This window comes from Columba livia, chromosome 6 (genome assembly GCF_036013475.1).
Source record: "Columba livia isolate bColLiv1 breed racing homer chromosome 6, bColLiv1.pat.W.v2, whole genome shotgun sequence".
Classification (NCBI taxonomy): Eukaryota; Metazoa; Chordata; class Aves; order Columbiformes; family Columbidae; genus Columba; species Columba livia.
The window spans coordinates 1,307,989-1,380,077 of NC_088607.1; the positions used below are offsets into that span (position 1 = coordinate 1,307,989).

Here is a 72,089-nt window from a genome sequence, read left to right on the forward strand (position 1 = left end):
CTCTTGTAAGACTCTGAAAAGCGCTATTTATCTATAGATGAAAAAGAACTTCTAGGGCCATTGGCTGACTTCGTGTTTGCTCTTTTCCCTACTCATTAAGTTGATCTTCAGTGGTACCAAAACTTCTGATGCATGTATTACAATCAGGAAGATATGATACAATATATATTAAGATAAGTTTCAGCTGTGAGCTGGCAGCCAAAGGCAAACTCTGCATTCAGACACCTCAAAACGCATCCGCTGCTGCCTCTGGGGAGTCTCCAAGGACTTCAACAGGCTGTGGGTGAGGACACGGGTGGTCAGACGGGTGCAGCTTTAGAGAACAAAGTATCAAGGGAAAAAAGAAACACTGAAATATGAAATTCATTATTCTTGCTTATTATTGGGAATACTGCACATATGCTCGATAGAGCTCATTCCACCTTCTTCTTGACATAACATTACAGTAAAAAAATAATCTGGTACATAAGAGTCTTCAAGGAAACACATACATCATTCTCCAAAATAACACTCACTTTTGAATGAATACATTTCATCCAGAATGTTTTGTATATCCATTGTGTAAAATAACATGTCCAAACGTCATATTTTGCAGTGAAGCTTTTTTAACATCGTTGATTTAAAAAGAAAAAGTTACTTTAAAAATATTTTCTAATATTTCCTCAAGCATTAACTTCAGTATTAATTAGCTCCATCTTTTAAACTGCAATTACCCATGTCAAATGTGACATTATTTTGTGATAGCTTGGATTTTCCCCAAACTTCCAGAGAAATGTGCCATCATTATTCTATTTCAGAGTTTCAGAACTGGGTTGCAGCACTGAGGTCTGAACGTATATCCAGTTAAAGCTATTTTGGGAAGGGGGAACTGTAAAGTCATCAGAACTGTCAAGAATGTGTTAGAGCTCTTTGCCAGACATTTATTACTTTGCATGGGAACTCGGGTTTTCCCTCATGTCGCACTCTGCTCTCTGCTGCCATTTTGTGCTGATTAAAAAAAAAACTTATAAAATCTCGGATTTCTTGCTCCCTCTCTGTTGAGGTTGTGCTAAAGTTTCTTTATTAAATCACTTCATTTAAATTGGAACTGCAGGCCATCCCAATCAAGAGTGTCTTAACTTGTGTGAGAATAAGCTTTGTATACCTAGCTGTAAGTGCCTGATAAAATGTTTTGGAAACAGCTATGAAATTGGCACATATAATCCTCAAATGTACTCGTTATGGCTTAGACTTTTTTATTAGCCTAATTTTCAGACTTTTCTGTGTCATTCTTCTCAAGCCTGGTTTATATCATGACTTTATTAATCTGTTGCAGTAAGAATTGTTTGTATGTCATGAAAGACTGTGGCTGAAATGTGATCACCCTTTCCGGGTGATGAAGCGTGGCTTTAGATTGAATAAATCCACTAAATCATATGTATCTGCTAATAAGACAGAGGATTATGATTTTCAGCCATCGTGAAAAATCTCAGCCATGGGTTTCCATCCAGGAGGCAGATTAGCTGGTTTTCTATAAACATCCAGGCAAGTGTTGCTGTAGGTAATCCAGCCAAAGCATCACCAGGCGACCAGTTCTTAAGGTGGATAGTCTTTCTCATCCAAAATGTGAGAATTCATGCTCAGCTGAAGTCTGAGTTTTGATACAGGATGTTTTGCAGATTCTCCATGTCCTCCAAATAGCACAAAATAACCACATCGCGGGGCTCATCTCACACTGCACACGAGCTGACGTGCATCATCTTTAGGGGCACCTCGGGCTCAGTGTCGTTTGCTGGCTCCCGAGGAGGATAGAGGGAGCTTAGCTCTGTCACGGTGCGATATGAACCCACCTCTGTACATCAAATACAAGTGCACTGGAGAATTAAAAGTAATTCCATGCTCTTAAATTGTATGGAAATGGAAAATAACATTTTCAAAAGCACTTAAGAACTAAATCCCCAAAGGCATCTGGGCAGTAGTTTTCTGATTTGCTTAAGTTTTATCTAAATCTCAGCTTTGGTGCCTCTATCCATTTCAGATTGTTGCTGGTGATTTAGGAGTGTACATCTCATTTTCGAAGACCTCTTGGGACATTTTGATTTATTTCAGGGCAATTCACACCTACTAACTGCGGAAGCCAAGTTCCCTGTTTGAGTTTAGCATCGGCTGAGACAGTTTTAGTTTTAGGACGCTGTCTCTTGCACATAAATATGCATGAGACAGATGAGCGTGGAGCTGTGCCAGCCAAACGCTGCCTTGCACATCCGTTCTATCATCTGCTCTGTGCTCCTACTTGAGGTATTTCAGACAGCTTCCAGAGATGGTTCTGTGCAAAACGTGTTGTTGCTTGTGTGGTTTTTTGGTACGCAGTGTTATTTGTTGAGATTGAAACTCTGTCCCAAAAACATGCTGAATTTCATGGAAGTTCCCAAGGAGGAAGGAGGTTCCTCATGTGCACCCAGAGGGTTGGGATGAGCTCGTTCGCCAAAGGTCTAGGTCTGTGTTTTGGACAATTAAACAGTCTCCCACATTGCAAGGTTCCAGAGACAAGTTAATGTGTCTGCTACAATTATTTTCATAGCTGCGTTGCTCGTCTGATGCTACATTGAACTTAGTCGAACAGCAACACCTATGCGAGATGGCAATGGCATAAGACAGTTTCTTAAAGGTGGATGCAAATGGGAGTTTGTGTGTTGGAGCAGGCAGATGGGTTACAGCAGGTGTCGGGTACGTGGCATGGTGTCCCATCCGCAGCCTCGCTGTCCTGCTCCCCCTGCCTTTGATTACAGCGTGTCTCCTAGGAGGAGCTCAAGTCTCCAGGGCTTTGGACTTGGAAAACTCAAGTGTGTTGTTTAAAACTGAGAGGGATTCAAAGGTGGTCTAGGATGAGCTGAAGGGTAAAATTTGGGGGAGGGAGATCTTTTTTTTTATAGACTTTTAGGTTAAAAATAAAACATTTCTCTTCAAACTTGCCCATGTGATTTTCCCTAGCAGCTAATCCTGCTGTACAGTATGTTCAGTGTCGTTACTCAGGCATTTCTTATTTTGATCTATTTCAACACCTTTGTAGTGTTCCTCACATGCATGTAATGGGTACAATGCCTAAGAATTTAAGCACAGCTTTAGTCAATGGGTGTGGGAAGGAAATAGAGTTGTTTCAGCCCAATGAAATCATGTTTTTTGAGTTCTTTTAAAAAAACAATATCTCCCTTAATAACCATGTATGTGATCCAGGAACAGTGAAAGGGAAGGGTTGTTGCTTCCAGCTTCACAGAGTCCAATTCATATATCCTGTCTAATAGGCAGAAGAAACAGCCTTGGCCCTTTTAAACACTTGGATTTATTGACTGACAACCTCCTAAACAGCCCAAAGTTTAATTTGGAAGCTGTCAGGGAGTATGGTTCAATTCTTCAGCATTCATCATACACACAAGCTGGCAACTTGTCAGAAGTTACAGATCTCTTTTTAACTTGATGTTTTTGGTTGCGAAGTTCCAGACTCCACTGCACGAATGCCACCCAAGTGCACTCATGGGTTTGGACAGTTGTCTTCTTTTTGATCTGTGCACAGACACGACTCCCGTCTTGCTTGGGGTTTGAATTCAGGGAAAAAGTTCAATCAAATGGCAAATCCGAGGCAAGAACATCTCGAGGTTGGGGTTGGCCTTGATCCATGCCATTCGGTGAACAGATGTGACACTGGGGACAAAGGTGGCCATGGTGTCCCACAGCCTGGGCCTTTCTGGTGGCACATTGTGTACACTGGCCAAACCCCAGCAGGGTGGCTTTGAAAAACTTGCTTCAAAACAAACAAAGTCTATTTATACTTTGGCTTTAGCTACTTCCCATGTCTTTCGTTAATCTTTTGAACCTGTTAAACAAGCCTGGGAAGATTTTTTGGCTTTGTTTTGTCAGGCAAGGAAGGTTTGATAGACACCAAAACACTTCGGCTGCAGCAAACATCAGAAGTGCTAATGGGAAAATTGTTGTGACAGATCACTTTTAGTAAAACATGTAGGTGTTAATAAATATTCTGTCAGTGCTAATTATTAATCATATTCAGGAGCTGTGGCACTCGAAGAGCCTGCAGAGGGGGATGGACAGGATGGGCATGTTCTCCTTGCAGTCCTCAGGCCTCTTGCTGCTGTGCCAAAACTACATATATGTATTGTCAGCCAAATAATGGCATTTTTATGATTTGCTAAAGCATTGCACCCTCACAGCAGCTCATCTTGTTGAAAAGAGTCATCCAGGAGGAGACGTGGTTTTGGGGATGGGAGGAGGTGCCTGTCCCTTGGTTACCTTTGACCAAGCTCCAAACTTTTGAGCAGTGAACCTTGGGAGAAAGGACATGAGAGCTCTGATCAGAAAGCTGAGGACAATGCAGAAAATGTTTGCATACAGTAGCTTTAATCTGCTACAACCAGTCTCATAAATCCTATCCTGAAAATAATATAACCCAATAGAATGGCAGTGCGTTGCATACAATGTCTGCCCAAGAGCTTTTTTCCATGTGAAAACTCATAAAGCACGTCAAGGGCTCTGTACCAGCTTTCACGAGAAGGTTCACTGTCATGTAACGAAGGATAACAATGGTAAATCCATACAGGCGGGTGCTTAGTAAGTTTGCTGTGTAATATAAATTACCTAGTCGCTTAGGTAATTACCTAAATTACCCATGCAATATAAATTACTTGTCAAGATTTATGTCTTTTAGCCTAATGAATGCTATTTATTTACGATAAATATGGTGTGTTTATTGGTTCGTGTCCATCAGTCACTGTCAGTCTGTGCTGTGCTGAAGCCGAGCCGGGAGCTGTCAGCTGGAGATGGGGCTGCAGCTGGGATTTGTGGTGCCCGGAACAGCTTTCTGCGCAAATCCTCTCCTCTCCCTTCCACGCTGTCATTTCTTGTAGGTCTGTTCCCTGTCGCTCAAGGGTCATTTTCCTTTTGCTGTGAGTTTCTGATGGGTGGATGTGTGTGTGTGGGGGAGAAGAGCCAGTGGTTTTTGTTCTCCCCCCCAGCCTTTCATCATCCAGTTAACTCTGTTAGTGGTATCAGCATCTTCCTACCAGCCAAACCTCCTGTCTGCTATAGGCTAAATACTTCCTGTGTGCTACTTTTTAACTATAGATGGTGTTTTAATAATGGTTTATATAAATGGTTTATATAAAAGACTAGGAAACAGGAAGGAGAAATCCATGTGGCACCACATGGAGTGAAGGTGGGTGAATAGTGTTTGTCCCAGCAGTGATTTTGCTTGAACTTAGAGGGTGGGTTTGCACCCGAGGAGTGTGGCGTGTAGACTCATAAGACATTTGACAGGGAAACATGCTGTCAACGAGTCTGGGGCACAGGGGAGAAATCTCTGTTAAAGGAAAAGGTAAAAATAAATTATTTACTCCTGCTTCAATTTGTCTGTGCTGACTGCGCTCAGCACGCAGCAAACATTAAACATTTGTCTATAATTAGAGGTTTTATGCAAATATGTTTGCTTTGAAGGCAAAGCATTAAGTTAGGAAAAAATTCTTGCTCCTCAAGTAGCTTCATCTTTATTGTTTAATTTTAAAAAAAAGTAACCTGCCAGCATGAAGGGGTGACTGTGGCGTTAGAGCAATCGGTGGTGAGTCGGTAAGGTCTGTGTGTGCTTTGGACGGTCTCTGCCGGGTTTGCTGGGCTCTTCACCTGACCTCTGGATGCAGCAGGACAGTTCCAGGCTGCTCGTGGTCATTTCAATGACCTCCACTTGCAGCTAATTTAGTGGTCAGGGAGAAAAATGAGATGCCACCACTGGTGACATTTGGTTGCACAAAGCTAGGGAGGAATTTCGGCAGCAAAAGTAATGCCCCAATAATACGGTGCACTTAGAAAATGGATGAAAGACCTATGGCAGATTTGATAGTTTCAGGTCAGCCCTGTGGAGAGACATGGGGGGATTTGTGGGTGGAGAGGGGGTCTGTGGGTGCTGGGATTCCCAGAGCAGCGTTCCTTTTCTCCAGGAAAGCCAAGGCACTTGCTTTGACTCGTAGTCCACAAAGATTCATATTAAATTCTTAACTGGTTGAGTGAGTGTTTTCTCAAGTCCTCCCGAGAGGAGTAGCTAAAATTTGAAGCAGGTGATTCATTTTGGATGATGGAGAGGTTGCAACAGATTTTAAAATCACTTAACTGATACATTGCACAACCTCCATGGTTTTTCCATGCCACTAAGCTTAATTTCCTAGTACTCGCTTTTAAGGCAAATATCATTGAAACTTTAAAAATGAAGCAGAAGAGGAAAAACCCAAAATGTCATCATAGAGATTTTGTACTTAAAACCATTATACAGTAACAAAGTAGTAAAACACCGGCTTAATCTCAAGTATGGACTGCTGTCCCTGGGTATACTGGGATCATGTCATTTCTCAGGACTGGGATTGCCCAGGCCGTGGCAGGTGGCTCGTGGCTGCTCCCTGCTTAGTTATCCCCAATAAACTCAACATTTATTATATGTACACACAATACCCTACCTGCTTGTCACATCTTCTAGTAACTCTATAATAGCACAGTGAGTTTAATATTCAAGGACGCAGTAAAATGCGACGGTGATCTGCCTTCTCAGCCTCAGCATGTCTATTTTTATTACACTGCCAAAACATATCTTTCATTTCTCTTGGACAATATTTTTTGGCATGTGTAACAAATCTTCACAGCTTTCTCATTGTCCCTGCCTTTGTCTTTGAGTTTCAGTTGCCAGGTGACCCTGTAAAGCAGCCCCGGTGGAGAGGACTCCTGCCCAACCTGAGGACAAGGGATGGGCAGACTGGACACCCTGCCTGGACTTCGGCAGCTTCTGCGCCTGCTGGTCTGAACCTGCTTCTCCAGCAACTGCATTTTGTATGACAGCAAACGGGTTTGTAAATCAGGTTGTGGTCTGAAACCGCGGGTGGGTTACCTTGCTTGGGTACGCGCTATTTAGGAAAAAATTCAAAATGGCCTTTTAAAATGTTTCACGCTCAGCTTTGTTTTCATCACCTGAGGAGCCCCTGTTGGGAATTAACCAACCTTTGTCCATTTAGCTGCAGAAGCGTGTCCTGGCCCTCAGGGCCAGATCCAGTGCTCTAGGGATGCATCCAGCCCCTATTTAGGCACCAGTTTCTCACCAGGAGCCACAGGAGTTCAGGCTCCTAGAGAATATCACGAAGCCACAGGATACAAAGCACAAACTGAGTATCTGGTTGTTCTGCCTGTGCAAATGAGTTATTGCCATCTAGCTTTCTGCTGACAGCCACCCGAGCCAGCAATCCTACAGACTCCCTGGGAACATATTAGGGTTTCTAGTACCAAGTTCAATTCTTCTTGCAGCAGTTTCGGGCCATTATTTCTCTGTGAGCCATGGGGGACGTGGAGAGTGGGTCATGTCCTGCTCGGCAGTGCTCTTGGATATATTTGCTGAGTTATCCACTATTGCTGCCTTTTAATTGCCAGTCTAATCACCTCTAGTACTGTAAGATAGTAATTAAGTTGTTTTTCAGGCTTTGTCTTGCATGCTTTTCTCCCCATAGTACGTCATGCCTTGGTTTTGGAAGATATTATTCACGACATGCAGTTAACCTGTATTTTGAAGATTTGGACAAATAAACCTTTTTCTTTAATATTTTTAGCAGTGATGTTTAGAGCTGCAATGATCTGAGGACGTAAATCCATGCTGGAGGTGTATCTGTTGTTTGAATAATGCACAGTGATGGGGAGAAAGCAGACAAACTTGCAGGTGCACAGACCTTTGGCATTCTCAGTGTTCAGTTTTCCTAAGGTGGCTGTGATGTCGCTTGTTTTGGCATAAAGACCATGTGGGAAAATAAGTTTTGGAAGATGTAACTGATCTACATGCAGACAGGGTGTGAAAGACTGCAGCACTTGCATATTGTCCATTCTATTCTTCCCTTGGTAAACTGCATTCTTTCCATTTTAGTTTATTATAACTGCAACTTCACCCTAGCTCAGGTTTTTGTCTGTCGATCCGCGCCTTTGATGGCTGGGGATAATTCATTTCAAGTGCAGCTACTCCTTCCACTGTGGTGTGTGAGTCACTGTGTTCTGTTGTCATTCTGAACACATTCCACCCAAACGATGGCGTTTTTGTGTGCAGATCTGCCAGCACAGTGCAATGGGAAGTTAGAGCTGCTGCTTGCTTTCCTAACAAATTCCTCCTTGGTCAGAAAAGATCAAGCTGGAATATAAACCCTGTAATTATCGATAATGCAGTTTGAAATAAACCAAGATCTGCTCAGGATTGGTGTGGTATATTTAAAGCATTTTGAGGGGCAGATAAAGCGATGTATAAAGGAACGTAACATCACCGTTATAAGTATGATGATTCTTTTCAGCCTGGAATTTTTATATTATGTGTGCACGTGAGTACCTCTTTGCTTGAAAGGGGATGCATGAAAGGGGATAAAACCTGGCATCTTCGTCAGAGTAAATGTGAAATGGGGCAAGATTTCTCCTCTATACACATATGTATGGATGTGTATATACAGATATATATTTTAAGAGAGTATCCCAGTGAAAATGTCTGTTGAAAAGACAAACCAGAAGGTTTTATAACTTCAGTGTATTACCAGGAGATGATATGAGGATTTGCAAGCACAGGTACTTGGAGCTTTTCCTCTCAAACTTTCCACCAGTGAAACAAGGGAAAACACAAACATTGGCATAGTTTGGGGTTTTTTCTGTTTTTCCTCCAGTGAGGCCTCTGTAGAGACCCAGCGCTGAGCACTTGCCCACAGGAGGCTATGGGTACCTTGGGGTGTGGTGGTCCAGCGCACTTGTAGAGCATCCTCAGCATCCCCAGCATCCTCAGCATCCCTGGCATCCTCCACATCTGCTTGTAACCCACAGTAGCATCCCCACTGCCACTGGGTCGGGTGGTGCTGATGCTGGGGAGTTGAGAGCAGGATCAGTGCTTCATGGGCCGAGGAGGTCCTGGTGTTCCCAGCACCTTCCCAGTGCTGCTGCAGCTTTGCTTTGGGTGTTATTTCCAATGGATTGTATTCTATCCGCTTGAAAGACTATATTTCAGTTTTATCCAGGCTGCTAATAAGTGGTTTAAGCATGCTGGCTCTATAAAATAGTGTCATTTTTCTTCCTGCACAGAGTAGCGATGCCAGACCTTAATGGAGAGTTTCTCTGTCTCTCATTTTAAAAAACAGCTTATGCTGAAACGGGGAGAAGTAAAAGCCTGACATCAAATGGTGTTCATTGATCACGTCTCTCGTTTCATTAGGTGTTCGTGGCTTTTATGTCCTACAGTCCCTGTTACTTTTGCACTGCAGAGATTGTTCACAAGGTAAGCAAAGAAACGCTTCGTGTCCCAGTGCTGCTCAAGTGCAAATTGCAGCCCCGTGTGAGCTGGAGGGTTTGCTAGTTTCTGCCATATCTCACTGCACATCTCTCATGGCTTGTGCTGTTGTATAGATGGGATTTCTAAGGCACAGGAATAGTCTTTGATCTGGCTAAGAATATTTATTTTGCTGTTCAGTAGAAACAGAATGTGGAGAATGAAAGCATAGAAATTATATATGTGTTTTATGTAGGCATTTGTATTTTCTCGGTGTATATAACCTCTGAATATCAATTTTCTTGATTTCCAGTTTTTACCCTTTAAAAGTCAGTCTTGTCTTTAGCACAGACCCTGCCAAGAGGCAGCAGGGTGGTTGCTCTCACGGTACCCATGAGCTCCCTTCCGTCAGATGAAGACAAGGGAGGTTTCCTGGGCTGGGCAATGGGAACCCTCCTGGGACCCTCAAGCCACAACTCAGGGACTTGATTTTCTTTTCCCTCAAGGAATTTGCTCCTCAGCAGTGGGTTGATTGGTTCAGTAGATACAATTTCCTGCCCTGGGCTGAATGTAGGTATTTTTATTGCATTTACCTCCATAAAGATAGCATTTGGAAGGTGCTGTATATGTATTCCAGGTGTACATTATGTCTGGTGTGATGCTGCTGGAGGAACCCTGGGACGGTCTTCCTAGAGATGCTGAGTGCTCCAGGGAGAGCCACAGAGGCGCTGCAGGTGGATTTAAGGATGAAGTGTTTTCCTAAGTCATCTGTAGCCTCTTCTTACAAACCCAGGGCCTTTCCAGAGGTGGGATTGCAACGGGCAGGGGTGCAATATGTCTGCAGAATGAAGATTGCTTTCACTGGAGGAGAAGCTGAATGGTGCATTGAAATGTATATTTCTTCTCCCTGATGGATGTCCTCTGAGATAAGAAATATCTGCTTTATTGTGGCTTTTTCTTGTGGGGAGTACAATAACATCTCAGAAGCCCAGTATGAAATGTCCAGCAGAAGCTTTGAGGTTGCTGCATGAGTTGTCTCTAGAGGTAACTCAGCTTGAGTGACTTCTTTTTAATGTTGGGGGCTTGCTGAGTTTCTTGCTTGACTCTCTTATGTCTCTTGGAGTTACCTTAAAACCCAGCAATTTGGTGTCAAATATGTACCTCTGTACTTATAAAAAGATCAGAAAGCAAACTGTGAAATACAAAAGAAAAAATTTTATTAAAGGAAAGAATTAATGTTACCCATCTGGACCAATTCTTTTGGTTTGTTTTAAAGTGCCATTATATTATTGTTTTTAAGGATAATGACAATTACTGATGGGAAATGTGTTATATTTCGATGTGTCTCAGTACAAAATTAATCTCTAGAAAGGGCTAGAAAGAAAAAAGCTTCTTGGAGAAAGAGCATCATCAAAGAGCAAATAATCTAATCCAAATTCATATTGTGGCCAAACACTTCCATTAAAAGGAATCGCAAGTGTCAGATAACATCCCCAAAGCAGTGATAACTACTGTGATAGGTCTAGATATATCACAAGGTGGACAACAAAAAATCTAGATAAATCATTGTTGGTATCCTTTTTTTGCTGTTTTAAAAATTAGGGCTTCAACTGACCAATAGCAAGAGCCGCACGCTGGGCAAAGTCACGTTTCCAAAGCAATACAAGTCAGGGGGGATTTGGGGCTGTGGTAGCTGCAAATTCTTCCTCCCTGGAGCTCCTCGGCAGCACAGCAATAGATCACCTCTTCCTGCAGGTCTGTCTTGTGCAAGCTCTAAACAAGTCAAATAAATTTTTACTCCCATATCCAAGTCTCTCAATAACCTGGAAACTCATCTAACCACCAGGCTAAGAAAATACAGTTACAACTGTTAAACAGAAAACCAGAACGAAACAAACCCAACAACAACAAAAAGCGCAAGCTTTCTGGAGCAGCATTTTATCAAACCCTGACAGTCCGACAAAACAGAAGTATTTTGGGGAAACTCTTCCATTTGGGCCAAGTTGCCCCTGAAGCCCCATCCCTCGCAGCCCAGCACACCTTGTTTTCCTGGAACAGACGGTGAAATGAGGGCTGAGGGGAGCTGGGGAGGAGCCTGCGGACAGTCAGCTATGGCCCCTGCTCAGCAGATCGCAAACGTCAAGAACAGATGAGGATTTTCAGGCCCTGTCCAATGGGCCTTTGAAAAGATCTCCAAAAACGCTGGGTTTGCCCAGTCTTTCTGGGGAACCTCTTCCAGTATTTAATTGCTGTGGTTGTCAGGAGTGTTTTTTCTTTACGCCCACTTGGGATTTACATAGCTGCAGCTTTGCCCTGGTGCCTGCCGTCCTCCTTTTAAGTTTTTCCTCATTTTTATTTTGTGGCGAAACTTGTCTCATGACATAAATTCAAAGTACAGAATAAAAACATGTGCAAAAATACAAAACTAAAAAATGCAAAGCTCCTCCGCAAAATGGAAAGTCTGATTTAATTTGTGTTTAAAAGCTGGTGTACGGGCTCCATGTGCTCAGATAGATCCAGTTGGCCTTTTGGCGTCTCGGTGGATTTCTGCACAAGCAACGGGGTCTGTTCTGCTGAATGTGACCGTAGGAATTGTTCAGGGATCATAAAATGTTATTGGAACATGTATATAAAGTAATAATTCATAATAAACTTATCAAGACTCCTTCAAATAAAATCCCATTTGCATCCTTTATTTTCTATTGGGAAATTAAGGATTTCTAGTACTAAAAGCTTTTATTCTTGGGAGACACAGCATTTGCAGCTCTCTGATCTCAGAATCTGTGTAGCAGGAGTGGAGTAAAACGAAGTACTGGCCGTATTCTCAGAGACTAAAGACCGTCATCAAGTAAAACCCCTGTGATGGTGCCTCGTGCTGTTCCTCAGGACCAGGCCCGTTGAGCCGGGCTGTGGGCAGCTTACAACAGGGTGTTGTGGGGGATTGGAGGACCAGTCAGATTTATTTTGCAAGGCAGCAAAAAAGCTGCCATATGGAAAGCTTCAGTCATGAGTAATGACCAGAAAACAGGTACATTAGGAGTTCTGGAAAAAATTCAAAATCCATGATCCTGTGTTGTCAAGAGCCATCAGAAGATGCCCACATGCGGTGCTGGAAGCACCACAAATTCCAGAACCATAATATAAAGGTATTTTTGTATCCTAGGTGACAATGATAATTCTCTGAAGCTGTTTCTGGATAGACCGGAAAGGCAATTCTTCTTTGCCCCCGCAGCACCAGCTGTGCAGAGACAAGGGTTTAATACCTGTGCTAGATAGACGGTGGGCGGCTGTGACGCCTTGTGCTATATGGTATAATACATATGGAACCGCAGTCTCTACATGGTGATGCACTTGTGCTTCACCAAAGCAAAGCTGGTCCCCTGATTTACGCTTTTTTGATGTTTGCGAGTAAATCTGCTGATGATTTTTTTTAATTATGGAAATGTTTAGAACTGGCCAATGATTGCAAATATTCTCTGCCAATTTGAATGTTCTTTCCAGGTGGCATGTGGGGTCTGGTGTGTCGGTTTTGGTGAAAGAATCATGATGAGAGGCTGAGCTGGGCGGTGATTGAGGACGGGGACGTCAGCGGGAGCTCTTGTCCTCAGCACCCTGTCCCTGCTCTGCCGCGCTCCAGGGAATCTCAGCCCTGGGGAGGGACACTTCATTTAAGCCCAGCTGAGGTCTCTTTGTATTTTGCAAGCTATAATGGGCAACAAATAATAGTAAAATTAGTATTGAAACTGTTATACTTATTTTGCTTTCTCTCTCTCCTGAGTGAGAGAGAGCACATTTCTTGATTTTGTCCAATACAAATAATTGTAAATTGGCATATTTTTGCACCGTGTGATGGATATATTTCATCTCGCAGCTATGTGATCTTCTGTCTTGTCACCATCTGCACAAAGATTTCTTTGCAGTCATCTGGTTTAATCCCCCTGCAGACCAGGGCTCAGGCAACTGCAGTTCCCTCCTCAGGAGAGGTTTGGGACTGAGAGAGTGAGGAATTCCATTCCCATGCCCATGTCATCCCTCTCCATGAAATGTTCAGCCCAGCCCTTTGCAGGCAGACAAGCATCTGGGCAGAAAATGCCTTCCTGGGCTAACAGCCAGCAGTTTTCCTACACAAGAAGTTGAAAATAATGTCCCAGAAAAGAAACACAACCTTTTAAAAACCATAGGGAGAACAGATTGGGATCTGATGAGGCCAGAGAAGAGACAGTGCCCAGGTAGGGCCACTTCTCAGTCTGGTTTTCTTTGTGTATCTATTGCAATGTACCTCTAGGTTTAATTGTTGGCAGTAATTAACTATGTAGGCAGCTGTCTTTAATTATGCCTTTTAATGAGTCAGTCTATTCTGCAAATGTCTGCTAGACACAATGCTGTGCATCTGGGTTTTCTCTGGTTTCCATCTACTCTCCCGCAGTTTGTGCAGCCCTTGCTGCCCCTCGCGGGTGCAGCAGCCCCGTTACCTCCCCGCAACACTGCCCTACAGCCCGAAAAACCCCCAAAACCACCTGGGAGGCTAAAATGCTGCAGGACGCGTTTCTGGTTCCATCCAGGTATGGTGAGGAGCAGAGAGGAAATGGTAACACGAGTTTTGGCGTGGGAAGGTTCAGGCTTGACAGCTGATAACATGAATTGCTAAGTCCTCGATGCTGGGCATTTGTGTGACTTTTCCTAAGAAGTTTTGTCACAATGTTTTAGCACTTTCGTGCTTGCTTTTTTGAACCTTTTTTTTTTCCAATTTTGTTCCATGGGGTTCTAGTTTATGTTTGTTGTAAAGCACCAAAAAAGAAAGATATTTTTTCTTGGCATTTCTTTAAAGCGTGTGCGTGGCTGCGTACCCACACATACGCTCTCTTAGGTAAAGAATTCAAAATAGCAGTTGTGCAGGGAGATACATTCTCATCCCTTTACAGAACTGTTGTGAGAATTAATCGACGGATATATTTCAGTATCTATGGCACTAGCTTCAAAACCGTAATATTCTGAAAAAAATATGTAACAGCACATTTCTGACTTTTTCATGCTTAGTTGTACTTATTAAAGCACAGGGTAAAATACATCAACTCCTTTGGCTTCGTGACGATGCTAAACAGTAGTCACTTTATCAAATTAAAAGAAATGGTATTTTCATAACATGGAGCAATAGGGTATTATTTTATTTACTATGATAAATGATTGCCCATCTCCTCTATGTTGATGGCAAGTAATATTGTGTTGTAGAACACACAAAAAATACAGAGACAAAATCAAATTACTGGGGATAGTTGTAACATTTGTTCAAATAAAACCAGTGTATAATCTATCATATAGCTCATAGCACATTGACATGTCCTATTACCCTTATTTTCTGTCACCTTTAGGTAGAGCAAATAGTATCATTTTATGTAACTTGTATCCATTTAAGTAACTAACATTTGATCTTCGTTAGATCTGAAACTGAGCCGAAGTCACATTTCTGATGGCCGTATTTTGTATTTGAGTCAGAAGTGAATTCATTGTCTTCAGTTCAAAACTTAAAAATGAATGCCAAGTCTTGGGAGGCGCTTGGAGGCAGCTGCACATCCATCTGCCGAGAGGAAACCTCTCCCGATTCATCAAAGCTCCGCTCGCCTTCCTGGAGCTGCAGGTTTATCAACCAGGCTCTGCTATTTATCCCAGTGTTATTTAGTCGGCACTGATGTTTCAGACAGTTTGGCAGGATGGAAGGTCATCAATCAGCCCTTGCATCTGCTAATTGGAAGGAACATTTGCTGCCTGTGTTGATGGCACGTGCTGCCACAGTGGGTCTGGTGGGTGTGGGATGGTGCGCTCCCAGCCCAACTGGGGGACACAGGTGTACACGTTTCCCGAGTCCTGTCTGCAGCCATCAATCAAAGTTATCATGTCTCATCTCAAGACATTCACATCAGTATCCTGTGACTGTATTACTGTACTAGAAATAGGGTATTCTGAGCATCATACCTGCTGTAAAACAATATCCTTCTCTCAGAAACTTGATGTAGATATTGCAGACTTGTGTGCTTCTCAATGTGGGAAATAATAGCTAGGTAAGTAATTAAGAGAGGAGAACTGAGATGGAACTTAAATTGACGGGAATCACCTTCCTAAGTTGGTTCAGGGAAGAATTTCTTTATTTTGTCGCTGTTTGTCTCCCCGTTCTAGCAGAGGGGTGGCGCTTCTGCCTCATCTCGAGTCCAAACTACATGGGATGGAAGTGAGCTCCGAGTGGTGCCCACTCCTTCTCCACAAGGATTTCAACACCAAGTCTGCCGCCCTTCCCTGCTCTTGGTGACGCAACAGTAAGAACTTCAACACAACAATATTTTAAAAAACGAGGTAACACTTCAATACTTTAATTACTTTTTATCAAACAGCTCTATTGTGTTTGAAAGACGAGTTGTTACCTACAGCAAAAGAACTGTGGTTGAACAAGGTACTTGGGCTTAAATGTTACACAGAGTTTGTGAATAGTTTGAGAGTTTACCAATCTGTTTAACACTTGGAGAATAAGCACCATAACCAGACTTGTTCAAGAGTCCTCTTCACTCAAAGGTAGGAACAAGGAGAGGATGCACAAAACCGCTGCGAACCTGTGCTGAGATGTACCTGGTTTGGGTGGAGGGGCCATGAGCATCCTCCTGCTGCCGAGGATGACAGCAAGCCACCCTGTGTCCTCTCCCCTGTCTTTGTCACATCACCTTCAACGCTGGCACCCTGAAAAATCAAGAGCAGACCATTAAAAATACCCAAAATCAGGAGTGCTGGCTTCCCAGGTAACAGAAGCTTGCACTACCTTTAAAGGAAATGGCATGTTGCAAGAAAACTATTCCCAAATCAAACGATCCTCACCGTACTCGGTAAAGGAGAGGCCAGAAGGCAAACAAGATACGCCTTCTGCTTAAACACTGTTTTGCAACCTGATCACCATGGCTAGAAATTCAGCTTTGAGAATATCTGTAAATACTCTAAAAAAACCCATGATTGTGAACATTGCAGTAGCATTTCGTATTATATTCTTCAAGACCATTTCTCCCGAAAAACATGCTGGCCTTCCCTGTGATAGTTGCAGCATGGTGAAATTACATAGACTCTTTGATTCAGCTACTTTTTGGTGTAGAGTATGAAAACTCTCCAACCACATTATTGTTATACATATAACTTCTTTTTAATATGTGAATATTGCTTTTAGACTAATGTAAGGATTTTTATGTTTGCGTTTGGTACCAAAAGCGGGCTGTGAAATTTCATTTCAAAATACTCTTAAAAAATCAGACACTGATAATGGGTGGATAAGCTTAATGAAGCCACTGACACCCTGCTCATTGGGTAGAGCCAAAGCTTCCACGCTGAGAACAGAAACGGATCCCAGCACAGGTTTGTCACCTCACGTGCTCCTGCCTGCCCCAAATATCCATCTGCTCAGCTCCGGTTTAGCACAGAGACAGTGACTGAGATTCATGATGCTGGGGGAAAGGCGAAATTCTTGGAAAAACTGATAGCTGGCAAGGGCTGACCCGTCCTGTTGGAACGGACTGCAGGAACCTGCGGATCAGCTCCACTGGCTGTGCCCAGAGACGAGTGTGAGCTGCCCTGGTTTGACAAAAGCCTTCTTGGAGACAGGGGTGTGGGATCTGACACACCGTGCATTGTTTTGTCTGATAGAAAATGCACCTGAGCATTTTTGCAGGGGGTACTTTTGCTTGCATAGCCACCATTTTCAGTTCAGGTGTTGACAACTGAGAATGTGGTAATGATACTGACATTTAAGATCCGCACTCAGTTCAATTTTTAATTGTGTTTCATAGATAAAAGAAATATCTACATCAATATAGTCTAATAGTATTGATTTCAGCATGGAGTTATCAATTATTATTCAGAATTCTCTGTTATCTTGCTGCAGTTCCACAGCCTTAGCGGATAATTCAATGTTTTGTGTGATAACCTTTAACTAACATCAATGTCAGAAGTGAATTCCTGTATGAAATCCCTGTTCTTTCATAGAGTGCTTCTCGGGTAAATAAGGCATTTGTTGCTTTGACAAGGATCATGATGCATTGAGAACACTTTCACCTATAGTATTGTTTGCTGATACATAAATAAATCAATAACTCCAGGAGGCAGAGAACTGTTTCCTGGGGCTCAGAAGAAATGACGGCAGTTATCCTATCACAAAGAAAAGGAAAAAGCAAAGTAAGTATCACATTGCATGTAAAGTTACAGCAGAGGGAATAGTGAAGTGTTGAATGTACAGAGTTTAATCTATGGAGCTATAAATGTGCTATAAATTTGCTCAGTGGCAAGGAGGTGTTTTGTCAGGATAGTTGCAATGGCTCTGTGCTGCCGATGGCAGCGCGTGGTGGCTGCCAGCGACTGCGGGGCTTTCCTTGGGGCCATTTCTCTGCCATCCCTTACGTCTCCCAGACTTACTTTGCCTTTTTACAGCCTTCCCATCCATCATCCTCCCACAGCCGATCTCCCCTGCACCGCTGCAGATAATGTTTCAGCCTTTGGACGGGTTCTTGAGCCTTTCTTCTCCTGACATCTCCCGTCTTCTTCAATCATCTCTATTCTTAAACGTCTGGTTTTGGAAGTAGTTGCTGTTTGTCAATAAGGTGGAAAGGCAGGCTGGGTCCTCAGCTATGCTGCGAAACTGGGATTAATTACTGCCCACTGACCTTGGGAGCTCCTGCCATCATAGGAGGAATCAATAACAAGTGATATCAATAGTAACTTGATTCCATTTAGTCTCAGTAAACAGCATGAGTTTCTCTAATAAGCTCAGTCCCTCTGGTTCCAACAGCGTCTACGCACCCTTTTCAATAAGTAAAGCCAAAATGTGTTTATTTCTTCCATGTGAGCCCTGACGACTCTTGCTGTTAGTGCTGTTTGGAGCAGGCACAGGTTTCTCTGCTGTCCCAAAAGAAAACCTTTCAGCATATTAATCATTGTGGCATAGGCTCAAACAATAAATCAATGAAAATATCGGGCAGAAGGCACTGAATGGCAAGAACATCACAATGAGGAAACTCCCAGCTCTGTATTTCCTACGGGCTGTTCTCCTGTGTTATTCTGCCAGGGGCACCCCGTTGCACCTCTCATTGCAGGGAGGTCGTTAATGGATGTGACGTGGAACTGAACCCTGGGCAATTTCCCACCGATCTGTGGGCGCCGCACCCTGCGCCGCCCTCATCTCTTCTTTCTTTTTCTTTTTTAAATTTCAGAAATGTTGGGCTGTTCTGAAAATCCTGGCCTTGCTGAACGCTTTAGGTACTTTCAGCTGACCTCAGAAAAGAACGCTGTAATTATCCACATACTTCGCTTAAATCAATAATGAATTGCAATTCTGCAGAGCAGCTTGGTGAGGCTGTTCACATAAATAATGCTGTCAAGACTTCTCTTGTTAGTTGGTGAGTACAGCTGTATGAAGAGAAGTTCAGAATAAAGAGTGTCTTACACTGAAATTCTGAACTATGAAATACGTGCAATTGATGTGCACAAACTAGAAAATGTCTGAGCCTGAAATTACACACATGCATAATACATAAAATAACATTATACCATGTCAATTATTGTTATTATTTTTATATTATTATGAATATACTTGTGTAACTTGCTTACATGCTTAGTAATAAATTCTACAGGGAAAGACCTCTTCACTACAGAAAACAGACATTTCAACCTGACCTGGATGAAGAATGTTGACGTTTCAAGAATGCTTCACCTAAGCGTAAAATGTGGCTCTGCCCAGTAGCATTGATGAGAATTTTCATGTACACTTTCAAGACACATCTTTTAAAATCAGGTTTTTATGACCACTTTTTGGAAAGTGTTTTAAGTGTTTGTGGTTTCATTTAACATAACAATAATTGCAGTTTCGTGTAACACAACAGGCCTGGAAGACTCTCTCCCTTCCTGGCCTGGTTGAGTTTCATTTGCGGCTCTTTCTGGAGAATCATATATTTCTTTTAGTTTCATTGCTTTACACAGTGACAAGTTGTTTAAAATTCCACAAGAGAAACAAGCAAAAATACCGTCATGTAGTTGTTTGCTCCATGGCTAAACAGGTTATTAGTATAATAGTGGAACGTTCCAAGACTTTGTTACCACCGTGGCATAAAGAAGGTGAAGAGAAAGCAGCAAAGCATCATCTTCAGGCACAGCCATTAGTAAATCCCTCTTTATATCTCCAAGCCATCTAATTTAAATATTCAGTAGTAAATTATATGCGATTAGTGTCATGAGACCGTAAATTCACGGGACTGTACTCTATTTGTTCCACCTACCTTCACGGTGTCAGTGAAACTGTAAACTTTACTTTCTGAATGCTTATGGCACACTTTGAAATTACCACAATTTGCTTCCTAAAGCACCGTGTGTAAGCAGCGAATGAGCTTTCCTCATGCCCGTGTTTCAGCACATCGTGCCCTGGCAGCCATGGCCCCAGCTTCGTTTTCCTGTGTCCTGCCCCAAGGTGGGGACACCTTCCTCCCCCTCCTTAAGGAGGGAATCTTCTAGTTCACTAAAGCTACTGAAGTCTTCAAGGCATCAGTTCTTCTCTTAGTATTCTCTAATCCAAGTATTAAAACTTGAGTTTTATATCCAGGCAACACACTGCTCATTGTTGATGAAGGTAAACCAGGAATCATTTCTATGATTCAGTTTATGAGAAGAGCACAGGAAGAGAATATAAGCAAAACATTTATTTCCCAGCTGTGTAACTATGTAACTGCTGCTCCTAATACGTCTTCCTTTAAAAATGTCAGTACCATGTGAGAAGAGGGAGAGGGACCCAAGGCTTTTATATTAATGCTGCTTCAGCCCCACGTTCATCTCGGTTTTTTCCTCTTGTAGCCCTTTGCCTGTCCAGGTGCCGAAGGACTGGGGAGGGTGTTGGTAAGGAGGAGCTGTACGGTGGCACAAAGGGGCCATTAGGGCTGATATATTCCCCAGCAGCACTTGGGGGTGGGGGTGAGCATTTCAAAAGTAAATACTGCCTGTATTAAGCAGTGAATGAGAAATTAGTTACTTGCAAAGACTAATGATCCACAACAATTGCCCTTTACCTATAGCTTCAGGTCTGACATATAACATGAATAATTTGTCACAAACTTCCCAACTACTTTGTAGATTATTATTTTTGATTTTTTAGGTTTTAGAGAGAGAAGTCAGAACCAAAATGTTGTCAAGAGTTTTCACCTCTAAGGAAATACATGGAAAAAACTCACATGAATTATTTGTAGTGTAGAAGTTCAGGGATCCCTGGACAAGAACAATTTTTCTGTTCTTCTCTTTAAAATTGTTTAGAGCGGGCTGTATTTTGGAAATTCACATGTAGCACAGGCACAAAGAGTGCTATCGGTTGGCATATCTATAGATCGGAATACCCCAGCATGATGGCTTACCTGAAAAGATAGCGTGCTCCACTTGCGTGCAGTGTAAACAGAAAAGGAATTGATCCCGCGGAGTCCCCTGGGTTTGCAGAAGGTCACTCTTGCTGGTTCGAATGACCTGCTGGCAAGGATGGAACTATTGAAACATTTATGGTGCTGGATCATGGGGAACTTGCTGCAAACCACCAGCATGGAGAACGCTGGGAGAGCGGCTGTGCCGCTTCGCTTTCTGTTAAAAACCAAGTAAACTGCTTCACAGAAACTGTTGCTGGAATTGCAAATGAAGATTTAACTATAACCAAGAGCTGTCGTGAGGAATCGCCTTTATTCCTTGCCTTTCTAACAATCTGTATTGCAATGGACAAACGGGCAACCTTGATGTGCGGCAGCTGCTGCTCCGTGTGGCACAAATCTCCAACCAGTGCCTGGGTGTCAAACACCTGTGAAGTAGCAGCCAAGCCAGGGAGAAATTATTATTATTATTATTATTATTATTATTATTATTATTATTATTAATTATTATTATTATTATTATTATTCCCAGGGCACTCCACTGTCAATAAATTCCTTTGGAGATATGGGGACATGTCAGTCAAGAGGATAGTGACTGCATGTCAGCTAGCACAGGGAACTCCTACAGGTACAGCAATTTTGCACCCATCATCTGCTGGAACAGCACCTGCAATTAGCTCAGTGATGAGGCTGCTGTTGAGGTGCTGATTATGAAGTCTTAATTATACAAGGCTTGATTCGAAACATTATATAGGTAAGAATAAGGTCATGCAAGCTCTGCTAAATGTCTCCTAAACTACCACTTTAAAGGAATGTGTAATCAGGACTATGCATAGAAATAGTTTAAATTGATACCTTACTACACTAAATATTCTTGGGTTTTAATGATACAGGCTGAAGAGTGTTTCAGCTTGTTACAGCTAAATGGATCAGGAAAAACTTTCCCTAAAGTAAATAAGAGTGAGGGAAAAACTATGGCTGAAATTGTTGCCTTGAATTTGTTTAAAGCTTTGAAAATAAAGTTTTGCTTTCCAGTACAATGATGTCATCTCCATTAGTAACGTTATACTGGGAACAGATATGTTAACTGGTTTAAAGGTCATCCTGTTAAAAAAAAATCCAAACCAACAAACAATGAACAATACAACTGCTGTGGAAACAAACGGTCTACAAAAGAGCACTTCTGAGCAATACAACTTTGCAAAAATAACATTGGTGGCGCATGTACCCCAATGACAGCCTATGGTGCAGCTGATGCTCTCTGAGCTCACCAGGTGCAGGTGCACCTCCTCCCACCCCAAAAGCACAAGAATGTTCTAGAATGATGGACAGCTATGGTCATGTACCCACCCCTTGGTTGACAGGCAGGGCCCTTGGCCAATGAAATGCCTTGGTTGAGAGAAGGTTCAAGACCACTCCCATAAATGACCACAGCTTGGGGATAAATGGAGCTGGTCTCCTTGGAGCTGTGTGTTCTGCGGTTGAAGACTTTCCTCCTCAGAGCCAGTGAACCTCCTAAGGAAACTTCCTCCAGGACTGAGATGCTTTGCATGATGGGTGAGTGGCTGTATCTTCTGGATACCCAAAACCTCCTCACTTTCTATGAGTGGGAAGATGTACATTTTGAATCATCATTCTAGAGTTTTGGAATCCCCCAAGTCTGACTCAGCCGTGTAGTAATCGAAATCCCAACTGGTGTATAAATCTGTGTTTTATAGTGTTGTTGGAATGCTGCGTGTTTTTGGATAAACCTCATTTCTAGTTGGTTCTCTGCTAAACAATTCTGGTTCCTGCACCAAACCAGCTCCATCTGACATTAAACTTCATTAGAATTTCTGCGTAAGTCTCAAACAGTTTTCATCTGCTCGGCACAAGCTGCCAGTGCTGATGATTATTCATTTGTGCTGGCTGGTAGTGATAGTAGGAAAATGTTGACAATGCCTTAGGGTAATGCTTTCAAAAATGCTTTTTAATAAACTGTGAAAACTGTTGTTTCAGCAATTGGAAAATAATTAAGAAGCCATTATAGAAGCAAACAGAAATCCTGAGCATATAGTCAAGCTATTAAAATATGTTCTGTAAGAAATTATTACAGTCACACTGGAAAGAAAAGCTACACTTAAATAAATTTATGGTTATAAAGAACCGAAAAGGAAGAAAAAATGATGTAATTTGTAGTGGAAGGAGTAACTACTCATCTGGCCCACCCCCAGCAGACAGTTCATCTATGGCAGCTTTTCTTTCCTTAATTCTCTTACACAGAAACACAGTTGCATATTTTGGAACTTTTCCCTCACTTTTTAACCAAGTATTTGCTTGTATATGATCATGCTGCAAATGCAGGTATATGCTGATCCACACCAAAGAAAGAGTAGACTGGTTTTAATTGACCTTGCAGCTAAAACTCAAGAGGTAGCACATCAGTTGTGGTGCAGGGTGTATATAAACATGTTTTGCACCCAGATTTGATGTCACGTTTGTAGGCTGCAGAAAGGGGTGTTTGCGAAGCTCTGGGGAGCGCACCCTCCTCAGAAGGGAGCAAATCTTTCATGTACTTTATCCCCCAATATAAACGCTGAATAGCTTCAGACCGAGCATCCTTCCTGCTCCTTTCACCAGCGTGCAGGTAAATATACATTTAAAGCTCTTGATGTCATATTCTGCACTTATTTTGCATTTTTTATGCTGTGTTAACAAAGTCAGATGGGCATAAAACTGCTCTGAAAGTCATATGCAATCAAGCCTGCAAAGTGGTTCTGGGAAGTTAAATCTTGAATATATGGTCGTGGGAAAACTTCTTCTTCCAGGTGAGGCAAAATTAGACCAGTTGCTCCTAGAACTGAGCGGTGTATTGCAAAATCAATAAAATGCCGCTGCAATAAAAGTCATGCCCGTTTCATGTGCCAATATGGAAGGATGGTTCTGGTTGTAAATTCTCTATGCAAAGTGCCCATTAGCTGAGTTGAAAAGTAAAAATCGATCACTCAGACCACTCATAACCCGCAGTTATTGTGACTGCTTCTCAGAACAGCCCTAATTGTTGTACTGTCTGTCTGATGGGCTGCGTCACAACAAATAAAAGATATGATTAATGGAGACTAAAGAGCAGAAATGGGTGCAAATACCCATTTATCTTTGAGAAAGACATATATATTTTTTTTTTAATGGTGAATATTCTGAGTTTCACAAGGTGATGAGACTCCCTGAGGGGCTGACGGGCACACAGCTTCATGAGATTTCTCTGGAAAGCAAAATTGTTGCCAGTCAATTGCTGATCAGCATTAGTGCTGGATCACAGGTCGGTGATCAATGTTAGTGCTGTATCGTATTCATCCTTTGGAGGCGACGGAGAGGGACACGGTGTGAGCTCAGCTCAAGTGTCCTGGATTCCCCCAGAAGCTGGTCCTTGGATGCTGGTGGGGCTGGACTTAGAGCCGGCTCCTCTTTTTGGAGAAGCACTTTATTTCTGGACTGCACGAGGCAGTTTAGATGTGATGGGGCAGTAACACAACTTTAGATCTCAAGCTAATAAAAAGATATATAAGCAAGTCTTCCCTAGAGTGAAAAATGAAAAGCAAGCAAGTGAAACTGCTGTTTAGTCATTGAAGTCTGTTGAGTGGGTATTTCAGTTGGGTTTTTCTCTTTTTTTAGGAGTAATTTGTTTAAACCTGCATGGGGCTGGATTAGGGAACACATTAATTTGAGACAGTCGTTATGTTTCTCAGTATTATAACTGTTTGAAAAACTCCTCTATCTGTCATTTAGAAAACAAAATAGGCATCTTATTATTATTATTTTCTAATGAAAAAAGAAAGAGGTTTGACTTCAGTGGAGTGGCCGTAGCATCAGGGCATGGTCTTCCCCTCCAAAGTAGCTACACCAGTAATACCCTCACAGAGCTGCTCATGCAACAGAAGAACCTTTTTCTGCTATTCAAACTCATCCAGGACTGGGGGAATTGCAGCCAATTTCACCCAAATTGCTGTGCTGGAGGTGAAACTGCTTTGACCCCAGGAGGGACCTGTCTCTTGTATTGTGTCCAGCCTGCGCACACCGCAAAGGGCTTGGGATGGATTCTCTCTTGGCGAGGTGCTGCTCGGCTGTGGAGGTGCTGGAGGGCGGAGGGGCCGTTTAACCAGTTACTATTATTTTGCATGCTAGATCTGTATTTCAAGCTGCGTTGTGTTTGGGGTTTTTTTTGTGTGTGTTTGGGTTTGGTGTGTGCTGTTGTTCTTTTGTTTGGTTGGTTTTGTGATTGTCGTTGTTTGGTTTGCTTTTGTTTTTGTTTTTTTCCACTTTCAGCAAAAATTCTTTACTTATTTCTAAAATGAAGGGCAGGAAAAAACCCAGAAACTCCGCAGCTCTTTAACTGTGTGTTGCTCTAATCCACACAAACACTGGCAATGTCAAAGGCACCTCAGCTCTGTATCTCTAATATGTTTTAGCTATTTCAGAGGGAAAAAAAATAGCCCAAGTTTTCCTCCTTGTTTGAGCCCATGAAAGGCGGCAGCGCTCAGCCCACAGGTGGTGCCTGGGCTGTCTGAGGGCGCTGGCTGAGCCTGGGGTCTGAAACACCACAGAAATGATGGTTAACTTAGAATCCCAGTGTTAAAGAAGCAGGTCAGGGAAAGCAGAACATCTCCTGAGCTCAGCCTGGATGGCACCTGAGTCACTCTGGAACTGTTTGTAATATAGTCAGAGAGAGAGAGAAACTGGCTTAGACCCAGGGCTAAATTTGCACAAGCTCAGAGATGAGGAATCAATAACCTGAAGAGGGAATTGTGGCAAAATAAATTTCATCAGCTTGAGTATTATTGTAGCACAGACCGGTTCCTACAGTTCCCCAGTTAAGGCAACAGCAAACAGCTCTGGTAGCCAGAGGGCACCCAAAGTGTTTCCCATTACACCCCAATTTCTGCCGCTGCCCCAGGACGGGCTGTTTGTGTCGCTGCCCTCAGAAAATGCCGGGTTCCAGGGCAGAAGTGAGAAGCTGAAGGTCCATTAACATCTAACATCTTTTTTTAATGCAGTATAGCTAAAAGCTTTATTTTTTCCACTCTTTGCCATGTCTTCTATTAAATTATATGTGAGCAATGGGTTTATTTGTCAAATGCACTTTGTGCTGACTCAGCATTCTGGTTATCTGTTTGGCATTAAATTTCAAATCAGTGCAGAGCCTTTTTTGTTTCCCCTGGTGAATAAATTGCAAATGCTAATTTCTGTTCAGCAGAAGAGAAGATTAAGGCAGCATGAGACAGATATGCCAAAATATTTATTGAATAAGTTGCAAAAGTGAAACAAAAAGCCTGTGTGTTTCCAGGCAAACACAGAGCAGGACTGTGCTGAATTTCAGATCAACTCCTCTATTTGCTGAAAATCCAATTTAGTGCAAACATATTATACCCGACATCTGTATTCTGCAATCCGCTGCTGGATAGGCTCTGAGGATTTTATTTTCTGTAGTTTCTGTGTACACTTGCACATATGTTCCTTACTAAATCACAGTAGTGATCCTAATTCCACCTGAAGGACCTGAACCAAATGGTGGCCCTGAGCGGATGCTCCGCCTACTCCACAGCACTCATTCCCTTCCCTCTTTTACTCCAGGGCGCAACGAGGAGGAAAAACAACTAACTTAAAGCCATTATAAGAAATACTTGACCTGGAACACCTGCGTTAATTTATATTTTGGTGGTGAGGTCACACAAATGTGTATTTTCATTTCAATGCCCAGAAATCCTGTGGGATGACCTGGGTTTTATCCCGGTGAATGCGGGAAGCCCCAAGGTCATGGCTGTGGCAGGAATGGGTTCATCGTGGGTCAACACTTGGTTGCAAATTCAGTGTAAACTCTCGGGAAGGTAAAGAGTCAAAACTTTTACAATGTTTCTAACAAGCCAATGTTATTAAAACAAGGTAAGTTTGTAACTGACTCTCAATGCCTGCATGCCAAGTCTTAGAAAAATTGACATGGTACCATAGTCTTTATATACCTTTTTTTTATTTCTCACACGTTTTGAATTTAGATCTGTTTGAAGAATCACCCCTATTTTAATAGATATCTATATATGTATAATATATATTTATATAAACCCACTAAATTTTATTCTACTTTTGAGCAATAACTTGTATAGAATCAGATTAATTTTTGTGGGCATTGAAGACTTGGTCTTACTGTTTAAAATTATCACTTATGCTGTATCTGTATTAAATAACAAATCTATGGATTAGAATGTCCATGTCCCCCCTTGTGTCACAGCAAATAAAGAGTGGGGGCTTTTTTCAATGGAATTACCACGGGCGGGCTCATTAGAGAACACCCAACAAGTTACTGTCTGTCAGTGTCTTGGGCTTCATATGCTTGTGTCAATATTAGAGGTTCAGATATTCCAGAAAATCAGCTTCCTCGAAAGGCAATTTGATAAAAACTGAAATAAATGAGATAGTATTTACGAAAATCAAATGTTTAACTTGACTGTTTCAACAGGTTATTGAATCTAGGAGCAGCAAGCATTAGAGAAACCCTTATTTCCCTTTGATATCAAGCAACACAAACAGTGCAGTTCTCACTTTTAATGTGAATTGCTCAGGTAAGCTAAATTGGATAATAAAATAAACTTTAGGAAATAATGATCTGTTTGCAGACAGCTTCTAAAATTATGTAAATAAATCACCAAGCATGATTTCAACCTTATAAGAACCAAGTTATAACATTTAAGATATAAACAAACGAAGCTTTAGTATAAATCAGTGTCCTGTAGTCTGAAGTGGACAATTTAGTGCTACCCTGAGGCCAAGTGCTGTTCTTGGCCCTTTGCTGGATGTGGTACCCAAGGTGTGGTGACAAAGCTGGTGGTGTCCCCATCACCCATGCTCGGGGCTCAACTCTTGACCATTCTCACCAAACCATTTGGGCACATCTGGCTCTTGCACTTTTGCCCCTAACCCCTTTTTTAGAGTTTTATTGTTGTCCAAACATTCAGTTGATTAAACAAGAATTGCCTTGGGATTAGCAGTCTGAAATAGCAACCTTAAATACATTTATTTCACCATATGATTTGGACATTCCCTTTTCATACCCTGGCAGCATCTTTTCTTGGTGTAGCTAGTGACAAAACCACAGAAGCTAAAATTCTTCTTGCCCTCTTTTTTGCTTTTAACCTCAGCGAGCAGACAGCTATTAACACCCAGCAGTGACTGAAATGCTTGCTGCCTCTTTCCCAAAGGTCTCTGCAATCTCCTCCAAATGCTGCTGTGAACCTGCACCACTTGTGGTCCTTTCCTTGAGGTGTCCTGAACTCCAGCATCCCATGGACCGCCCAGGTTGCTTTGGGCAGCAAAGTGCAGCTCCTAAAGCTGTGCCTGCACAGACTCATGGAGCCAAAGCAAAACTGAGAGAAAGAGAAGGAAAAAAGCCTCCCAGATGCTGCCTAAATTCACTGGCTGTCCACGACATCTACTGAGATGATTTATTCAGGCTGTGCTCACCCAGGGAGGAGCTGCTAGACCCCCAGCTGGAGCTGCTGTGCCCTCTCCAAAAAGTCCTTGCTATACAATGACCCAGCTTTTTCTTTTGGAAGTACAAAATGCATCTTGTGATGACTCAGCCAAGGTCAGGCTGCTCGTTTTAATCCCGCTGTTTCCCTGCTGGTGTGGGAGAAAGGCCCAGATGTTACCACCATGTGATGGATGGCACCTTCAGCCACCACTGGCAGCCCTGACATGGGAGATGGGTCTGCTGGAACCACAGCTGTGGGGGGTTAGCTGAGAAATCTGTGCGTTTTCCACTCTGCTTAATTAGTCCCTGCAGTTTGTCATGCTGGATAACAACATGTCCTCTAATCAGCATCAAAGCTGGTTTACTAGAAGTGCTCACCCCAGGTAGGCAGCCGGTGGTGGGCACACAAGGGTTGGGTCAAGCACCTCCTCAGACATGGGCATTTCTATTACTGTGCCAGCTACCAGCACTTCTCGCACTGTAGAAGTCAAAAAGCTGTCAGCTGCAAGATTGTCTTAGTGCTTACTTAGACAGGTCATAGAATTTTAACTATTTCCACCAGTTTTTTATTTGGATTCTCAGGTGGAAAGGCTAATTTTATAGCCCAGCTTAAAAGAACTTGTTTAGTTTTATTGTTTTTTCCAGTCACGGAGTAGATGACACTTAATAGCTACATTTACAGAGTGTTCAAATCACAAACCGTATACTACTTTTTTTCAAGAAAAGCAAGGTTGTTATGGCAACAGAGTGGCCTGATATTTAATTCCACTTAAGTACCTGCAGAAGCTAAGAGTGGAGGGGTTCTGCAAGGTCCATGAGCCCTGTCCCTGCTGCCTCCACTCCCTTCCATACATTAACATAACATTTATCAGGTAAACTGAGGTAATTCAGTGTATGTAAAGAACACCAGAAATTTAGAATTCTAGAATTTTTTCAGTTGGAGAAGACCTTTAAGATTATTGAGACCAATCGTTAATGCAGCCCCGGCACTGCCCCATGTCCTGAGAACCTCGTGTCCGTCTGTCCAGCCCTGCAGGGATGGTGACTCCAGCACTGCCCTGGGCAGCCTGTTCCAATGCCCCACAGCCCTTTGGGGAAGAAATTGTTCCCACATCCAACCTCAACCTCCCCTGGGCAACTTGAGGCCATTTCCTCTGCTCCTGGCGCTTGTTCCTGGGGAGCAGAGCCCGACCCCCCCTGGCTCCAAGCTCTTTTCAGGCAGTTCAGAGATCAGAAGGTCTCCCCTCAGCTCCTGTTCTCCAGCTGAACCCCCCAGGTCCCTCAGCCGCTCCATCACACTTGTGCTCCAGCCCCTCACCAGCTCCGTTCCCTTCTCTCCACTCGCTCCAGCACCTCAAGGCCTTTCTTGGGGTGAGGGGCCCAAAAGTGCCCCAGGGTTTGAGGTTTGGCCTCCCCAGAGCCCAGTACAGGGGGAACGGTCACTGCCCTGGGCCTGCTGGTCACACTAGTGCTGGTACAAGCCATGGACTCACAGAATAGAATGATAGCATCAAATGTCCTTCATTATCCACCAAAGCTTGCTGCTGCTGAAAGTCATTATTTGTGGAGTCATTCGGCTCAGAGTTATGTGACTGGCATTAATAAAAAAAACCATGACATTCTTCTGACAAGTGCTATCAACATTAATTGGCTTCATTCCTCTTTCAGTGTCTGTATCATTAATGAGATTTGTGATCTAATTTTTCATATCTTTGTCATATCAGTTGGGAATAATTTTTCTAACAAACATTTATGGACATAATATGCACACATTCATCGAATATGTCCTTTACAATCCAGCGTTCTCCAGAAAGTATTTCTATTCTGACAGATGAGTTTAATAAAAAAAAATATCTTGTAACTGAGCATTCTGAAACATAAGAATTCAATAATAATATAAACTTAACCTACTTCAAATCAAAACATTCTTTCTAAAGAGAGAGCAAACGTTCTCATATTTAGCTCTCATAAAACCATTTCAATCCATTGAGGTGAAATGATGATACACACATTATTCCCATTTTGCAAATGAGGCTACTAAAATACACAGAAGCAAAGAGAATTGGCAAATTCAGTTGTCAGTTATTTTTTTACATTTATGTACAGTTGCTTACAGAGCACACATGGACCCTCTTCTGAGCCTGATGTCCAGTCAACATCAACGTGACAGCGGGAGGAGTCAGGGCTGGGGCCAAACCTGAGTCCAACTCTCTTCTGAGTGAGATCGAGCCCAAGACCCTTGGACAGAATGAGCTGCTATTTTGATCCCTGCTATTTTGACTCAAACACTGAATATGTATTTTAAATCATTCTGGGGAACAAAGAAGTATATATCTGTTTTTTCAGAGGCAAAATGGTGTTCATCAAGCAATACAATCCACAGAGAGACATGGTGTGAGGAACATATTACAACTTCTACAAACACTATTCAAACACAAAGGGAGAAAAATAAACCACAGGGAAACTCCCGAAGACCTTTCTTAATGCTGGTACTGAGATAATAAAGTTTTTAATCTAAATTATAAATGACAATTTGTCTAACTCTAAATAGGCAGGCAAATTATTCAACATACGAGAAGTATTTTTATTCTATCAAAATCCATCAGCCACTTAGGCCTTAAATTGAAATAAAAGTAGACTGGTTAAAATAAAATTAAAATAATAAGCATACTAATGATTCGACCTGTTTCTGTTCCTGTGCCTGTTCATGGCAGTAGGAACAGGGACATTACCGCAAGGCCCGTGCTGCTGGGGCTGCCATGGCAGACACCCAGCCGATGCCAGAGACGGGGCTCAGCAACCAGCGTGCACAGGGTTGCATCTCTGCACTTAAGGAGCAAATACAAGCAGGCAAAGAAGAAAAAGCCAATTTCAGATCAAATATCTTGTAACAGCACGTGCAGCTTGAAATACATAGCAGAGCTAACATTTATTACAAAACTGATAGCACAAGCTTTGATGGGCACCTCCATCTGAAAACCTGTCTGAGCTTCCAACTCATTCTCTTTCAAGCTGAGAAAGGTTCTCATTGAGAGGAAGGTGTTTGTAATTAGTCCAACTATTTTTGTCCTACTAGCCCACAAAGACCACCCCTTGAAGGTCTGACACAGTGACTTCATCTGTGAAATCTGCGAATCTTGAACATTTTTACCTGCGGCTGCATCTGTGAAACGCTTCAGAGCACTGAGTCTCCTTTCGGTGCAGTCCACCCTGTCCATCCGCTACCAGCAGCCTCCGGGTGCTCCAGGAATATTTTCTGCATAGTCTTACATGATTCTGGCATGGGGTCCAGCGTTGCGCAAGGACAATATCAACCAGCGGGAGAGCTGGGATGGCTCAAGGGTAAAAATTCCTCATTTAACATGAGGCAGGAATTTTATTTTGCAAAGGGTACTTCAGTGCTGAGATGGTGACATGTGGGTGGGTGGCCTGAATGTCCCTCGACTTGCTGGCTCATTAAATGTGTTTTAATTCAGGAGCGGTGGGAATTGCCGACTCCTCCTTGCTGCTCTGCCGAGCAGGGCTGTGCATTAAGCCGCGTGTACCTGGCTGTCATGTACATCAGCTATAAGATGTTTTTCTTTTAGAGCCATTTACAGTAATCACAATGTCTTTCTGGTTCCTAAATTGCTTCTAACAAGATGGATATGTTTTTCTATGTGATAGATTATTCCCCAAGTACCTTGAGCTTAAAATAATTTCTAATTTTAGGATGCTAATCTATTGTTAACCTTATAATCATTTTCTCTAGGAAATCACTTCCAGAATTTACATACACCTGTATTTCTCTACTATGACATCCTCCATATGAATCATGCATAATTACTTGAAAAAGGAGATTTGACCTGTCTGTTTAGTCTTTATTCTCGATTACCCCTGCGATTACAACAAATGAGGGCTAACAGAACTCCTCTAACCCACACTTTGCCACCCCATGAAGAAGTTGGCAGTCTCATCGCCAATCAGAGAAACCTTCATGGAAACACAATGCTGACACCTTCCACAGTCCTAAACCACCATTTTTGTGTAATACAGCACTGCACCATTATGGGTTTGTTAGGAAGTGCTTTAAGCTGTTATTACCAAAATAATGGAGAAAGCCCATTTCTGAAGTTTCCTGTTGGTTTTTAATAACCCAGATTCTGTGCTGTAGATGAACATCCCAGCGTCTGGCACTAGCGGTGACAAAGCTGATGAGCTGTCTTAATAATGACAAACTCCAGTGATGTGCTGTGACATAACTGCAGCACCGCTCCATGAGCTTATGTGCTTGACCTTCCACTTGCACCGTAATAAGTTTTTCAATAATAAATGTTTCACTCCTGAACTTTACAGAACTGTGTATGTTTTGTAGCTTCTCTGTGTCATCTACATGCCCTGAATTCACTTTTTCAGTATTTCTTAGAGCCAGTTATTTGAAGTGACTGACTAATTGCTGACAAGAAAATTATAACTTTATGTCTATTACTGAGAAGATAATGGGCATAGTTTTAAAACCATGGTCACATTTTCAAGAACAGATTTCAAGTATATATTTCAAAGATCTACAGAATATATCCATTAATTGTTCCTGCTTTACATTACTAATATTAGAAGATGGGATTGAAGCAAACTGTCAAGTCTTATTAGTTATATACTAATTGAAGTTTTCATAGGTGATTAAATTACACAAACTGCATAGCAGATGTCTCCTTTTCTTTGTGGTGTAATAAAAGGAGAGAAAAGGTAAAATTAATAAAAGGCATAATTTATAGATTATTAAATATAGTGCACATTGACATTTTTCTTTTAGACATCTCACCAATATGAAAGCATTTGGTGCAATGAGCAAGAAAGGTGTTATTTGGGTTTAAGTGTGACATTCAGAAGACGGTGACACTGGTAGGGCAGGACACAAGCTGTCCCAGCCTCACATGTTCTATGAAACACGGCTGCAATGCTACATTTGCAGTCTGTGATAATCCTCACCCCGGACAGACTTTCATCCTAGATCAGAAGCTGGCCCATTGCTCTCAAAGGGGGCACGAGCAAGTGCTGCACCCAGAAACCACCTCTCTGAGTATCACAGTGTCACATCAGCTAACCACCTCAATTCCTTAAAAAAGGAGACCAAAAATGGGCTTATTTAGCGGTATCGGATAGCCAGGGCTCCCTTTCACCTGGCTCACAGTCAGGGATCAGCAAGTTCTCAGAAACACAACTTGAATTCATGGGAATTTTCCATAAAAATAGCTACTCCTGCCTGAGGAAACTGAGATAAATCCTGACTTAAGAGCATACAGCTAAAATCTTTTATCACAATTATTGCTAGATTTAACCAATATATTCCTCAGGTAATGCGCCAGACGTGATTAGTCCGAGCAGCAAAGGAGTGACATATTTAGGCGTCTTTAGTTACTTTGCTAGCATTACACAAGCATCTTGTAATGGAAGAAGTTGGAAATGATGCAGAGCAGGACCATGGACCTTAAAGGGTCAGTTTGAGGACATGAGCCTTAAGTCCATGAGACTCCTGTGCCTCTCACCTTAAACCCAGACCCAAGTGGGCAGCTCGAGCTGGGACCAAGACCGTGCTCTGACACCACAGCAGTTCCAGCCAGCACTCTAACAAAACACTCCGCCAGTAATTTGGGCTCTTCGAGGGAAACTTGTTGAAAGATCAATGTAAACCCCTTGAATCGCGGTCACATGCTCCAAAGAGTTCCCCACACTGTGGTAAAATTACAGCAAAATGCACCAAAACGTAGCTCTGCCCTGAAGAAGAAACACTCGCCCCAAAACAAGCTGAAATTTGTTGTAAGAATCGTATAATGTTTTCACAGATTACTGAATTATATTTGCTAATAATAAAGAAGGAAGTAGACTTAAGCCCTGAAGGTATTTAGGCTCCCGATTCCGACTAAAATAAAGAGGAGCCAAGAGCTGGAATACTTTTAAAAACCCCATATTTACTCTCCAGGATGTGACATAAACAAAGGAGAATATTCACATGCCCTGCAGCATTAACTATGGATTGTAAGCTATTCAATTTGCTCAATTTTCTCAGTATATTTTTCAAGACACTATGCTATAGTCCTGTTATTGGTGATTGGCAAAGTTATTAACAGTCTACAATGTGTGTATTACTGATAAGATTCCGATCTCTTTGTTGCACTGACTACAAAAAGGGTTTATTTATGAGTCACAAAAATGCATTTGGTTTTTGTCTCTTGTATGCATTGCTAGAAGTCTGAATATTAGCCTTGCTTTGCTGATGGTAATAAAGACAAGTTAGGTACATGCAATGAGCAACTAAAGAAATGACAGAATACCATAGTTAGAAAATGATATTGTGAGATGGTGGTTTCCCCTGTTTTTTGCCCCTTTTTTAACAGCAACAATAACAAGAAAATTATATCCCAAAAGCCCAGAACCTGGCTTTTCTCAGGTGGGTGTGAAGGAGAGTTCCTTCAGCTCTGTGTGGAGATTTCTCAGAGGAAATGATGGAGTAAACCCAAATAATCCCTTTGCATTGTGGTGGACACAGGCAGCCTCAAATTCACAAGTATTGATTAACGGAACTTTGCCCACAGATCAAGACTTTTAAAGCCAGTCTACAGGTTCCCAGGCTGTGAGAGCAGAAAGCAGAGGCCACGTCCAGCATGCTGCAGCAGCACCCCAATACATGCAGCAGCACCCCAATACATGCAGCCCTCTATCAAAATGCTCAAGCTGCACCCATAAAGTTCTTCAACTCGCTAATTCATCTCTGCTTCATCTTCCTTCAACAAATGTTCTCCCAAAGTCTGGGGTTTTTTCCTGTTTTCCCTGCGTATAGTTTTATATTTTATTGAGCACGATGTTGGAAATGAAGCAAAGATATGCAGAAGAGGACTTGGGGGTGATGGGAGGAGCTCAGACTGCGCAGACCTCTGCGCTAGCAGCATCGCCATACGGTGCTCAAAGGTGATGACCCTGCCCGAGCTTTCTTGAAATTTGTGCACAGAGAGACTAGAAAGGGCCAAAATAGTAGAAACAGAGTAAAATCTTAACGACCTGAGGGCAAAGCCCTGGGATGGACAGGGGAAAATGAGGTTGAATGTTAGCTGCAGGTTGTTTAAGGAGGAAAAGAGCTCGGACTGACTGGCAGTGTTAAAGAGCATCAAGAAAAGCAGCAGAAGAGAGAGATCCTGACAACTTGTAGAGACAACAACATGGCATGGTGGGGGGGTGTGGGGGTGCCCAGAGGGCTGGGAGGGGATTTGGGGGACAAAGGAGGTTTCAGTCCTGCAGCTGGAACACCCTAAAGAAGGAGCTGGCACAGCAGAGGCTGAAAGTGGGGGGGAGTTTGGAAAGAGACTGGACCCTGTTGAGGACTAATAGTTCAGTATAAACCACTGCTGGCTCTGAGCCTAAGTCATCCACTAGTTAAGAGAGACTAAAAGAAAACTCTAATTGGGAGCAAGTGGTATTTTGCTTTTTGCTCCTCCTGAAGCACATGGTGCTTGATCAGATGTTGTTGCACAGGATATGAAGCTGGTTGTAGCAGCACGAGACAGCAGAGCCTGCACCGCCACGACGGCAGAGCCCTAACGAGGTGGCCATCATTAGAAGCAAAGCCAGAACTGCTGCGGGGAGATCACCCAAACGCAGGGGTTCAGTTGGCCCAACGAGACGGCAGAAACTTCTTGATCTTCTGATAATTTCCCCCAAGATCATCAGCAGATCAAAGCCCTTGCTGCTCCTCTAATCTGCGGGGAGGCACAGACGATGCTCCGCTGTGCGCGGCATGATCAAAGGACGGGCGCTTAAAAGCTCCTCTGTACCACCCACACCAACCTCTCCCTGAGCAGAAACTACTTAAGTATCTGCACTGAGAACAGAAGAGCCTTTTAAATACTTGTCTGTAATATTATAATTCAATGAATATATCAGACATCCTCTTCTATTTGTGATGGAGATTCGTTCCTCGGAGCTGCTCGCCCTCCTCCACAAAACTGCACAGTGGCTTTAGGAAAGCCAGAATTAAAGTTGGCATATGTCAAATTGCTGTAGCAGTAAGATGAGCATTTTTCAGCTCATAAATCGGTTTATGACTTTTCATGTACCAGTCAGAATAAAATAAATTTATGGACTGAAGACCAGCTTTTTAATGGGACAGTAACGAACATGAGGTGGAAATTCTTGGCACGCAGTGTTTGCATGATAATCAAAATGACTGAACAAGATACTGAGCAGCATGACCTAACGTTGGCCAAACAGGACTCTGGAATGAATGTCTAGAGGTGCCATCCAACCTATGTCTCCATGACCCTCTTTTATTGATTTTCAACGTGTTATTTGAATAATTTTCAAAACAAATTTGCCCTTTAGAAACATATACGAGCTAAAGTGCAAAAAATTCCCATATAAAGATTAGAAAGACGGTGACTGCATTATTTTGTGCTACTAGAGATGACAGAGCAGGGGAAGCTGGGGACAGGAGACGGAACTCACCGCAGCAATCCCATGCTGGAGGCTCTGGGCTTTCCACGGCCCTTTCGGTCCATGTCCAGGCAGCTCCTTCTGTGGCTGCAGCTGCTCTAAGAGGCTTTTCCTTTCCCACCAGGTTGTATCCCAGCACAGGACCACTGTGTCTGAGCCAAGGCAACACCACTTACGTGGAGGGTGGCATCAGCATATTTCAGTGGCTTCTTCTGTTCCAAGTCTTTAAACATCTGAACAATTTGCTTGTCTTTTTTTTTCCACGAGCTGCTGCCTACTCAGCAGATATTTGTACTAACTCCCCACACTCATACCCAACTATTTTTCATGACTTTTAAGCCAATTTAGAACTCACCAATGAGCAGTAGTTCATATTTTTCTCCTAATATGCATTGTTCTGCATTTGTCAGTAGAGCATTTCCTCTGCCATGCTGCTCTCCTGCCTCCCACCCTCACTAAAACCTCTGCAAGCTTCCCATTCAACTCAGCTGAACCAGCTTGCCGTGGGCACACCCAGCCAGCTTGCTCTTCGTGCCTCTCCTAGATAATTAAGGACACCTTGATTAATTAATGCTGAAGCCTCTGCTGAGCTCCTGCCATGCCAACAAGCAGCCTGCTCCTCTCTCAGCAGGTACCAAAGCATCAGTATCATGTAATTCCTTACCAGTGATGTTTTGTGGGAGTCTTTTGGCCATCTAAATAGCTCTATCAAGCACTTTTTATCTGGTTTATTCGTTGTTTCTCTACACAGTGTGAAAGGGTCACTAGATTAGGCAGGAGTAATCGGCTGCTGCAAAAGCCGTGCTGTGATCTTTGGAAGGTGCCTCATTTTTAGTGCTTGAAAACAACAAGCAGATTTCCAAAGCATTTCCTCGGTTACAAATCACACATGAAAAAAATGGGAGCCGTTCACATCTGAAGTCTGATGGCTGAAGAAACCTGACAAAGAACAAATTCTCACTCACATCTCATTTTTCTTTCAATGACTGATTCAGACTGTGCTCAAGGAAGAACCCGACAGAAAAATGCATCAATGTGTGCGCATGAGAGATGCAGTTGTACAGTGCTGGCACTGTGCACAAACAGGGAACGCTTCACCCCACAGTTATGGCATGTTCCCTGGTGATGATAACAAGAGTTTGAGCACAACAGGAGCTGTGCTTCGAGCCCTCTTAGAATGCAGAAATGAGGGTGTCCCCTGGAAGGGACAGCAAGAGCCTCGCGCCGTGCGGATGAGGAGCAGAGCCCAGAGGGACAGATCCAACAGAATCCTGGGGACAACGCGCAAATGTTAATGCCAGTTCATCACTCACAGGCCTTACGGGGCCGAGGGTCTGCCTAATATTTTAGGAACTGGAAATGAAAGCTGGAGGGAATATCTATTATCTAATACCCCTACACAGCGCCCTCCTTTCAGAGGCAGCTCCCTCCTTGTGCCTGCTTTACATCTGCAGCTCCAAACGCTGCTGCAGGTGGAGTTCATGTGTTCAGTTACTCAAAGATGGGAAATAATGGGACTTCAACAATTACAAAACCAAAAGACATATGCTTTGTTGATGAAAGATTTGTCCATACAAATGTGACGCTTGATAATTAAATATGCCCTTCTATCAAGTTGGGGAAGACACGGAGCAAAGATTTAGAGGTGACAGAGGGAATCTAAAATTAGATTTGCAGTATAAGCTGCATTACTTAGGGAAAGTAGAATTTATTTACTCCAGCTGTAAAGTCGCTAATATTCCCAGGGAGAGACTTTCTCCTGCAATATGTTGAGAAGATGCATCAGGTTTTAAGCCTTCCAGGGTATTTGGGCATGGTGCTCTGTGAGGGAATAATGAACATCTCAAAAGGAGGAATTTATCCATCGTTTGAGTTTTCCACATTGTATAAACTCACAGGCAGCCAACTCGAATCTCAACCAAGCATCACCACTACTTTCCTCTCCAAATATCTCTCTTCAGTTGCCTAAAATACTGATCTTTTTCCCTTCCGCCACTTCAGATGTGCACACTGGGTGAACCCCACGCATTAGCTGTCTTATACCACCCAAATATTTATTGGTTTGAGTTAGGGGGGGTGGCAGATGTCATGAAGTAGAGCTTAAACCCCACAGTCAGTCCTAACCGCATGGCTCCCATGAAGAGTAGCGGTGCAGCTGCGTGTCGTGCACACCAGGAGGACAAACGCCCGCACCCAGGCGATGGGCAGTTGCTTTTGGAAGGACACGGTATCTGTTTGACCCCGTGTCACAAACACCACTCTGAAGGTAATTGGTTGCCTAATTGTACTGTTCTTGGCTGTTCATTTTGCAATTATGGTAGTCTAAACATGTGTACTGGCCTGGCATTACCTTAAAAACAGGTATTTTCTCATAGTAATCTCATTTTACATAGTTTATATTCTAAGTTAATACAATGATAGACTTGGTCTTTACTTGGTATAAATGAGGTAAACAGGAAATCTGAAGAGAGAAATATGGCCTCAGCAAATTGAGCTTTTAATTAATGCATCTTCTACCTGAGCTTCATCTGCTTTTCCCCACTATTTCCTCTTCTGCAAGTGCTGCTCGCTGTGACAGGAAATTAATTAGACTCAGAGCTCTCATCAACCAAGAAAAAGAATCATTAATTTGGGTACTTAAGAAAGTGAAGTTGTGACTCTCAATGTTTCCAGGCAGTTCGGTTTAATATCTGATGACGGACAGTGTCATCTGTAGCCAGTTCCTTCATCTGCACCCAGGACCACAATTAATCTCTGGAGGAGCCCAGGTAAACGAGGGCTTGGTGATGCACATACAACTGATGAGAAATGACACCTCTCCCAGTGCCCTCTGCCTCCGGCGCTTTACAAAGCAGTGCCAGAAAAAATATCCTGACTCGATGTTACATTATTGCATGAAAGCTTTCAGTCCTGAACCCATAATTAATTAGTTAAAGGAAGATAAGATTTGCTTTGACATCAAGACAACAGGAAAAAACCCAGCAATCTATGTTATTATTGACAGATTTCAGCACTTCAACCTTTTACTCCAGTTGCTGGCACCGTAAGGACTTTAATTCTTTACAATCTCCAATTTTACCAGAGCATTTTTAAGCGAAGGATGAGCTTATCTGAGCATCACTGAACTTGCTTAGAGAACAAGTCTCGGTGGCCATAACAAGAAATTTCTGGAAATGAATTCTTTTTTCCCTGAAGTGACAAGGATCGATTCAGCTTTTCTTTCATTAAAGTTTGTAGTGGAACAAGTATGTTTTGGGGAATGTTTCCCACATCTCAGATGTGAACACTCCCGTATGAGTCTGAGAGCATATCCCTGGCCGGGCTGGTCCCTGTGGAGCTGGGTGTCCCGGAGCACCCCAGCCAGCCCGAGGAGCAGCTCTCCCTTCTGTGCAAACTCCACACAAATCACCCTGATTTCGGCCTTAGAACACAGCTTCAAAACTCTTGTTTTTCCAAATAAAACCTACCAGTTCATATCTCCATCTCCGTTGCATGTTGGCACGCTGGGGCTGGACCCTCAATGCCATATCTCAAGCAGTAGCTGGATGTCAGCTTGCAAAACAGTGACATTTCCATGAAAATACCAATTCAGTAGGAGTTACAGATTGCTCGTGCACTATTATTGCTGTTATTTTGAGCGTTGTGTAGCATTTGGGCATTTTAGCAACTTAGAAGCCAGCTCCACACCCAGGATAAAGTCAGTAACTGCTCCGGACACTCAGATGTTTATCTGCCAAACTTGACATTTCAAATTCAAATAAATTAGCCCAGGCTATTCACAAGCACTTCTGCTCACCAGGGATGGCGTCTGGTGCCTCGGAAAGCACCGGCTGCCCTGGCTGCCTCTTCCCAGGGGCTTTTTTCTTCCCACAAGAGGAGAAAGAACAAACCCAACTATTGGTGCTGTTGCAAAGCAGGGATTTAACTCAATGTTCTCCTCCCATCCAGGAGATCTGCCTCCCTCGGGGCTTTCAGCCACAGCCTCAGGCTCTTAAACATCGCTAATATGTTAAAAATTAATGTATTAATCCTGATTTACTCCCGTGCTTCTCCTGAACCGGCAAAATGTAGCTCACGGGGCAGAGCTGGTGGACAAAATGACAGATATCAGGAACCAATATAAAGTATAACTTGAAAAGCATGTTATAATAAATGTGGGTGATTTAGAAAAAAAGCCCACCTGTTTTAGTCATGTTAGTGGATGCCATAGCCTGACTGTGTTTTAAACATTTTGCTTTTGTTTTTAATTATACCCTCAATACTTTTAAATATACACACAATTTAACCTAAACACTGCAAGGTATTTACCATTGGGATAATCTTCCCCTCATTATAAGCACATCTCTGATGAGTGACCGATTCTGAAAAGATGGAGACATTGTAGCTCACCACAGCCGCTGGTAAAATCTGTGTTCAGTGATGAAGGAACCAATTGCTTCAGATAAAATGGAAGAAAAAAATCTAATTATTTTCATTTCAACTGGCAACATATTTTAGAAGTATTTCTCCAGAAATATTTATCCATAAAGAATAAAAAAAGGAGTTAAAACCCCCCTCCCTGAACTGCACACTTTGGAATTGCTCCGCATGAGTTCAGACTGCGCAGCAAACAGACTCAATTCTCCAGGGATTAAACATCAGTTTAACTATAAATCTAGTACAATGACAATAGACTGCTTGGCCAGAGCTACAAATGAGGCTTTGCTCCATGCTGTACATTTTGTGTTCCTTTCTAATGAGGCTCTGACAGAAAGGAAGGAAAGAAAATAAAGAAATAAAGAAAGGAAGGAAGCAAGAAGAAAGGCACAAGGAGACTGCCCGTGTTCCAGCACTCCTTGAGTCATCAGCTAACCAAACCAGACAAATCCTGCTTCCAGTTTGCAAAGCAATTGTATACAAAGGCAAGAAACTGGCAAAAGCTTTGCCATGCTCAGCTCAATAACACATATACAAATAATGATATGTTCATGGAGAATAAATAATGTATCCACCCCCTTCCTGCTGTTATTTCAGTTATACTGCACAGGTTTCTATCAGTGCATAAATTATCCATTCTTGTGAAATCATGTCCTAGTTCTGTTTCTGTTATTTGAATTCTAATCTGATTCCTATGAGCACTGGTATATGCAAATATCGAATAACAACAATGGTGAGTACATTTTGGAGGTGTATCTAAAACTGTTCATGCAGAAAACCTACATTTAGCAGCCTTCAACGGATGGGAAGAAAACCAGCCATGAGGAGCCTGCCAGATCCAGGAGGCAGCAAACCTCTCACAGCACATGAAACAAACCGCCTACAAAACTGATGTAGAGACTGAAGCACATATAACAGAGAAAATTCATGAGCTACTTCAAGACAATTTGTGAACAAAAGAATCAAAAATAGCTAACTAAAGAATTTACATTAAACGATCCACCCAGCTCTTACATCTGGTTTTCTCAGCTGGATTCTTCTGTCTCTTCTTCAACACGACACCTTCGTTTGTGGTGGTTCAACTGATTCCAGTATCATATTTTAATACTCAAATATCAGCCAACTTTCATGGAAAATAATTTTGGTTTTGCATTTACCCTGACATTTTCCCCACCTTACGCCGTGGATTTGAAAACGGCAATACCACAGCAGTGTAACAAAGCACAGGAACGGCTGGCTCTACTGCTAGGAAATTCTCTTTCGCCCATGTATGTCAGTTGGTATCCTGTGGCTACCTCCTTCAACAAAGGCATTGCAGCGTTAATGCGTGGTAATATAGAACAGATGAAATTTTAAACTCGACAGAATTACAGGTATTTGACCCATGGCATGGTAATATTCATACTTCTAGAATAACCTTTTTCTTATCCCTTAATGGCAAATAGTATTATTTCATGAAGATGCTTTTCATGGTATTTTTGTTATCTTGTACAATAAATTAGTTAAGTCTTGATCCAGCAAATGTTCAAATCCAACACAAAAATAGGCTTGTCATAAAAATCTGAGCTGTTTCTTATAACAGATCGTGCACCGCAATGAGGTCTCTGATGACCTGTTAATGTGAACACACAATTATAGAATCAGAGGATGGTTTGGTTGGAGGGATCTTCCCAGCTCCCCCAGTTCCCCCCTGCCATGAGCAGGGACATCTTCACCAGCTCAGGTTGCTCAGAGCCCCGTCCAGCCTGGCCTGGGGTGTCTCCAGGGATGGATCCACCACTCTCTGGGTACCTGCCCAGGCTCTCACCACCCTCAGGGCCAACAATTTCTTTATAAATACCTTGACCAAAACTCCTGCCGTCTTCTGTGCAGCAAGAGACACACCGTTACCACACTGAGAACCTGTTGTGCTGCGGCAGCAAGAGCAAAACCTGAGTTGGAAATGGCTGCAAAACATCCAAGGCATGAATTTGCTTGACACAGCACTTAAACCTGAGTATCACTTGTGCTAGATGGACATTAAACAAAAAGGATAGCTGTTGATAGATAAAGAAATCCATTACCAAAGTGAGAGGACGTGAACTTTGAAAGTACAAATCAATCATCTTGTGTTTTGACTGTTTCATCCTTTTTTTTAAAAAAAGCAGGCAATGGATGACTTGTTTGAAGCAGACAATGCTCCTGTGATTTCTTTAGCCATATAGAATGGCATCATTAATATGCATCTTTGCAGATTAAAGAAAAGCTTTCTCAGACTCTGACATACAAAACACTCTGAATTTGATTATTTAAATCATACTAAATTATCAACGCAATTATCACACAGACAAAACAAGTAGATTATTATTCTGTGCAATTCTCATTGAAATGAATGAGGGAGAAACAAAAGGGAAGAGAAAACCATCCTAACCTTCACAAATGACCTCCCAATCCATCTCCTCTTCTCCTTCAATATTCATCCCTTTCTTTGCAAGGTGAAAAGTCTTTTGTCCCTCAGCTTTCGTAAACATCTCCATTTTTCCTGTATTTATAAACTAAAGAGGTTCACTTGAAGTAACAATATATGCATCTGCGATGGCAGTTCCTGTCCCAGCACTGCCGCCTGCTATCAGCACCCATGCGCTGCTGTGTGGCCCAGGTCAGACGCCAATAGCCATGGCCACAGAAACCTCCCTCTAAGTACATTCATCATGGCACTGCAGGTGCTTAGTGGGATTTTCAGCGTGCTGGGAAGATACATACGATGGGAGCATCCTCTTCCTCACCATCAGCAGCTCACAGTAACCGCCATAGGTGTGTTACCAAGCTGGGCATTTTTCATCTCTAGGAGGGCAATTCCCCATGGGAATACCAGTGGGATTCATTTTTCACCTTTAATACTTGGTGTGCATTAGAAACTGCCTCTCTTCAGGGATGGTTGTGTTGCCATCCTGCCACCCCCAGCATCCCCACTGCTCATGGTGAAGCCCAGACAGCACGAATGAAGCGCTGAGCAGGAAATTCTCCATGAAGACACTAATTTACAACCTTACAACCCACAGCACCCATTCCTTCGGGCCGAGATTAGCCCAAATGGGACAAGGTTTCAGCAGTGTCGTGTCTGTGCTCCCTTCTCAGCAGTGAAAACGGGAGAAAGGGAGAGAAGTGGAGTCCTGGGCTTTGAGATGTGGACCAACTCTCATTGAAGGCAAGTTGTCTCAAATTCTACCACCATGAGTAGGAAGATTTTTTGTTGTGTCAGGGATGTCAAGAGCATATAGACATCAAATGGTTTTAATGTTTCTGTAGACTTAATCTAAACTAACATAGTGTAAAGGAACACTAAAGGATAATCTTCAAAATGTGAAATGTGCAATGGGAGATAAAACCTGTCAGGATACACTCTGGGTTACCATTAACTGTGATGCAGAACACAGTGTGTTGCCACTGCTCATCTCCCACTGCACTTCACGACGTTCGCACACACCATGTAGAAGCTCACAGGGACACATTCTAATTTGAACTTTATGATGTATAAGGTCGAAGCCTCATAATGTTAAAAAAGGGGGGTCATAAATAAGGCCAGGTGTCCAGGGTGTGTGACGAAGCCCACAGCAATTGGAGCAACCCTCTTGGGACAGCTGAAGGTGAACAAACACAACCTAAAGCTTCTCGGGCTCTCCCATCGCATTTCCAAGGCAGTGGGTGCCATTGTGTTTGAGTCCCAGTGGCCAGGAACCAGCGTGTCTCTGAACACTGGGCAGACCTGGAAACAGGGGTGCCGGAAGTGTTTTGGCCATGGAATTTTGTCTGAAGTTGTCATGGCTGATTTGGCCCCACAACCTGTTTTCTGTAACCTTTGGCACTGCATTCAGCCAAACCCAACCCCAGCCTGTGGGGAAAATGGAAATTGCGAGGTTGTGTTGTGCAGAAGTTGTCCATTTTGAAACCGCTCCTTTCACCCGTTTCTAACAGACAACTATGCATTTATTATAAAATACTTTATTTAATATATTTCCAGAGTTCCAAAAAAAAACCCCAAACATATTCATCCTAAAGAGTATGCCTTTTTCTTTGTAAAATGTATTGGTTACAGTGATAATAGAGTAGGAAATACTTAACAATGTATATAGCACAGTGAGGGTAAGGTACAGTGCAAGTTATTATTTACCCACAGAATCAGGTGAAAATCAGTTTATTGCACTGCTCTGAGCTCAGTGGGAGATAATGCCCTGGGCCAGGCGAGGTGTCTGAGCGGGTTACGAGGTGCGCAGGGCAAGGACAAGTATCTGGCCAAAAAGAGTAATTTTCATCTCAAACGATGAAGTGAATGTCAGAGAATATAGTATTTTGATCTCAAGTCTACTTCATGTTCACACTTAAGAGTGCTATTGCCTCTTGTAACACTATTTGCAGGTGCCAAATGCCCAGTGATAGGGAGAGTGGGGCAGGGACTGATGTCCTTGGATCCCCCAGGCCCCCTGGACCCCAGAGCAGGGCCCACCACTGTCTGTGACAATCCCAGCAGAGCTGTGCCCGATCCCTCATTACAATAAAAACCCCCCGACCGCAGTTCCACCCCATCCCAGCGCTGCCCAGCGCTCACCTGCGCTGCCTCCAGAGGTGCTTTTCTTCCAGATGTCCGATCTCTTTTGGAAACTATCTATCCCCAGCTCATTTCCATTTTGATCATGGTGTCCAAATCTCCTCTTTCAGTCTTGAAATTGGCTTCTTTATGTATACTTGTGGAACAAAAAGAGGGTATAAAACTCTATTTACTGCATCTACTATAACAATTCTCCTCCTTAAAAGTGAATTTCATGTTTCTGCCAAGCAAAACGTGTTTCATAATATTTACTGAGAATGAGGGAAAGTTGTCCCGTGCAGCACCCTGATAGGTGTTTAGCACACAGAGGTGTTTGACAACATTCCCTTTTTCTGTGCATTGCTGGGGATGCTGTGAAGGCTTTTGAAATCAGCTTCCCATTTTCCAGCGCTTTAATAGAAAACTGATACAGTGTCAAGGCTGAAAGCTGCTGTCACTGTCACTGTGATACAGGCTGCAGTCAAAGAAATCTCATCACATCACTTCACCATTGTGTATTATTGTTCAGGGAAGAAGTCCCAGGAGGGACCAAACCACTTCAGCAGCTGCAACAACGTTCCTTGGGCAAGGGTTTTATGCTCTGGAATGACCTGGTGACAACAGCAACAAGCTGCTGAGTTGCAGGCAGGATGGACCTGGGCAAGGGCTGGTGCTCCAGGAGCGGCTGGGAGCTCCGCGTGGAAGCTCAGCAGCCCACAGCACACCCAGGGAGGGCTTGTGAATATGGACAGGGGACTACAGAAATTTTGGCCAATATTTGCAACACGTACTAATGAGGAGTTTGGAGAACAAGTCTTATGAGGACTGGCTGAGGGACATGGGGGGGGGGGGGGGTCAGACTGGGCAAAAAGGAGGGGAAATATTCTCACTGTCTACAACTATGTGAAAGGAGGTTGAGGCCAAGGGGGGTTGTGCTCTTCACCTAAGTAACAAGCGACAGGATGAGAGGAAACAGCTTCAAGTTGCACTAGGGGAGGTTTAGATTGGATATTAGGAAAAAATTGTTCCCGAAAAGGGCTGTGGGGCATTGGAACAGGCTGCCCAGGGCAGTGCTGGAGTCACCATCCCTGGAGGGTTGGACAGACAAACATGAGGTTCTCAGGACATGGGGCAGTGCCAGAAGTGGGTTGTGGGTGGACTCGATGATCTTCAACATCTCTTCCAATCAAAATGTTTCTGTGATTCTATGATAGGCAAGGTCAGCACTGTGCAAACCCAGGGATGGGCAACACAAGCCATGGGACCTTGCACCCACATTGGGAAAGGACCAGGCGGTGGCGTTGGCTACTGCTTGGGAGGAGATGCAAACGCTGATGCTGCCCCAAAGTATCCTGGGGACTGAAACTCTGTTGTGATGCCCATCTCTCCCATCTGCTGCCAAGGACAGGGCTCACTTCAAAACAGAGAAAAATGCCCTAAATCAGGTCTATTTCCCAAATATTTTGTAGTTAATTACATGTATTAAGTCTGCATCTTTCTATATATACACACCATGCTACTGTGACTGATATTCAGTACACATGCTGCGACTCTGTATGTACCTAATGGACGAACAAACAAGATGGAACAGACCTTTCTGAATTCTTCCAAAACTGTTCTCCTAGTGCCAACAACTGAATATCCCCACGTATGGGAAGGAAAGGCTGGCAGACAAACTGCCTTCATTACAATGCAAAGGTCATGAGCTCAAATTCCCCTAAGCCGATATTGCTTCTAAAATTTCTATTAACTTTTCTTTACATTAAAGAAATTGTAACTGAGCTCATTCTTGTCATTTCCCTAAAGCAAAAAAAGAAGCTGCCAAACAGCTGCAGCTGCTTTTTTATATATATGGAAACAATAATAACAAAAATAAAAAAGGAAAAAAACAAACAAAACCACAACAGCTATTGCATTAGAAAATTCCTTTCACTGAACAAACTCTATAATATGCATTCAGTAGAACCTGAGATAATAGCAAACCTGACTGTTGCAAGGACATCACTACAGAAAGCAGTTCATACACAATAGCTCTGATGCACAGGGCAGATTCATTAATATCACTGGCCATACCCCTTGCTGGGCCAGTTCTGGAGGCTTTGTGCAAGGCAACCATCTCACACAGAGGGAGGGTTCAGTCCATGCCTCTCACCAGTGCCAGTGCAGTGCTGGGACAGTGGGTTTAACATTCCCATCTCAGTGTTAGCAAACAGCAGGCACAGTTCTGTGTATCTACAGTCCCACAGAAAACACATTGGAGTTCAGCAAGGGTCTGGAGTACGTGCCTGGGGACATATGTCCCTTTTCTGCTCATTTTCATACGGGTGCATGCAAAAAAACTGAGATCTCAACTGTTCAGTTTCTTGCATTTTGGATCATGCTATTACCTGCATTTCAAATGAAGAGAGTAGCTGATAGCACTGTCAAAAAAAACCTAGCAGGTTTTTATAAGGGCTGCTGCTGGTTCCTCCTATGCACCAATGACCTAAATAGCTTATCACATGTAACAGTCCTTCATGTTCCTGGTGCTTATCTGTGGTGGGTTTTTTGTTTTGGTTTTGGTTTTTTTGAAGGCCAGACATACCAGGGAAATAAACACAGGTTGAAGCGGGTGCAGCTGTGACGGTCCTGGTAAAAATATTAATAATCACTGGTCTTGCTTCCCTCTTCTTCCATGTCCTCTACACATTGGAGTTAATCCTCAGCACAAGGATTTATCAGGGCTCATGGAGAAGCTGGAAAGAGCAAACACCATCAGTTATCAGTCATAGAATAAGAGTCATAGAGCCATAGAATTAGAGTCATAGAATCATGTAACGGTTTGTGTTGGAAGGGACCTTAAAGCTCCCCCAGTGCCCCCCCTGCCATGAGCAGGGACATCTTCACCAGCTCAGGTTGCTCAGAGCCCCGTCCAGCCTGGCCTGGGATGTCTCCAGGGATGGTTCATCCACCACTCTCTGGGTACCTGCCCAGGCTCCCACCACCCTCAGGGCCAACAGTTCCTTCCTCATGTCTAATCTCAATCTCCTCTCTTTCAGTCCAGCTTTGCTCTTACATGTCAGGTGTCTCCAAAACCCAGTGTCACTGCCAAATGTTCCATCTCCCTCTGCGTGTGCCAGAGCAGCTTCTGCTCCAGGAGCCCATGGCCATTAATCTGAGCAAACACGTGGCTGAAGGCTTCATCCCACTAATTGTGCTGATGGCTGACGAGGAATCTAAATCCCCAGCATTAGGTGAGTGTCCTTCCTGGTGCTCTCAGTCCACCAGGAAAAATGGTGCTGGTCTGCATTAGTCATTAGCATGTGGGTTTGTGGCCTGCAGCTTGTTTGTAAATTCTGTTTCAGCTGCCTAATTTCTAATAGGCTATTTCTGTCTCTTTCCATGATTAGATGGCTGATGTTAAGTATAATAACTTGTTGTGAAAGCAAAGGCTAATAAACGTCCTCATTTCAAGCGTACTTCAGCGACTTAAACCGTATTAAAAACAAAAATATTTCAGGTCAGCAACCTGAGCATTTAGAGTTGTGTCCACTTAAAGGGCCTCAATGGTCTGTTAATGTATTGTTGCAAGTACATCTACAGCATTATATATAATAAAATTAATTCCCGGTACATTAAGATACACGTATTTTTTCAAGTTCACCTTAAAAAAGGTCATGTGATAATTGCCACTCCACATGCAGAACAGACGTTATTTTCAGAGCTTTCCAGTCAAAACCCTTTCCAGACATTGCCCATCAGCTCCTGCCCCCGAGTCATTGCAGAAAACCCAGGCTGGACAGATAGGCACATGCCTGTACTTACAATCCTTTGTCAAATACAACATAAAGTACAAAACGCTGATATTAAATCAGCTTTGAGTGTGAGTGCCAATATCTTCTGCAGATGATTTCTGTAGTACCGCCACATTTTCCAGAGATGCCTTGCAACGAACTTATTCTTGCTGTTATTATGAGTGTGTTCTGCTTCATTCGGGGAATGTCTTCAAACATATTTGAGGTTGAGTTCCTTTAGCAATTTCAGCCCTAACAGTCTTTAGCAGTGAACCATGCACTGTAAATAAACTAAAAAACACATTTCTCAAAGTGATAATGTCTGGACTTTTCCCTGGTGGAAATTCTAACAGTAATAAGCATATTTGCATTGTATCAGCAGCCCGTGCTGTAGCTATCTGCTTGGTAAGGTTCTCATATTTACAGTGCACAGGGTACTGTCTGTTAAACTTGTGATCAAACTCAATGACCCAAAAAACTGGGAAATGTATGAACTGGAACAAAATGAAGATAGAAATAGCGTGTACTATGTTATCACAGGCAGCAGAATCCAAATACAAGGAGTAATCCAATTTCTACTGAAATGAATGTCGATGTACTCCTGACTCCCACCAAACTTTTCTCCGATATGCTCCATTTTCTATGCCATCATTCGTACCTTTCTCCCAAAGTTTCCTCCTCTCTGAGACTGCGGCGAGGTGAGCGCAGCAGGTCTGCCCAGGCTTGCCTTGCACACGGGAGCTTGCCTTGCCTTGGCTGCTCTTTGCCTGATGACTCTCCTGGCGATGAAGCTGCCGTAGGGTGTCACCTTGCAAGAAGCAGGTGGCCCATGTGCTGCCAGTGTCACAGAGGAGGTGGTGGTTTTGTTCAAGCAAGAAACTGTGATCTTGGAAAAAATGACAAGACAACTCTTTGTGTTTTTTCATTTAATCTGACTTGCTTGTCCCTGCTCATCCCTCTCCCATGCGTGTTTGGGATGAGGGTTGGGGCTCGGAAGGTGACACGTTTGCCATCCATTAGCCAACTTTCTTCCCTTTGACATGGCCACAGGCTCTATGATTTGTTCTACCAATACCTAAAGTTTATTTCTACAAAATAATGAAACATGAAGGTTTCCAAAGAGTCCAAATCATACTTTAATTGCTGTGACAAGCTCCAGAGCCTGGTTTTTGGAGGGGGGAAGCAGTACGGTGGTGCCCACGGGCTGGGGGCTGCTGGGATGTGTGGGGTCCCTGGTGGTGTCCAGGCAGTGGAACCAGCATGTACAGGAGCTGAGGCTTCAGCCAAGGAGACACCTTGTGAGTCCAGACACCTAAAAAGTATATTATTTCCTTTGTTTCTCATTAAAGAATTCTTGCTGCCTGCCATGCATATGAGTTTTGTTAGAGTGAGTTTTGTTAGAGGATGAAATATATCATTGAACTAAATAAAGACATAATGTATTTTTAATTTAGAAGTTTCGTTTTGCATTGTCGCTAAAAAATGTGTATTCGTCAAACTTCTAAATGTATCCTTGGGTAATACTAGTGTACATAACAATATACCATAACAGTTTCCAATGTTTTTATGAGAAGATGGTTTTATACCGACAGATATTTCAGTTCACTGAGCAGAACATCAGTATCTATAGAGCTTTGATAGAAGAAGGAGCGATAAAGCTATAGGAGAAATATACGAAGTTTCTTGCAAGTAAATGACAAAACTGTAGAAAATTACAACTGCTGGTGTTAGATTATCAGATTTCTGATTTTCCTTTCTGCTCATATTCATTCATCAGAAAACACATAACAGTGGTGAAAATACTGCAGTGTCTGTCATTTTGATCTGAGAATGGTCATCTTAATACCTACAAACATTGTAGTATTTCCTTTATGTCTGAGAAGTGGAAAATTACTTAGAAGTAATTTATTTTCTGTTTTCTAGAGAATAGATTATATGATCTATAAATATGTGTTATTTCTGACTCTAATTTCCATAAACACATAATTCAGTACTTTAAAGACCTGTAGAAATCCCAAGGAGACAGATATGAACAAGTCCCAAATTTGGGGGAAGATGGGAAGAAAAGGAGAATCACAACATCCTCTCCTGTTATACTGTACTGCTGCAAAGAATACTCCGCATCTGACAAATGACGAGCAAAACTGGTACAGCCACCATGGGGCTGGCCCCTTGTGCAGCCTTGCTGAGTGACACTGGCAACAAGGGTCCGAAAGAGGGTGGAAGGGAAAAGATATTTATGCCTGAAACTTGGGAGACTGGAACTGGTCAGGACAAGAAGGGTTTGGTGAGGATTTCTGCAAGGAAACAGCAAGTGAACTGGTGGTTTCCTAAATGCTAAGATTTGGGCCTTGAAAAGAAAGACCATGATGACTTTGTCAGAGCCTTCTGACAATCTATCTCATCTTAAAGCAAACCCATACACTTAAAAAACAAACAAACAAATGTCTTCTCTTTTCCAGCTGCTGGAGCCTGGCATCATGAGGAGCAAAAATCTTGAGGGGGTTCTTCTACATTGAGATTTATTTCTGCACTTTGGAGTAGAATTGGCTTTTAGAAGCTCAGTGCAGAAGGATTTACTGCCTAGAGAGGACAGAACAGTTGTGCTGAGGTGTAGGTGCTTTGCTAAGTGTGACATTGCAAAGACCCTCGAGCCCCTAAACAGCATCTGCTGGAAATGAGGCTTCCTTCTCCTAGATAATTAAACAAGAGGTCACCCATGGGCAACACACGCTTCTTCAGGTTCAACTTTTGGCTTCTCATTAGTTGTTTAGGTTAAATAGATGGCAACTACATTGTCATTACTCTCTTGGGTTGAATTGGAAATAGTAAACTAAAGAAAAATCTTTCCGTCTAGTTGCATATCAGCATTTGGCTCAGTATCCCAACCAAGGTGTGCCACACCAGCTTGGTACAGCGCCAGGCTGATGGTGTCCGGGGAGTTGGACCATTCAGATGCATTTCCATGAGAACTCGGGCTGATACCAGGAAAAGGAGTTTCAGGAATGCTTTAGCAACAGAAAATGTGAGACAAATTAAGTATCATCAAACCATCTTTGATCAATATGATATTTATCAAGCATGTGATCACTGATTAAAAAACTAAGTAATAAAAGGATGCGCTAAAATATGAACGACAAAAAGTAATTTTATCATCCACCCTACTAATGAGTAAACAATGAGAGGTGACAGGGCGCAATGATCCCAAATTAGATAATTTGTGTATCCATTTGTATTTCTAGAACTGCCTACAACCTTAACAGTTAATAGGAAATAAAGCTGCTTTTAACGGAGACGTGTTTTTCAATGACACAGTGGCTTGTGGCTATTTGATCACATTGCAGAGAACTGCTGTTGCTATTTATACAAGACTGACTTGCAATGTCTGTAAGATCAAGGCTTTTGCTCATATTCCTTTGTGAGAAGCCAGAAACTGAGCTGCATTTTTACCAATTCCCACCCCATTGATGAGTATCTGTTACAGTCAGTAAAGCAGAGAGCAAAACCGAGATGATATGATTGAATCTGCCTCAGATTTTCTTGGGTTTGCAACTTGCAAGAGCTAAACTATGTGAATTCAGTGAAGAGCTGTACACTGATAATCAGACTCTTCTAAACGAGAGTGTGCATATGAGACTCGTATGTGGTAAGGACGGCTCATTTACAGGCTTAAAAAATCAGAAAAGGTCAGAAGTCCTGGTGCTGAAATATTAGATAACAGACCACTAAAAGGAACTGAATTACCAGGGGCAAAAATCCCAAAACTACAAAATCAAAAACAACAACAGAAGAACATGGAAATTGGAAACTCTGACCTTTAAAAACTGTGCCTTTTGCAATGCCAAAATAAAGCCATGGGGAGGGCCCACCATCCAGTTTTAGTGTGATTAAATATTTTGCCAATGCATAGCTTCTTGTGACTTGTTGGCACAGGCTCAGTCTTTCTGTTCACCTTTCTACTGGTTGAATGCAACATGCATAATATTAGAATGAGTGCCAAGACTGGGAAAGAAGGATTCCTGCACAGGCTGTTTGCAGTGCTGGAGGCAAGTGGCGCAGACAGAAATCCTCAAAGCCAGTAACAAATCAACACGTCACTTTTAATCTATACCTTAATAAGTTATGCAGAAAAGTCTGCAGTTTCTGTCAAAAGAGAAAATAAATCTCCTTTATAAATCAAATACTGTCTGCATCAAGTTAAAAACCTAGATGATCAACAGGCTTTCAGCAGCACACAAAATAATTATTATCTAGGTATTATGAGTGGTATAAATGGCATAACTGTACATCTGTCACTCTGCTTGTTAGTAGTGGCAGGTGCCCTAAACCCGTGATAAACTGACAAGTTAATGTGCGAGTTTTGCTAAACCTTTGGGTATGATCTGGGGGGCCAGGCTCTATTTGTCAGGCCCAGAGGGACATTTTCCTGCCGCCCAGGACCCAGCAGAGCAGAGCGCTCCTGAAATCTCCGCTCCGCCTGTCGAGCTGCTCCGTCACTGAACCCCGTACCTTGCGAGATGGTGGCGTTTGGTTCCCTGAGGGATTCGTTGTTTAAGAATAACCATTATTTGATCCAGCAGCAAATAAGTTAGGAAATGGAAGGGCAGTTAATACCCTTCACATGTAAGTAGGGATGCATTTTATCATTCTGTTTTGTTTGGAAGGCAGTGCCTCTGTGCAACTGTACACAAAACAGAGCGACCTGGAGCACCTTATTCCTTCTGTTGTTACAGACCTTTTGGATTTCACTGGGTAACCTAAGGTTACAGTAATGTGGTATAATAAGATTTTACAGCTTCCACCACCTGGAAGTTAAGGGTTTTACGAATTAATGGCAAAATTGACCTTTTCCTTTGATGTCCAAGATAGAAAGATTTCAGTCTCATTGTTTTGTAGAATTATGAACATTTATAGTCTGAAACGCTTTATCCTGTTTCTAACTGGCAGCAAGATTTCACCTCTTCTTCCCAAGCCGTGGTGTAGACACTGGGCTGAGAAAGGCAAGACCAGAAATGATTAAGCCTGGCTCTGAGGAGGGGAATTGCCAGACTGTGAAACCAAGTCTGATAATTTGTTACTTGCTAAAAGGGGATGGAAAAATGGACAAAGAAGGGCAGACAGAAGGTGGAAAGAAGGGAGCTCAAGGGACTCCAACAGGCAAGGCAGAGGGAAGAACAAGTCATTCTGTTCACCATGCACCACAAAGAGATGGCAACTGATGTCAACGCATTTTATCCAGCACCCTGCTCTATACAATTAGATTGGTTGGGCACAGATAATCCTACATGAACAACATTCATACAAATTTTCCACAAAAAGCATGTTCTGGGCTACTAGTGCAAACTCCCACCTTGGCTTGAGCTTCTCTAAAGAGATTGAGATATATTGCCCAGGGGTTTCAGCTTTCCTCCTGAAATTGCCCTCCCAAAATGGATGTGACAATGTAATATTTGTAATATGATAACATGGAAATGGTAAAAATAATTATGATAATTATAAATAATAATTATAATTACAATTATAAAAACAATAATTAGAGATTTTTACATGCTGAGCAGGGTTATCTCAAAATTCCTCTACCATTAATATTGTGTAATAATATTGTTGTTAAAGAGAAACAAAGCACTGCTTGAGATTTTCCCCAGTATGTGCATGGTGAGGAATGGGGAGGAGCGGGGAAGAATGCTGGTTTTGAAGTATAAAACTAACATCTTTTGAAATGTGAATATAAATGAAGGAAGTTGTTGCCAGGATGCATTTGTTGAGCAGCATCCTGGTCCTGCCCCACCCGTGGGTGTCCCAGCCCCCCACCCGCCCCCCCAGCCGGGCAGGTCTGTGCAATGGCCCGCGACAACGCTCCGGAATGTGGGAAAATGCCATTAAACCAAAATTTCCTTGTTGGTCTGCGGAAAATCAATCACAGCGTTCACAAAGACCTGAAAAGCACTAAGCTGTCCAAGTTACCTGGTTCCCCGGAAAAACGGCTCTAGAAACCCTCCGACAGCTCTTTAATCGTGACGGATGGCAGCTCGGCGAGTGATCCCAGCCCAATGTCTTGAAGCCATTTAGCTAATACCAGTGTCTGTGTTCAACCACTTCATTTCTTTCCTTTCTTTCTCTTTTTTTTTTTTTTTTTCTTTGAAACTACAAATCAATTCTTGGTTATTTATTTGTTATTTCATATTTATACATGAAAGAAATATTTCTCCCCTAAAGCAAACCAAGGATAGAATAACAATCTCGAAAAGGTCAGCATCTATCCAGTTTGTTAATTGAATCTGTCTTCAGAGCCACAATGCCAATACTTCAAGGGCAGGAAAGGGCAGGGATATCATAATAATCAGAGCAAATGTCTCTGTCTGAACCGGAATTGAGAGCAGAAAGGCTCCAGCCAAGTGCAGCCTCCACTTCAAATCTGCTCTCAAGGAACCAGCAGTCCTTGCAAATGTTGTCATTTTTCTCAAGGTAGATGGTTCCATGAGGTTGTAATCCTCTACGGTTGGTCCCATGGGTGTAAATTATCATTAATGCTTCAACTATTTACAGCCTGCTCGGCTCCCAATACAAAGACCCTCCAGGAGTTTCAAAGATTTTATTAATAATTGTTTTGTACTGTTTTCCTGTGTATAAAATACCCACTATTCCTGAGTGTGCTGGGCGGCCAAAGCGTCTCTGAAGGAAAAGGGGTCAAAGCTGCCTGGTTCTGTCTGCAGCCACGGCTGAAGTTGCAGCAGTTGAGCCCAGCACAGCCCCTTGGCACTGCCGTGCTGCTCCGTACATCACTCTGTGCATCTCCTCTGCATCGCTCTGTGCATCGCTCTGTGCATCGCCCTGTGCATCGCCCTGTGCATCGCTCTGTGCATCTCCTGTGCATCGCCCTGTGCATTGCCTGTGCATCTCCTGTGCATCACCCTGTGCATCGCTCTGTGCATAGCCTGTGCATCGCCCTGTGCATCGCTCTGTGCATCTCCTGTGCATCGCCCTGCGCATTGCCTGTGCATCTCCTGTGCATCACCCTGTGCATCGCTCTGTGCATCGCTCTGTGCATCGCTCTGTGCATCGCCCTGTGCATCGCCCTGTGCATCTCCTGTGCATCTCCTGTGCACCGCCCTGTGCATCGCCTGTGCATCACCCTGTGCATCACCCTGTGCATCTCCTGTGCATCTCCTCTGCATCGCCCTGTGCATCTCCTGTGCATCGCTCTGTGCACCTCCTGTGCGTTGCCTGTGCATCGCTCTGTGCATCGCCCTGTGCATCTCTTGTGCATCTCCTGTGCATCGCCCTGTGTGCAGCCTTTAGCAATTCCACAAGATCTCTAACTCCCAGCAATTAAAGCTTCAGGAGAAAATGCAACTCCACAAGTTTTTGCTGCTGGAAGGTTTAAGGTGTTACTCACCGAAGCCGCGAGGCCAAGGTGGGTGGGAGTCAGGGTGGTTTTCATTTGGTGCAGCTCATAGTATAACCTCAGTTTTCATTTCTTCAGTTTTTGCTGTTCAAAGAAGTCCATGAAAGATCTCTGCAAACCAAACTAATGATTTAACTTGGAAATTAACAGTCCTCCAGCCGTGACACAGCAGTCCTGCCTCATGACAACTCTCTCATTCTACCAAAGTTTTGTTAAAGTCAATGTGAACTATTTGGGGATGTTGTTGACAAAAGAATTTGATTATTAGGGGGATATCAAGGGAGTTTTCATGTTAATTTATTTGGACAAGTTATTACCCTTAGGGACTCAGAAGTGCAAACAACTCATGAAAATCTGAGCCGGTTAATCCACTGACAAAAGACATTGCTCTTGTTTATAACTTGTTGAATAACAGCCACTGGATTAAGATAACACTTGTGAGACAAATATATTAATCCTGTAAAAAGAAAACCTAAATATTTACCTTTTGTTTTATTCAGTATAGACACTTGCAAACGGCTGATTTCTTGCATACCAATTAAATGTTTGTTTCAGAGAAATAAGCAGAGACTGTTAGGTAAGAAACCAGACAAAACCCCATCTCCACCGGATCTCCCGACTTGCCTGAAGGTTCCCAGACTGTTCCCAGTGTTGTTTGTTCTCCGTGTCCTGCTGACTACACTTAATTACAGTTTCTGTATAAACGATTTTAAAACATGAAACTATTTTAAAACAAATTTTTGAAAGAAAACATGGTCTGTCGTTGATCTTCTTTAATTTTATATTGAAATATACTTACCCTGGTATAAGTTTGTTGTCTTCCATGAAATAAGCCAGTTAATTTTGTTTGCTCATTCCTCCACTACCACTAGGTGCACAACAATAGCACCTCTCTCCTTACCTGCGTGCTGCAGCACTGAGTAAAATGACAAAGATGCATCCTGAGGATGCTCATTGAAGGTGTAGGGGAGGGCAGCAGGTGCTCTCAGCAGGGCCAAGCACAGGTCACAGCATCTCCCTGTCTGAATCTCTCCCAGTTTATCTTGCATGCCCTGCAGAAAAAAATATTTAAAAAATAATAATAAAAAAAAGCAATAATTCTTATCCTGAACCTTTAGCCATATTTGCCCTCCCCCACCCCATAATTTGATATATTTATGTTGCTACTCAGCTATAAACATTGTGTTTTAAACAACATTTATGTGAACCAGAGCCATGTTAAACGCGCCATGTCCAGCCCTGGCACAGCCAGTCGTGGGCCCTTCAGCACTGCTGAGTGCTGGAACTTCAATCCAAGTGCTGGTGCCCCACAGCACCTGGAAAAACAGCGACTTTCTTCAGGCTCAAGCCTTCCCTGCCTGCCAAAGAGCACCTAAGAAACCTTCAACCACAATAATGCAAGGCAAAGGAAAAAATAAAGTCATAATAATTGTATATAATGATAGGATTATTTCCAGTTCCATAATTTTTGCCAGTGCCAACTCTTTAAAGAAAAAGTGAGATTTTTTACAGTGTTTTTCGTTGACTCAAGGGGGCTGAGCAACACCCAAGCTCCTCCTGTGGGTCCGTGGATCTGGCCCCCAAAGGGTCCCTCCCTGGTCCATCCTCCCCCGTGTTCCTGGTCCAGGGAAGAGCCGCTCCGATTCAAAAACTTCATTTCATTTCCTCCACCAGCTTACACGGTGGTCTACAACAGCTCAATGCCATTCTGGGTTGTAACGACTCCTAATCCAGACCCCTTCCCCTCTCAAACAGAATTACTACATTCTTTAGATCGAGCTAGGATAAAAAACAGTGGTTAAAACGTCCACATTTAAGATTAGGCAATGAAAAACAAAAGCAAGCAGACTGGGTTTGGCATACACAGTGATGGAAACCAAACGACCACAAGGAATAACACTTACTGTGAATTTCTGTGCAGGTTTGGCACAGGCAAAAGTTCCAGTGGGTTTCCTGTCCTCGGTGGTTTTACACCAGCTTAATTCACCAGCCTCTCAGAAGTTTTCCTCGTTTTCACCTGACACAGCAGAGAGCAGCCCCAGATATTCTCTTTCCTAGTTGTTTCCCTTCGGCTGGTCATTCAGATGCCGCCTGATGGATGAGGGGGTGAACACTAACAGCTGGTATTTACGTTAGTTGAAATTTGCTCATTGCTGTGCAAATCAGCCCGTGTGGTTGGCTGTCTAAATGGGGATTTTATGTGCCAAACGTAGCACCATGGTGGGCATTTTTGTGGAGGACTTGCTGCACGCTCCGAGATGAGGCTGTTCTGCAGCCAAGCAAAACGGAGACCTGCTGTTGGTTTATCCTGTTATTACTGCATTATTCTGACAGCTTCACTGTCTTCAATCTATCAGAATAGTTGTTTAGAAAAACATTCAATGGAGTGATACAGTCAATCGAAATTAAAATAAAACAAGTTGAAATTAATAAAAAGAAATTAAAATAAAACCAATTGAAATATTTGGTGAGCACAGACATTAAAACCAAAGTGCGATGAGCCAAGGGAGAGGTTCCCCCACCAGCAAACGTTCTTTCCCATTTCTCTGCATGCAATACAAAACATTTCTTGTCAGGGCAGGCAGCAGTGAGTCCAGCAATGCAATCTCTCATTTGAGTGGGCTGTCAGCCCAATGGCGCTGCCGCTGCAGCGGGCAGGGACACAACATTAAGCACTAGATGAGGTTTGCCACAGTCAATACATGAACAAGAGAAGCACTCGGACACTCTGTTACAAATATCTGCAGGTAAAATGCAATATTCCAAAACAGTTTGGCCTTTGGATGCAAAATGAAGATGGTTCGCTCTGGCGCTCTGGTGCTGATTGTTTCTTTCTGACAATAAAAAAGCCCATCACAGAGATTTACTTTTAAAGGAGCTGATTTCAGCCTCCACACAAAGGTTGTATGTGCAGTTGGAGATTAACACGCTCATGGTATTTGTGTGATGAGTAAAAACATGGTCCTTTGGACTGAAACAGCTGAGCTTCCTTCTGAAAGTTTCTTGTTTAAAGAACTGTTCTGTTAAGGAGAAAAACATTGATTTTTGTGTTTATGCATGTGTTGTGATTGCTTAAAATAGTTTCTTTTAGAACATACAGAGGCTACAAAGTAGGTTTTTTGTAAGGGGAAACGTGAATTCAAAGGTGGCCACAACTACCCTGGCAAGAGGAGTGTGGAGTACAGAAAATATCCCACCATTTGCTTTAAAAATGATCATGTTGGTACTTGGGATCATTCTCTTTCTGAGCATTGTGCTGGAGTTACCGAGCGTCTGCCCAGTGTTTCTGCATCTCCAGCCAGGTGACAGGAGAGTAAACTAAGGAGAAATGCTCCGAGACAGACAGATAAGGAGACAGAATTAACATGATTTTATACCTTTTAGATAATGATCTTTTTCTTAATACTGGTTTAACGTAGCCTGGAGGTCATACACTTCCATTTCCACTTAAATTTTTCTATTGTGGAACATAAAAATGATCTATAGACTTCGTACATTGTCAGGTCTAATATGCAGGGCTAATGGCACGTTGATACATCGTTAATGCTTTTTCTATTGTCATCTTGACAGTTCCCCTAGAGTTGTTTTCAATGTCAAGCTTTCACTGGGCTTGATGAAATATCTTTATCCTATACGAAGATGCATTGCGGCTCTTTGTCCCCAGCCATTATGCAGGCCCTGTTCACAGACAGTAAGAATGCTGTTTATTTTGTGTACCATTAATAATTAGGGATTACCTGAAAGGCCAAGGTAACCTGTTTTAAAAGCTGTGCAAAGCAGTTCACTGAACAGACCCAATGTGTATGCACCTTTCTAAAGCACAGCCCAGAGACATGCAGACATTTTAGCCAAAAAAGGAGGGTGATACCTTCAGAAAAGGTGAAATCTGTTCCCCCTATTCAGGCACCATATGAAGACTTGTAAAGACTGGGGTACTTTGCTTGCACTGATTAAGAAACACAATGTTTTACTGTGTCCAGTAAAGAACAGAGTGCATACAGCAGACACTGATGCTCTCATTAAAGCTGTAGTACTAATTCAACTAATTACACACATGAGGCTGGTTAATTGCTGGAGTCTCACAGTAACAAAAGCCTCACGTAATTTAAAAGGGCAATGACTTTTTAAGCATAACATTGTTGGGAAAAGATATGTAAATGAAATGTAACAATCCATTAGCAAAAAATTATACCCTTACTTTACTTAATACAAGACTTGCTTTAATGTCAGGCTGATAATTTTTCAATTGTATGAAAATTAACATAACTGTTGGACTAGAAACATTAGAGTTCATAAACACCTCTTTACCAAACTGTTATACTTCCATTTGGGATAATGACAACTCCTGCTTTGTTTGACATGAGCAAGTTCTCCTTTGGTGAGTACAAGATTTATCTATTATATGGTACCGGGCAGTAGAAATACAACTAAAAATGTGGTACCACCAAAAAGAGAGAGATACTTGGAAGAAGTATATCAGTTACACTTTCAAACAATTGGGGAAATTCAGAAATATTCATACATACCGTTTATTTGCTCCTAGTGCTACAGGTCATTTAGTTCCTGTGTCCAGCAAGAGACCACGCCAGGGTAGTGTGACAGTAAGTGCCCAAGAGCTTCCATTTGCTTCTGTGTGCTGACTGTAACAAGGGAGAATGGCCATTTGGGTCAAACTATGACCAAAACCTGCTCCTGGGGAGATGCTTTTGCCAAAACCCCATCTGCTTACCATGCTGGTGACGGATTATATCACAACATGCCCAGAAATTATTCATCTGCAGACTAGCTCCATTATTTACAAAACCCAATTCACCTGCTTTTCCTCAGTTCCATTAGTTCAAGCATGACCTCATTTCACTCCAATTAATGTCAACGTTATATATTTCTAAGTGACTGTAATGTATTCGTTTCATATATAACACAGAGGCACATTTGTTTTTGCAAAGAGGAATACAGTTTTACACCGAGTATTTTATATTCATAAATGTATATAGCTTAAATTTATTTTGCACAGAGGAAATTTCCATTTTGTTACCATCAACAAGCTGTTTTCTGTTTATAAGAACACCTGCAAAGGAAGCTGAAGTTAAAAAGAAGAGTTTAGAAAAACTTGAGGGAAGTTTCCTATCCATTCCCACTTATTCCTACTTACTCTGTAAACCTCAATATATCGGTTGTATAAGGGTAAGTATTGGGCAAAGCTCCAAAGCAAATGGATCACTGCCTGTCAGGTGCCTCTGGAGAAAGAGGGAATTTGCTGCAAGAGGGGGACGGGGAAAGGGGCAGCCAAACGCCACGCCGACAGCTTCGTCATTGGTGCAAATGTGCTGGGGCCAGAGTGTTTAGAGACATGCAATGAGTGTTGAGAACTCCCTCTTGAAGGAGACAAAGTGAGTTTTGCACAGATATTTACAATTTCAGTGGGAAGGTTCCTGGTAAATCCAGAGAAATATGAGCCTTGGAAGTTGACTTGGGCACCCAGTGTCAACGCCGTCTTGTACGTTATAACCCCAAAAAACTGTCGTGTTAAACACTAATCAGGTCCTCAGAGACCGGACTATTATTTTTCAAGTGATATAATCCCTGACAACTTTAACAGCTGTGCTATATTCCTGCATTGTCATGAAAGGCCCATCAAGCGCCTCGGATATGTATATACATTAGGTAAATGTACATGTAATGCTGCTCACACTCTGCAGCACTGCAGCTCTCCAATTAGGCCCTGACAGGCTGATAACAAGGTGAATTGTGCCTTTCCCATTACTGCTGAGTCCGAGACACCGATGCTGCAGCAGCCCTTGTGCTGCAGGTGTTCCCAGATGTGCACCCTTCACCTTGAGAAACAAGCCCTTGCCTTAATAGCATGGAATGAAATTCAACCTACTTACAGGAAACAAGTCTGCTCCTGACCTGCAAATTCCCACACGAAGCTTCACCCTGGGCAAACATGTCAGACAAATTATAATTATTAGCAGCTAGGAAAAAAAAAAAAGGAGGGAAATGATGAAAAAGCCAATAGTCCTTTAAATAAGTGTAACAGCACCACTGGGCCTCTTCATAATGATCCCTGTACTTGCAGGCTGTATTTTTCCCTCCTTTTCCCGGTGAAACATGAGGTTAAGCACAGCGCAGATGACACTCAACAGTTTTCAGAAAGACAAATAAACAAAAACTCTCTTGTAACCCATTTTTCTTTTTCCTATCAGAGAAAGCAAAGACAAGGCAGTTTGCTGGAAACAGAATCTCATCCTGGGTATATATGATTGCAAGTGTTTAAAGATATTTTGTAGTTATAACTACAGAAAAAAATTGTCCTGCTATCTTTACATTTCTCCTTGACACGCATCCGAAAGAACATCAATATTTCTGTGAAGACATTGCTAGACTTGACTGGTTTGATGCTGCTATTACTCTCCCCTTTCCTTTAATTATTTTCTTCTGTATATAGCAATTTGTTTTCCCCAACTGATAAATATAATCAATTTAAGGAATGTAACTATAATATAATTCCATGAATATATTTAGCATATAGAAAGTGTGTTCTCCCTTCGTCATTATAATAGAAATACAACTTGATTTATAATATTATTCTCTCCTACAACCAAGTCATTTTTTCTATGAAAAATCTGCAGGTGTTGAAAAGGGAAGAGACAGTACTTGCCAGTGTGGGTTTTTTAATCTTTTCTTGTTTAAATTTGCCCTCGTGGCCCTTTCAAGGGGATGAGGTGGGCTGGCCCTGGGGCGCTCACAGCCCAGCCTCTTAATCCAGAACGAGACTTCAACCTTGGCTTTTGGGCATGACTCTTCGGAGGGACAGGAGATGTGTCCCAGATGTCCACATACCTGTGGGTATCTGAGCATCTTCCCAAGCTGTCCCCAAATCTTCCCTGGAGGAAGGATGGCAGCGGGAGGAGATGCCCCTCTCCAGCCGCTCCCGACCATCCGTCACCGGGATGCTGGAACCCCCTTTGCCTCGTTACCTGTTGCAAAGCAGATCAGATTATCTCAAATCACTGCCGAGCAAGGTTTACTTCCATCTGCTTTACTTGGAGGAGCAACATCTACAAGCGGTGGTGAGCACCTTGGTCACCGTGTCCCAGCTGAGTGCTGGAAATGAAGAGCTGAGGGGCAATAACTCACATTCCCACATCTGTTCCCCAGTGAGCTCCCAACTGCGCCTTATTTGCAATTGTCAATGTTCACATTTCAACTGCTCCATGAGCAAGACCAAGCACTGGCGTCACTCACCTGAGCTTCGCTTTCCTGTGCGTTTCCCAGGCTGGCACTTGTCGGAGCACAAGGTAACTGCTTAAAAAGCTTTTCACTGTCTTTCTGGACATGGGCAAATTTTGTTTCCTGACAACGATGGACAAGTGAGCGCTGGGTTTGACATAACTAAGTGAAAGTCAGGTCGAGAACACACTGAAAAACACAGCCATCATTTCTGGTGCATTTGTCTCTGCTGTTCAGGGAGATATTCATGCTGAGGAAATGTCTGTCCAGCTTTAATGCTGCTTCTCTCAAGATATTTGCTCTCAGCAGATCTCTCCATCAGCTAACTTCTATTACCACAGCCCCAATATGTGCAAATTATCTTTTTTTTTGTAACACTTGTTACCTTTTCTTAAATAGTTGCCCAGAAATACAGTTTCCCCCCCACCCCATCTTTCATACAATAGAAGGCATTTCTTTAATGAGATGTTGATGGATCTCAGGCACCAACTGCAAGTGGCACCGTGGGTTTGTGCATTTTCAACAGCAGCTTTTGTTCTCAGGCTGCAGTTTTCCAGCCTGCCCTTTACATGGCACTCAATGCTAAAGCCATTGCCTGAACTACAGTGATTTTTGCCTCTTATTTTCCAACACCTTCTTGTACTATTAATATCCTTGGACCTGCTCATGGCAAAATTTTGCTCTCAATTAGTATTTTGTTTTAAAGACACCATAGGTACATTTGCTGCACTTTCAACTCATTTTGAATACTCGTGAGTATACGATGTGCATTTTTGTTTCTATTTCTTTACCATAGGCCCTTTTACATTGACTGTATCCTGGAGTAACGCGTATGTATCAGGCAGGTACTGCATGATGCTGTCAAATTGTAAAAAGTCCTATCATTTTTGCTAACGAAGTGGAAATCTTTGCACTTCAATGTATCTCAAATCTATTTCCTTATAAAATAAATACCCAGCAGACAATTTCTCCTGGGTGTGGGCATGCCCAGGGAAGAGCTCCCTCTCGTTATTTCAGGTTTTGGCCCAAGCGATGGTGCAGGACCCTGGGGGGCTGGTGGCCACAGGTGACACTACCGAGGTCCTGCAGCAACATAAGGTGACACACAGCACCGAAGGCGCTTTGGCCATGGCAGGTGACGTGATTTACAGCAGGCGTGTTGGGTGGAAATTCTTGCAAAATATTGGCTTGAAACTCCTACTCTTCCATCTATATAAAAGTGAATAATGAGGATAATGCTTCTCTTCTATACTCCTTTCTAATTAGAAATTACATTCAAGCTATCTGCCTACTTAGACCTTTCAATTTTTGTTCCAGTCTCTCCTACTCCTGGATTTATGTACTATCAGTTATTAAAAAATCCTTCCCTTTCGGATATAAATATTCACTAGATGCAGTTTCTTTTGTCTGCACAATAAATATTACTGTGAAGCTCACCAGGAAATTAAAGCGGAGCCTGAAGCTGATTGTCCTTGGATGATGTACTGCGAGCGAACTGTGTCCTGTGGGGATTATTCCAGTCCCCAAACATCATACTTCTTGTATCTAAACATCAAAATATGTTTTCTTCCAACTTCCAAACAGCAGCACACATATAAATTTTCTAATGGATTTTCTGTTCAGCTGTCACTTTGGCTGATCCAGTAGACAGAAATACAGCAGCAACGTCCCCTGATTCTAGAAGTGCCTCAACATTCCTAAGTTTCTTCGAATTTGGTTTGATAGTCTTAGACTTTAAGTAACATATGAAATTGCACAACAAGCACTTTCTTTCAAACTCCTTCCTACTTGCCATTATGAGAATTATCAGCCCTGGGTGGGGGATTAAGAAAAGCTATTAAAGCCATTCTTCGAAGCAAGTTTTTCAAATTTAGCGAGAACAAAGCCCTGTGGTTGGAGATGTCTGCTCCCCTCTCCCCTCGCTCCTTTCAGCTCTTCCTTAGCCATCAATTGCCCAAAATTGCTGTTTTCTTCCTCTCCGTTGTTTTCTTTAGGAAGCTGCTGAAAACGACAGAACACAGCCGTTGTGTGTATCAAACGCTGCACAAGTTCAGCACTTACCTTATTATTCTTCAAATAATAAAACCCGCAGTATTATAACCAGTATGTCCTCAGTTCACAGCTGCAGCTTCTTCCTGCAGACATCGGTGCTGTTCTCCATAGAGTTGTGAGCTGTTTCTTAACAAGGACAGGGCTATCTTTACACCTTTTTCTTTAAAATAGTTTAAAGATGGCACACGGGGTATTCAAGCTGTGCTGCTGGCCAGCCCGGGCTGGCGCTCAGTCTTGCTGAGCTCCACGATCAGCCCCAATAGCAGAAATGCAATTTTCTGCCATCACTACTGGGCAAACAAGCTCAAAATGTCTTAGCACGTTGTTGAACATTTTGCCCTTACTTTCCGGCAGGGTATTGGTGGAGGACTGAATGCCAGAGTGGTCTAGAAGGATAAAAGGGGTTGTCTGTTCTCCATCCATCAGCAGCTAAACGCATTAATCAGTGTCACGATGGCTGTTCCTGGCGTACGTCCTGGCCGGAGTCCAGCTTGTGCTGGGACTGGTATATTGGTTTTGGATAGATTAGCTCTCAGTAAGTCTTTAGCTGTCTTGCTGGGGAATTATTACGCTATAATACCGTCTGTGATTACATGCTCACATGATATTTTTTCCATTCAATGCACAGGATGGAAATGTATGGAGAAGCATCAAGGTTGCAGGACAAATATGAATTTGACCTTCAAGTGCTTGCCTTTGCAATCTGAAACACTTCCACTAGCACAGCCTTTCAAAAACTACATTAATTATATAATGGTCCAATTTCCAGGCTACACCAAGCAGGCAAAGTTTCTTCTGTGGCAGGCGCAGAGTGACAAATCCATACAAAGCAGAAGAGCACAAGTGAACTTGAGTCCTGGGCAGGTGCAGACAGAGGAGTTAACCCAGAGCAAGTTCCTGACACCAACACAGCCAGGGGACCCCTCGTCAAGGGTTTCGTTTGTACCTGCCCCAATTCAGACCCCTTTTTTGTGGTACCAAGCCAAGATCCATCCCACATCGATGAGATGTGGGGAGGTGATGAGAGCAGAGCCAGCCTGGGGGAGCAGCAGGGACAGCCGGGAGGACACCCTTCATACCAGAGTACACACAGAATTCAACGCAATACATTTCTTAGATACAAAAGGTGTTTTTCCCCAGGTGACTAAACCAAAATTGTTCCAGCCCATCCTGACATCTCCTCTGTCCCCCAGGCTCCCTTCCTGTACATCCCACTTCACCCAGTGATGCTCTGAGTGCAAAGTACTCCATTTGGCACCTGCCCCGTCAGGTGTTCCCCATACATACGGTACCCGAGCCCATTTCTGACCTTCCCTCAATTATTTGTCATCAAAAGCATCATTTTGGTGATGGTCTGGGTGATAACAGCGACTGTGTGGGGTGAGTCTGCCTCGCCACAGCCCTGACCTGTTCATAAGCAGAGATGCAAATTAAAAAAAAATTGTTACTATAGCTCATTATGCTGAAATCCCATTTTAAATACCATTATCTTTAGTTTTATCATCCAAAGAGTGTTAAAGCTGGTCTCAGTTTTTAATGTCCAAGTAGGAAAACAAACTGTGGCAACAAAAGCAATAGTGCAGATATTCAATAGGGCTTCGTAATGAGGGACATTAGCACGTCTGACTTTCACATGTTCCATGCACGTGCAATAATTCACCACCGAGATGACTGAAAAAGCTTTAAATGTGTCATAAATAATAAAATTTCTTTTGCTGAGGGAAAGAAGCAATTAAACCATCCACTGGAAACTGTTAATACGTTCCATAATTACTAGCAGACAGTGATGCCTTTTCTTACAGCCATCTCAGCAGGTGTGATGCAATAACAGCACACTCCACTTGTAGTAAAGTTTGCACAAGTAATTCTGCATTTTCACTCAAGCAGGATTTTTTTCTCACTGTATTAGTAGCCACAGTCTGCAACCTGCACCCAACTCCTCGCAGTCTGCACCATGTACCCAGCTCCTCACAGTCTGCACCACGCACCCAACTGCTCAGTCTGCACCACGCACCCAACTGCTCAGTCTGCACCACGCACCCAACTCCTCACAGTCTGCACCACGCACCCAACTGCTCACAGTCTGCACCATGCACCCAACTCCTCACAGTCCGCACCACGCACCCAACTCTTCACAGTCCGCACCACGAACCCAACTCCTCACAGTCTGCAACCTACATCCAACTCCTCACAGTCTGCACCATGCACCCAACTCTTCACAGTCTGCACCATGCACCTAACTCCTCACAGTCCGCACCACGCACCCAACTCCTCACAGTCCGCAACCTGCACCCAACTGCTCACAGTCTGCACCCTGCAACCAGCTCCTCACAGTCCGTACCACGCACCCAACTTCTCACAGTCTGCAACCTGCACCCAACTAACTCCTCACAGTCTGCACCATGCACCCAACTCCTCACAGTCTGCAAAGGCTCTTCAAACTCAACACAAAAGGGAAAACATGCTCAGATGGCTGCAGTGCCCGAGTCCTGTCCACACCAACAACAACGTGCATCCGGACTCAACTGAAAACACCTGCATGACCGAGCAAGAAGGAAGAAATAATTTGTGCAGAAAAAGGCTCCTTTGGTAAAGGCCCTTTAAAGGGCAGGAGGGGACTGAGCTCGTGGGGCTGGTTCCTTCTGGTCTTTCCTGCTCTTCCCAATTCAGCTGTACTTCTGTATTTTGCATTGTCTTGTAATAAATATGACTTAAAATAACTCTTCTTTTTCCTCACGTACCACATTCAAAATAACCAATTATAGGATTAACCAAAGTTAGTTTAGGAGCTACTAATTCAAAAAAACTTTAACATTTTAGGACCAGCTTTAGGACTACCTAGATCTTTGTTTCAGAACAGCAGCACTGAGCTTCATATCAAAGGACACCATGACCTGTTTGTACAGAGAGGCTTTCAGTCACAGTTTGGTAACTCTTTGTACTTGGGATTCTCACAGGCATATTTTTATCCTTTCTTAGGCCTGTTTATTCTTGTTTGTGTGGGGTTTTTTTTCTGTTTTGTCGGGTTTTGGGTGTTTGGTTTGTGGTGGGTTTTATTTGTTTGTTTTTGTTTGTTTCTTTCAGTTTAAGCAGAAGCTAAATGATTTAATTCTGTTTAGCCAGTCACTACCTCCTACTCCGAATTACCATGACAGCGGTTTTCATCTACAAGGTCTGCATCTGCTTTTAATTTAGTGTCCATGCTGAAGCTACATTCGTCCCCTCAGACACCGCCACAGTTACAAAGTGCACATTTAGTTCTGCACTGCAAGCTCCAGCAGAGAAAATAAAAACGTGCAGCAGATCCAGAGATGTCAAGGGGATGGAAAGAGTATCCTTTAGGGTTCACTTGCCAAGTCAGAGCCTGTTTCTGAGGAAAACAGATGTAAACTGGCTTTGGCACCTATGTGATGGGCATTTTTTTATAGAGGTATTGAAAACAGGTTCTCTTTCCACAGGACTATTTCACCCCTCGGCAAACAGCTCCTCTATCTCTAAGTCAGCGAGTGTTGAAACAAAACCCTGCAGCTCTGATCGCCCAGGCCTTGAGCGTGTGGAACACAAACAGCATGGGGAAGGAAACGTGGTTGTATTCTTACTCAATTCATTTTTTTGACTTGTGATATCCAAACAGGAGGGACACCCCTACACAGATGGATTTGTTGAACAACCCAGCTAACAGGAATAGAGAAACATGACTAAAAGGCTCCTTCACAGACCTCCTTGTTCCACAGCCTTCAACTCTTAAGGTTCAAGGGTTTAGTATACCAAGTTCACAGTAACATGGCTGGCATTTTCCCCGTTCTGTTCCTCCAGAATTCCAAAAGATAGTAAAAATTGCATTTTTTTCATTTTTTTTTTCTTTCACCCCACCCTGGGTAATATTGCCTATATCTATTAAAAAAAAAAAAAAGCAAACAAAATCTTAGGAGAGTAGAATATGTTCTTAAAGGTTAAATGTAGCGTTTGCTGTCATCCATTAGGTGTGTTAGAATCTATCCATGAATTGATATAGACACATACTGAACACCAAAGGAGGGATGCCGTGCTCTGCGCTGACTCCCCAGTGCAGTGCCATCACCTTTCCAAGCAGCCTGCAAGGCACACAGCTGGTCTGGGTGGCCAGGGACATCAAGGGAAGCAGTGACATCAACACGGATGGGAGGAGAGGTGTCCCACCTCAAGCACATTTGGAATTTTGGGGCCATCCCCTGCATACCTCCCAGGTCAATATATATAAAAACCCCCTGATCTTTAGGTCTGCGTTATCAGCTCTAGAAGCCGAAGACTCCCCGGGGTTTGTGGTTAGCAGAGGACCACACGGCCACGTGCAAGGGTGTGGGACAAAAGCAGCTCCTGGCGGACAGTAAACTGTGGTCATGAAGAAGCAGGAGCCTCACTCGAAACCTCAGTCTGTGCCATCTCCAAGCAGAAAGCAGTCTCAGGTGAACTGATAACACATCTGACTATAAAGCTCAGAGCTGAGTTTGTAAAAATGGCTCTCAGCATGTGTTCCCTGGTGATTCTTGTGTACGGTTTCCTTCATGCTAAATTTCCTGTTGTTAGTTAATTTACTTTGTGTCAGATGAAAATTCAGATAATATGAATACTTGAAGTTTTCACTTGATACAAATTTTTAGATAAGACACAGTGAAATGGAAGAAATTTCTGAAATAATTCACCTGACATTTCTTTACAGTTCATTTCCTTCATTTTCATTTTACTGGCATCTCATTTTCCTTGAAAATTCTCCCATCCAGGTTGTAAATTCTGCAAAATGTGATAGCAGTCAAAGATGACCCTTTCAAAACCATGCAGGTGACATAGAAACCCAAGACTCAAGTTTCAAAACTGAATTACAACATCTCATTGAAAGTCAATTGAGGTTTCTAAGTTGGTTGATCCCTTTTGAAGATTTTGCCCAGCCAGCTTGCTTTCTTATACGTAATTTTAGCCAACACTGTGACCTCTGTTTTTTCAACTTGTTCTTGTACACACTCGTAGTGTACAAATAGTTTGTACACTCAATGCCTCAGCAAATTTGCAGATGATGTGAGACCTAGAGGAGCGGTTGATGGACACAGTGGCTGTGCTGCCATCCAGAGGGACCTGGACCAGCTGGAGATATGACCAGCAGGAACCTCATGAAGCTCAATGAAGGGAAATGCTGAGTCCTGCCCCAGGAGGACAACCTTCTACACCAGGACATGCTGGATGGCTGGAAAGCAACTCTGCAGAAAACCATCTGGGGATCTTGGTGGGCAACAAGCTCACCATGAATGAGCAAAACACCTTGCAGTAAAGAAAACCACCGTCATCCTGGGCTGTATGAGACAAACTGTTGCCAGCACACTGGGGGAGGTGATCAGTACTAGTGAGGCCCATCCAAAGCACTGGGACCAGTTCTGGGCTTCCCAGAACAAGAGAGACAAGGACTTACTGGAGGTGGTTGAGCAAAGGACCATGGAGATGACAAAAGGCCTGGAGCATGGATGTAGCTCCTGTGGTTCAGCCTGGAGAAGAAATGGCTCAAGTGGAACTTGTCTGTGTCTATAAATACTTGATGGTGGAGTCTAAAGAAGATGGAGCCAAACCCTTTCCAGCAGTTGCCCAGAAGGCACAAATTCCTGAAAAAAACTTAAAGATAAGCAAAACTTTTGGCTGTAAGGATGGTCGAACACTGAAGAAGGCAGCCAAGTGGTCATGGAATCTCCATCCTTGGGATGCTTAAATCTGCCCAGACACGTCCCTGCTGGGGCAACGTGGGACAGAGACCGCAGGTCCTGCAGCTGCATCCCCCACGGAGTGTGTGGGTCTACAGTTCTTCAGATAACCCACAAACAAATTGCGTTAAACTCAGCCCTTGAACCCAAAATGATAAAAATACATCCACCTCACTCAATATAAAAAATTCATGTACATCCAGGAATCTGCTTCAAAAAGGAACTTCCATTATCAGAGATATTATCTAGCAGA

General features: G+C 42.9%; 1 long non-coding RNA gene across 1 annotated transcript; it reads left to right on the plus strand.

The window, feature by feature from the left end:
- The first annotated feature begins 22,165 nt into the window (after positions 1–22,165).
- LOC110355604 (uncharacterized) lies at positions 22,166–29,838 on the plus strand. Its single transcript, XR_002408379.2, has 2 exons — positions 22,166–22,266; positions 27,936–29,838. It is a non-coding gene; the product is annotated as an uncharacterized LOC110355604 (long non-coding RNA).
- Positions 29,839–72,089: the final 42,251 nt, after the last annotated feature.